This window comes from Protopterus annectens, chromosome 7.part0, assembly GCF_019279795.1.
Source record: "Protopterus annectens isolate FY-2018-M chromosome 7.part0, PAN1.0, whole genome shotgun sequence".
Lineage (NCBI taxonomy): Eukaryota > Metazoa > Chordata > Ceratodontiformes > Protopteridae > Protopterus > Protopterus annectens.
The window spans coordinates 756,088,773-756,160,861 of NC_056739.1; positions in this window are offsets into that span (position 1 = coordinate 756,088,773).

The window sequence follows — 72,089 nt, forward strand, 5'->3', positions numbered from 1 at the left end:
TAGATGAAAAGAAAAGGCCTTTGTGCAACATCTGTTAAATATTGCAGAATCTGAGGAATATTTAGGACAAGAGGATTTTGGCCTTTAGCCTGGTTCCAGGCGCAGAATCTTTTCCATTTGTCTGAGTAGGTTTTCCTGGTGCTGGGTCTCCTGGCCTCCAGAATGACATCCATAACAGCTTTAGAGAGAAGTGTTGACTGGTTGTTTAGGTAATCTGCCATGCAGCCAGATTTAAAGTCTTGAGCTGGCTGTGTAGAATCTGATTGTTTTGCTGAGTCAGCAGGTGAGGAATTTGAGGTAAAATCCATGGTGGGCCTTGAGCCATGTTCCTTAATATTGGATACCAATGTTGGTGTGGCCAGTCTGGAGCAATGAGTATCATTTGTGGCCTCTCTAATCTGGCTTTCAGGAGCACCTTTGCCAGAAGAGGCGGTGGAGGAAAGGCATACACTGTTAATGTTTTCCAACTGAATGAGAGGGCGTCCACTTTCCAAGCTAGTGTGTGGCATGTCCTTCTGCAAAATTTCCGTAGTTGATAGTTTTGGGGGGAGGCAAACAGATCTATGTCTGGGCTCCCCCATTTTTGAGTTATCATTGTGAATACTTGTGGATCTAGTTTCCACTCGTGAGGATCCATGATATTTCTGCTTAGTTCGTCTGCCAATGTATTTTTCTTTCCTGGCAGGAATTGTGCTTGTAGTTGAACTTGGTAGGTCAGTGCTGTGTTCCACAAGGTCATTGCTTGCCTGCATAGGGGGTAGGAATGTGTGCCCCCTTGTTTGTTTATGTACCACATCACTGTGGTGTTGTCCGTCTTTATTAGAAGTTGTCCTGGATGTAGGAGGTCCTTGAAAGCTGTTAGGGCATTTTGTACAGCTAGCATCTCTTTTTGATTGATGTGGAGATGCATTTGATCTGCAGACCATTTGTACAGCTAGCATCTCTTTTTGATTGATGTGGAGATGCATTTGATCTGCAGACCATTTGCCCTGAATACACTGTCCTGCCATGTGTGCTCCCCAGGCGTAATCCGATGCATCTGTTGCTATTGTTTGCCTGGCTATGGGTAAAGTGAAAGGCTGACCCTTGTTGAGGTGACATGCCTGAGCCCACCATAGAAACTCTTGTTGAAGGCAGGGAATGAGTGGTATTATTGTTTCCAAGCTGTGGCTGTGTTGAGTCCATACGCTTTTCAGGTACCATTGTAATTTCCTCATATGCAGTTTGGCAAATGGAATTAGTAGTATGCAAGATGCCATGAATCCCAAGGCCTGCAGAATTTTTCTTGCAGGGAGTTGGGTCTTTGTTGCCATCATTTTGAAGTATTGAGTCAGTTGTCCTTGCTTGTCTGGCATGAGATAAGCCATCTGGGCCGTTGTATTTAAGCTGGCATGCAGGAATATTATATCTTGTGAGAGCACTAGTTTTGACTTCTTTTCGTTTACTGTGTACCCTAGGCAACTTAGTAGGTTTTTTACAAACGCCAGATGTTTTAATAGAATGTCCTTGCTTTCTGCTTGAATAAGGCAGTCGTCCAGGTATGGATATATTTGAATTCCTCTTTGTCTGCAGTATGCAATTACTGGTGCCAGGCATTTTGTGAAGACCCTGGGTGCAGTAGATAAGCCAAAGGGCAGTGCAGAGAATTGGTAATGAGTTGAACCTGCTATAAATCGGAGGTATCTTCTGCAGTTTTGTCTGATAGGGACATGCAGGTATGCCTCCTTGAGGTCCAACATTACTAGCCAAGCCTTCTTGCCCAGCATGGGAAGAAGTTGCTGTAGTGTGAGCATCTTGAATTTGGGTACTTCCAGGTATGTGTTTAAAACTGAAAGGTCTAGAATGGGACGGGGAACCAGAAAGAGTCTTGAGTAAAATCCTTGTCCTTGCTCCTGTGTAGGAACCTGTTGAATGGCTCTCATGTCCATGAGTGCTGTAATTTGTCTTTGAGCCTCTGCCCATTGATTTGGTGGCAGGTTTGGCATTCCTTTTATCCTTGGTAAAGTGTGAAAGTGGAACCTGTATCCTTGAGATACAATATTTAGGACCCATTTGTCTTTTGTGATGATGTGCCAATTGCCTACAAAAAGTGCAAGTTTTCCTCCCAAGGGAGCTGCCAAGAGGAAAATGCTTGGCAGTCTGAGGGGTAAGTCATTGTGATTGTCTTTTGAAAGTTTGAGACCTGTCTTCTCCTCCTTTCTGGGTTGTGGCACCCCATTATCGAGGCTTGTAAAGAGCCTTGTGGTTGACCTCTGCCCCTTAGGCGTCTGTATTTGCCCCTTTGTGGTCTGTCAGAAGTTGGAAAGGACCAGTTTTTGGTTGGCCAATTTCTGCTGAAATGAGGGGGTTGAACCGGTAAAAAATCCTTGACCGTCTGCATGGACTTTGCTTTATCCTCCATTTTCTTTAAAACCTCTTCTGCTTTCACACCAAATAAAACATCCTGCTGTAAAGGTGCATCCAATAACTTTGCTTTAACATGATCAGGTAAAGTTTGTTCTTTTAACCAAGCATGCCTACGAATGACAGACCCTGTTATGCTGCTCTACAAGAAGCTTCCAATGAATCAAATCCACATTGCAAAGTATGTTTTCCCACTTGTTCTGCTGTATGCAACAAATCTTGCATTTCCTTGTAATCAGGCCGCTCTGTATGTGTGAGCATTTTTTGTTTTAATTGAGACATCAAATATTGTTGATATTTCAGCATGTGAAACTGGCAATTTAAGGCCCTCATAGCTAGAGTAGCTGAGGTATATACTTTCTTTCCCCATCTGTCTAGTGCTGTAGAATCCCTTTCAGAAGAGGGTACAGGATTTTTAGCAATAGAGGCCTTAACCCCTTTGGGACCCTGAGAAATGGTTTCTGGGTCAGCAACAGGACTTTTATATAGGAATTTGTGTGAGTCAGGGACTCTGTAGTATCTGGCTGATGCAGGAGGTAATGAATCTGGGTTAAGGCTAGATTCTGAATAAACATCATCCACAATGTCTAACACAGGTGGAATAGCAAGGGGTCTGTGCTGGGTTAGTAAAAGGAACTCTCAGAGCCTTTTCTTAGAATCAGAGTAATCCTGGCCTTCCCAGTGGAAATGTTCCCTCATCGTATGTAAAGTTTCCCCAAAAGAGGAGTCTTCTGGGGGAGATGCTGAAGGAATAGACTCTTCAGCATCAGAGTCTTCATAAGGGGGAAAGGAGTATTCCTGTTCCTCAGAAGAATCTGAGGAAATGGAAACCTGGTCAGACGAAGCGTAGTCCTCCTCCTGTCTAGGCCTTTTGTCAGGAGGGGGATGGGAACCCCTGATTAGGGTAATTAAGTCTTCAGCCATTTTATAGTAAGTGTAGTCGGTCTGAAGACACCTTCAGCAACTGAAGGCCTTTCAACTACACCGGAATCCCCTTCAGCAATGGAGTCGGAAGGGCCTAAAGATAAAGGCTGTGGAGGCCCAGCAATATCTGTGTGGAAGTCGGATGCAGCCTGGGGTTCTAAATCAGCGGTTGTCAGGGGCTGCGTAGCTGCTTCACTGAAAACCGGAGAACCGGCGACTGGCCTAGCAGAGGCCTCGGTGTCTGGTTTGGGTCTCGGCTGCCTGTCCTTATCTTGCTCTTTTTATGCATCCCGGTCGTCGGTTGCTGCAATGGCATGGTGTAATTAAATTTTCTACCAAAATAATGTCGGGCGAAATCAAACCGACGTTTAATAGTTCGTTCGTTAAACCTAGCACAAAACCGACAACCTGTGACATCGTGGTCTGGGCCTAGGCAAGGAATTCAATAAGAATGAAAATCCTTATGAGGTATTTGCTTCCCACAAGAAATGCAATTATTAACTTTTTCTGACATCGGTCTGAGGCAAGAAAAGATTCCCCAACGGGGTACTTAGCTTTATTGAAGACTTCGGTCTGAAATTCGATTTAAAAATCTCAGGAGTTGGCCGACTGGCACTTGCCAACTGCTTCTGCTTCGGGCACCTCGCAGCAAGAAAGACTGAAGAAAATGGCGTCGGCTGCCTCTTTTATACCCCTGTCGCACTGACGTCAGGGAAGAAGCAACCGCAACCGATGCCGGACCAAGACTTTGGAACTCAGGCCGGCTGCGGGACCACTTGACGGCAGATAACCCAAGTGTGATGACTGCAGCAGTGAAACACTAGACCAAGTTTTAATCACCAACCATTGAAAAATGGACGTTCTTTGGTGGATGCAGTCTGAGCAAATCCTACACGGTCATCCCTTTGTTTTTCTGGAGCCCATGGCCATAGTGACCAATGATGCCTCACATCTGTGAGTAGTGGAGCATTATCTGAGCAAGACAGTCCAAGACACTTGGTCCCCATTAGAGGCCAACTTGCACATCAATGTCCTGGAGATAAGAGAAGTGCTTCTTGCGCTGCAGGCCTTTAAGTCGGCTCTTCCTCAGCAGACTATTGCAGTTCAAATGGACATTATGTCAGTGGTTTTGTACATCAACAAACAGAGAGGAACCAAGTCTTTACTCCCTTTATCGAGAAGCCCTCAGAGTGTGGCAGAGGGTGACATCGTCCAGCCCTTTCTTATAGCAGTGCACATTCAGGGGAGTTCCAGTGTGATTGCAGACAAGTTGAGCAGATGCATCCTTCAGCCTCACAAGTGGTATCTTAATCTAGAAGTGGGGAAAATGATATTCCATCATTGGGGTCAACCTTGCTGTGACCTGTTTGCATCTCCCCTAAGCAACAAAAGCAGCAGTTACTTTGCCCTGATTCCCCCTCTGGGAAGGTCACCCAGAGATGCTCTGCTCCACAACGTGCCTCCCTGGTCTACACTATGCCTTTCCCCACAGTACTTCTAATTCCGAACTTCTTACAGAAAGCACTCAGGTTGAAGAGTACAGTAAACCTCATTGCCTCCTTTTGGCCTCAGTAGATTGTTCCCCTTTCTTTGGTCTTACTTGATTCATCATACTTGGATTATGGATCCAGTACCAGATCTCCCATCCAGACAATCTTGTTCACCCAAACATTTCCAACCTCAAGCTGACCAAGTGGTTCCTCCAATTCCACTAATTGCCAGGCATCCTAATATGTCCTCTCCAGTATGTCACATTCTTTTATCAGCTCACAAACCTTCTATAAGAAAACTATAAGTAAGTGGAAGATATTTGCAACTTGGACCCATGAAAAGCAAATTGATCCTTTCTCTGCTTCAACTGAGCGCATTTTAGATTTCTTAGCGTCTCTGTTCAGTGCTGGGGCTTCTCCATCCACCATCAAACTACAATTGGCTGCAATTTTTAATTTTCACAATGGTTTAGAAGAATGTTCCTTAGCCCCTCATAGGCTCTGTAAATTGTTCTTAAGAGGCACACATTTGTTAAAACCCCCCATACAAAGAGCCGACTCCTCCTTGAGGCCTGAACTTAGTACTACAGGTGGTAATACATTCCCATTTTGAACCCTGTGTTGAATGCAATCTCAAGTATCTATCTTGGAAGACACACTTTTTGGTAGCCATGACTTCAGAGAGAAGAATTTCAGAAATCCAGGCCTTATCATGTGGACCTCCTTACCTAGTTTTCCATAAGGATAGAGTATCTTTATGAACAAATCCCTACTTCCTGCCCAAGGTAATGTCAGAGCTTAATGTTAACCAGACTATTAATGTACCGGTCGTCTTCCCTAATCATTCTAACAGCAGAGAATATGCTCTACATTTATTAGACATCCATAGACAATTACGCTTCTATTGTCACAGAACAAAAACTATAAGGCAATCAAGTCAATTTATTTTTCTACTGCAAAATTGGGCAAGGCAGTCAGCAAGATTACCCTCTCTAAGTAGTTGAAATATTGTATTTATTTCATTTAAGATAAAATTAAATTAACCTTGCCCAAGTCTGGACCTGGTCTCTAGGGGAAGATCCTCCTTTAGCTCGATGGTGCTCAGGAATATCCTTCTGTGAGTCCTCCCAAGTTTATAAGGAGCTGGGGACTCTGTATCATCTGTCAAGGGAAAATGAAGATTAACATCATCAGATAAAGAGGTTATGTACTCAGCATCACATTCCATCTGTGTTATTGATCTTCATTTATCCTTGACTTCCCCTCTCCATCCCTAATCTTGAAAGTTTTTGGTGGAATGGATCACATGCACCCGAAGTGTAATGCTACCTAAATGCAGTGGATAAGGCTTCCATCTGGCTTACTTCTGTATGTGTATATTTAGATTTAGATATGTTTCAAATGTTTTGTGCAAACTCGATCTGAGGTAATTGAGAGAGAGACATTCTGGGTAGAGGTGAAGCTCGAGAGTTTTTGGCTGGCGTGAGCTGTAGTAATGGCAGAGTCCGTTCTGAGATCGGAACCAAACCCAGCTGTCAAGGATAAATGAAGATTGACAACACAGATGGACGGTTATGATGAGTACATGACTTCTTTTTGTACATAACTGCTGCCTGTACAACCCACTAAGTTGTACTTTGGCTTTCTCTTTATTTATTTATTTAAAATTTGTTAACTGGGAAAGGCAGACTTGGACAGAGCCCATTTTCAGGGACGGCCTGGGGAGAAATGCTCCAGATGCATGTTTTTGGAATGTGGGAGGAAACCCACGAGAACGCAGGAAGGACATGAAGACTCCACACAGGAAGCACCCTGGCCGAGAATCAAACCAGAGAACTTCTTACGCTAATCGCTGCACTGCTATGCTGCCCATTTAGCAACTTCTGCCTCTGTAAAATCTTAGAATGTATAAAAGTACCTACTGATGTTTGTTCGTGTTTCACTGTTGCAGTCATCACCTGTGGATTATCCCTGCTGTGGTAGCCCTCAGCTGGCCCGAATACCAGAGTCAATGTTTTTCTGCATTGGTTGCCGTCATTTGTAGTTTGACATCAGGACTTCAGTGCTAGAAAGCAAGGCAGATGATGTCATTACATCAGTCTTTCTTGCCGTGGAGCCTGTAGCAGAAGCAGTTTGCAAGAGTGCCAGTCGGTTGCTACCAGAGTTCTAATTTCAGCTGAAAACTTCTAAAGTTAAGCACTCCATTGGGGACCTTTTTTTCTTGCACTAACCAATGTCCAAAAAAAGTTAACAATTGTCTCACCTGTGGAAAGCAGATCCTACACAGAGACTTTCATTCTTATTGCGTCACTTGTTTAGACCATGACATCCCCCATTGCCAGTTCTGTGCCCTCTTTAACTCGAGAACCATTCACTGTAGAGCTCTTATTGTAGACAGGTATTTCTGTGTTCTGTCTTTGCATTCCAAAATGGCGTCCATCAGCCAACAATCTGTGGACATTCCAAAAAGAGACAGAGATAAAGATAGAGACAGACCATACAAGGCTTCCGACAACTCTACTGTTAAGCAGGTCGTCAGTTCTCCGGAATTCAGTGAGGTGCTTTCACAGTCCCTGATGCCCAATTCAGTCCTTTCAGAGTCCGGTATGTCGCAGAAATCTTTTTCGCCTTCCGAGCCTTTGGCTGTCTCTGCCTCAGTTTAGTCCGGAGCCATGACACAGGCTCCGGCTTCCGAGGAGGCCTTTCGTATTACCATTTCTCTCAGACCAACTGATACTCTTGGGCCTAGTAGCCAGGCCACTCCTAGAAAATATGCTTCTAGCCTCCATCTTGCCCTGTCTCCACCACCCCAAGCACAAATGCTTAAAATGGCAGAGGATCTCATCTCCATTATCAGGGGTAGTCAGGCCATAACTTCTAAAAGGAAAAGACACCATTCTCCAGAAATTATGACAGAATAGGATTCTGAAGAATCTGACTATTCAGATTTTGAAGAGGAACAACAACCTCTGACTACTTATGAGGATTCAGATGCAGAGGAATCCATCCCTTCTGCCTCCCCTCCAGAGGACCTTTCCTTTGGGGAAACCCTTCACACCCTCAGGGAAAATTTCCAATGGGAATCTCATGATTTCCCCCAGTCTAAGAAAAGACTTAGAGTTTCTAGACCTGACCCAGAACAGACCCCTGGCCACCCCCCCCCATTTTAGAAGTGGTGGATGATGTTTTCCATTAATCCTGCTTAGCCCCTGATGCCCTCACACCTGCTCCCAGTAATCCTGACAGGTATTACAGGGTACTGGATCTCACAAGTACCTGTACAGAAATTCTGCTGCAGACCCAGATGTCAATACACAGGGACCCAAAGGAGCTAAGACTAGTTCTGCCAAGAATCCTATTCCTTCTGACAAGGATTCCAGAGCTCTGGACAGATAGGGTAAAAAAAGTATACACTTCTGCAACCTTAGCTATCAGAGCACTCAACTGTCAGTTCCATAAGTTAAAATATCAACAACACACCTTGGAACTATTAAAACAAAAGATTACAACCTTTCCTGACTGTGCCAGTTCAAAAGAGTTAGCAGATTTACTGCACTCTACTTGTCAAGTGGCCAAACACTCATTACACTGTGGATATGATGCCCTAGAAGCCTCTAGCAGAGCAGCAGTGTCAGGATCTGTCATTAGGAGACATGCATGGTTGAAGGAACAACCTCTTCCTGATCATGTCAAGTCTAAACTAATTGATGCACCCCTGGATAAGGACCGCTTGTTTGGAGTAAAAGCAGAAGAGGTGCTTAAAAAGATGGAAGACAAAGCAAAATCTATGTAAACAGTAAAAAGATTTCTTTCAGGTTCAACCTTCCAGGTTCAGCAGGAGCTTTTCCTCTAAGCACTGGTCTTTTCCTGCACCTAGCAGACAGGGCCAAGGTAAGCCCCATGGGGACAGACCATCCAGGTCCCTATCCCAGGGCTAGCAGAGAAGCAAACAGTGTACCACTTCCACCCCAAGGGCAGGGAGTTCTAAGCCACCCCTCTATGGCAAAACTCCCAATGATTCTCTCTCCCCCTCTGCCCTCCCTTCACTCACCAAAAGCTAGGAGCAAGGCTCTCTCTCTACAAAAAAAATTTGGCTTTCTGTAACAAAGGACCAGTGGGTCATAAAGATAATTTTTCAGGGATACAAATTTTCTTTCAGCGAACTCCCAATTCCAAGAGGGTACACAGACTTGCCTCTAAATCAATGGGAAGAGGCATTGAAACGGGTCCAAACTCTCATATCCCAGGGGGCAGTAGAACCTGTCCCCTCAGATCAAACAGGCAAAGGCTTTTATTCTAGACTATTCCTTGTTCCCAGAAAAGAGGGCACTTGGCTCCCCATCGTGGATCTATCCATTCTGAACACCTCTCTGGTGGTCCCCAGATTCAAAATGCTACCTTTGCAGCAGCTGCTGCCTATGCTGACAAAAAATGCCTTGCTTAGTAACCCTAGACCTAAAAGATGCCTACATCCACATCCCCATAAGGGAATCCTGCAGGAAATTCTTACACTTCAGAGCAGGCTCACAACACTTTCAGTTCTACACTTTGGCTTATCTACTGCACCCAGAGTATTCACCAAATGCTTAGCCCCGGCCATAGCATTTTGCAGGCAGAGAAATATACAGATTTACCCTTATCTGGATGACTGCCTTATTCAGGCAGAGTGCAAAGAAAAGCTGCTTCAGGACCTTCTCTTTGTCAAAACCATCCTAACCTCCCTAGGGTTCACCATATACAAGAAGAAATCAAAACAAACACCCTCCAGGAGGATCACTTTCTTGGGAGCACTGCTGGACACAGTATCCCAAATGACCTTCCTATCCCCAGAAAAGCAGAGCTTCCTACCTCTCTACTTTACCCAGCTAGCTTCCAGAAGTCAACTCTCTGTGAGGAAGTTCGTGCAAGCCCTGGGGTACATGGCATAGTGCATCCTTTTAATTCCTGTGGCCAGGCTTCACATGAGGAAACGTCATTGGTATCTAAAGAACCTTTGGTGTCAACACACACAGCCTCTAGAGACCTCTCACCCTCTGATCCCGTGGATAAGGTCCAAGTTTCTCTGGTGGGCAGGGCCCTGTGCCAAGAATAAGGATACCTTCATCCTCTGCCCTACCAGCCAGACCATCACCACCAACGCCTCAGACATTGCTTGAGGCGCTCACCTAGCAGGCAGGTGCAACCAAGGTCTTTGGGGATGCCCAGCACCTTCCCTTACAAATCTGTCAGAAAGAAATGATGGCAGTACAAAAGGCTCTGACATCCTCCAAACCCCATCTCAGGCCAGCGGTTCTCCTTATAAAAACAGACAACACCACAGTTATGTGGTATATCAACAAACTGGGGGGGACGCAATCTCACCCTCAGTGCAGGCTAGCCATGAACCTCTGGCTGACAGCCTCCTCCATGGGTAAACACCTAATTACCCAATACCTACCAGGGGTCAACACCACCCTGGCAGACCACCTAAGCAGAAATTTACTGGACCCCCACGAATGAGAGCTCCACAGAAAAATCTTTCTGCAGATCACTCAAGAGTGGGGGACTCCCGAGGTGGATCTCTTTGCTTCGCATCTCAACCACCAGCTGAAAAAAATCTGTACCAGGGAGTATCACCACCTAGCGTGGAAGGTGGATGCCTTGATCTTCTCCTGGAACTCCCTCTTTGTGTATATTTTCCCTCCTCTGCCTCTTATTCCCAAGGTACTGATCAAAATAAGGGAGGAGAGGCCAAAGCCCATCCTCATTGCTCCAGATTGGCCCAGACAGCATTGGTACCCCTTACTGTGCAGCCTGACTTTACAGCCCCCCCCCCCAAGGCAGCTTCCCCTGATCTCAGACCTCTTGACCCAGGTGGGAGGAGAAATACTGCACCCAGACTTGCAGACTCTCAATCTCTCAGCATGGCTAATACTTTAAAAGCAAACAAGGGGTCCCTGTTAAGCAAACAGGTCCTAGACATTATCACAGAGGCCAGAAGGCCCAGCACCGCAAAATCTTACACAGGGAAATGGAAAAGATTCTGCTCCTGCAGCCAGTCCTGAGGGGCCAGTACTCACGTCCTTCCATCCCTCTTATCTTGGACTACCTAACCGAGTTATTCAATACTGGCCTCTCCTTCTCTTCTATTAAAATCCATACCTCAGCCATTTCAGCTCATTTCGACTCAGACTTACCCCTCTTCTCACATCCTTTGATTAAGCAATTCCTCAGAGGGGCTTCTAATATCAGATGTCCCAGAGAAAAAGGGGGAGATTTATTTATTTAGTTAACACTTGTTGACCAGGAAAGTCGGACTAGAACTGAGCATATTTTCAGAGGAGGCCCGGGGAGAAACAGTCCAGACACATGTCTTTGGAGTGTGGGAGGTAACCCACATGAACGCAGAGAGGACATGCAGAATCTGCTCAGAAGGCACCCCAGCCAAGAATCAAACCAGAGAACCTCTTGCTGTGAGGTGACGTTAACTGCTGCACCCTTGAGCTGCCCATATATAGCCTTCCCATAGATTTTTCCGTGGCACCAGAAAAATGGATAGTAGGTACAGCATACCGTTACATATTCTGACTTGGGAAAAGATAGGGTAGGTAAAGGCTGGTTAATGTCACTTCTACCACTAGGAAGAAAATGGAAGGAAGGGATTATTTAAGCCATGCGAGTAGAATTTTTCGATGTCTGTGATCTTCTGGGCAGGAATCATCAGGCTTATTCCAGGAAATGTCTCAGCAGTCTGTATAAATACAAAAGGCAGAAAGAGAGAGTCCATTGATGTAGTATGCAAGATTGTTTGATAATTGTGTACACTTGAGAATAAAAGTAAATTGGTGTACCTAAACCACATGATTTGCAAATGTGGCATTATATAATTGTACATGTTACACTGCTGTCACACACTGAGACTGCAGAACTGGTATTGTATGACTGACCACCATGGTTTAGTTTATCTTTCTTTCTTTTTTTCCTCCCCTTGCCCAAATTCCAGATGGTACTTCAGCATTCTATTGTAGTATGGTGTTTATTCCCTAATTCAGCTGCATTTATTAACTGTATTTTTAATGTATGTTTGTTAGGACAAAAGCTATACTTGTCTCTTTCTTAGGATATTTTAACATTGTATCTATGCATGTGTTTTCTCTCTATCATGCATGTGTTTTACTTGTATTGATTATTAAAATATGCTTATAGAGTTAGTAACTATTACACTGTATAATTGACTAAACTGAGCCGCCTTATATTTGCACAGTAGGTTGTTCTGTTCTATAATAGATTGCAGTATTCTTTGCTGGATCTTTTTCTCTCTCTTTGCATTGAAAAGTGAGCCCCAATCAGCTGGACAACATGGGCATCAAAACTTTGTTGACAGATTGGTTTAATTCCTTGTATCAGACTGTGACATGCTAAATGCTAACAGGTGGAAATTGTATTACCTTGTTTGCTGATGATAAAAAAGCGTTACTGTAGTCAGGGAAAGAGGGGACAGAGGACAATCTTCAATAAAAGCAGATAATAGTGACTGGATGTCATTTCTGACAGGACTGTTCCAGGTAAGTGGAAACAGCTGGAAATGAACACAGTACAGCTATTTAACTGGGCTATATATATTTTCTGCCAGTTTTTTTTTCTAGTTTTACCCACCACTTAGGAAATAGCACACTCAAAATAGCAATAAAGGAGTGTAAACCTTTTTAAAAGTTTGCACTGAGGATTTCATTGGGAGCTAATGCAAGAAAGAGATGAATGTCAAGAACACAGCAGAACTTTTGGTCAATTTTTTTTTTTTAGTTGCGATAGGTAACTGTGGACTGTTGGAAACTGGCAGAGAACTGTTTTCTATATTTTCTTTCTGGATGAATCTACTAAGTTTTTGTGGACTTCAGTAACAAAACTGCTGAACCAAGGGAAAATCATGTAACCTCCACCAAGAAAATACGGTTACTTGATCATGTCCTGCAGTCCTTTTCAGGCTTTCTGCAAACAAATAATCCTAACCTATCATCCCCAATTCATTCAGGAAACCACTTTTCATTTACACCACTCTCCACATCTTCCATTAAAAATTACCTCTCTGGGTTAAAACCAACAACCATAGCCCATGATAACCTGCCACCAGAATACCTCCAAATAGCTGTTGATACACCAGCATACCTTGTGTCAATTCTAATAATAACTCTGTCAGTGGAAACTATCTCCTACCAACTCTACTGTACACTTCTCCTATTCTGAAAAATCTATTTTCCTCAGTATCACTGAAACTCTAACAATGTTATAATAAAATAGCCTAATTTACCAAACCTGCCACTGCCTTGCTCTGAAACAGTTAAACTGGGTTTTACTCTTTCATGTGCTTACATACTCCCAGCTACTTATAATCCCTAAACTACTTCCCAAACCACAACAATATCCATCTCTTAACAGTTTGATGTACCCCTATTACCCTAGCTGTCCCTTGTGTTCTGGTGATAAAATGTTACTTAGTATAACTAAATTCAACAGTACAGTAGGAAGCTTATTGTATTCCAACTGTATCTTAAGGAAAAATGTGAACTTAAAACCTTTCACACCTATGGCTGTCCTCTTGTACCACCCTTTGCTAAGACCATTTTGTGTAAACCTGTCTATATCTCTGTCCCGCACAAGCTGAGCCCACATCTCTGTCCCCCGTTATGGCTTAATTTTCACGTCTAACTAACCTACTTATATACTCCATATCTCCTATCTCTGCTACCTTGCTATGGTACTTACTCTATTTCGTTAACATCATAAAATCTATCTCCTCTTACTAAGTACTCATAGTTACCCATTGTAGTCTTTTCACAGGGTTGATAATCCCTGACCACAGCTAGCGTAGTGTTCTGATGTCGTTCTACTCCAAGAACCTCCTAAGTTATTCTAATTACAAATTGCACAACTTATCCCTCACTTCCAATGACAAAATATTAAACAAGAACAAATGTGTGTGTGTAATATCTGGTTTTAGCTTCTTCTTTGTGTTACATTAGATTGTTCTGCACCACTTTTGTTCTCGCATTTGTTTACTACTGTAGAACTTACATTTGTGTTCCTACTGTGTTTTCCATATTGTCATTGCATTGTATTATTTACCATACTTGTTATTGCCATTGTAAGTACGTAATCACTGTAAATTTGTGTGGAACTTTTTTCCCTGGGCCAACTAGTTGGACCTTCCAGCTAAACAAATGCAGTAAATGAATGAATAAATGTATCACTGTTAAGGTCTGTTGGATAGTAAATGATATTAGCAGAGAGGAACCCCAACACACACACACAGAGAGAGAGGGGTCAGTAAACTGTAGAATAAAAAGAGCAGTAGATATGATGGCCTTGGTCCAACCAGGCTCAGTTTTTTAAAGCCACTGCAACACAGAGATGCACAGAGTTGTTAAGTTCTACTCAGGGAGATGTCTTAGGGCTGCACCACCATGATAGCAACACTTTCTATAATTAGGTTAAAGTGCTCAGGACAGCACAGGTAAGAGCTTTCCCCACAGTACAAAACGTCAAAGGAGCAGCAGTGAAACTAATCTGAACATAGTAACTGGGGAGGGTCTGCATGCGAACAGGAGAATGGAAGGTGCCTGAATCACTAATTTAACTAAGCAAGCAACAAACAGAAGGCTTTACAGCTTAGAAACAGCATAATTTAATTGCAACTTCTGATCTGGAGCAAGTGGCAAAAGTAAGTAAAGTGGATCTGCACAGGTGAGCACATATAAATGTTCAGGACTGTAGGATTGTTAGTTCATCTCAGAGAGGAGCAGAACAGGTGTTGTGCTTGTCCTGTTATTCTGCAGAGCTGCTATTGTATGTTTAGGGGCTGGGGTGATAAGTTGTGGATTGGTGTCTGAGAGTGAGATGGAGATTATAGGTTATTAAGGGAGGCAGGGGCACTGTGGGCATAGGTCAACCAGCTACATGGAGGGTACCCAGAAGAGAAAGCAGTGCAGAAATTGGATGATAAGCAGAGAAGATACAGTCAGAAAGCAAGATGAAGGGCATGAGGACAAAGACAGAAGGGCTTAGAATGGGAGAGGACTAGATGAGAAAAAGGGTGGGAAGAGAGGCTGACAGAGCTGAGAAGAATGTATGAGAGAGACTAGTGGTTAAGGGGTGCAAGAGGAATGTGTGGGGTGAAGACTATATCAAATGCATTCTAGATGCAGAGAGTAGAAAGTTGGAAAGCAGAGTGCCAGATCAAGAGCAAAGGTTCATAGAAGGTGGCAAAGCTGACATGAGAGACTGATTAGAACAGAATAGGAAATAGGGGGAGACGAGAGAGAATAAGTTAGGCAGGAATAGTCCAAGGGACAGTAAGGAGAAGAAGGAATCTAGGTGGTGCATTGGGTGCATAAGGTGGTAACAGTAAGGAGAAGATGGAATCTAGGTGGTGCAGTGGGTTCGCAAGATGGGAACAGTAAGGAGAAGATGGAATTTAGGTGGTGCAGTGATTGCATAAGATGGCACTGTAAGGAGAAGATGGAGTCTAGGTGGTGCAGTGGAATGCGTAAGATGGGGACAGTAAGGAGAAGACAGAATCTAGATGGTGCAGTGGGTGCATAAGATGGGGAAAGTAAGGAGAAGATGCAGTCTGTTTGATACAGTGGGTGAAAGATGTGGTTTAGAAGGGAGGCTGGGGGCAGGGACCGAGAGGTCATGAGAGAGTGAGTGGAAAAACTAGTCTGGAACTGGGCCAGCTTATACTGATGATTGGAGACACAATTACCAAGTACATATGATGAAGAAAATCAGACTGAAGGGGTTTTGTTGCCTTAAGGATGGCACCAGCACATACAGTGGGAAGTAGTAATGGTCAGGAGATGACAATATAAAGAAAGTCCATTGTACCATAGTGTGTGTGGATACCAATGGAGGACCTGAACCAAGTGTTTGTGGATACAAAGGGTCTGTCTGATGGGCGAGGGTGTTTTTATGCACACCAGAATTTTTAGCAGTGTCATTTGTACCAATGGTCAGCAGACTAAGGAAAGACTAAAGTGTGAACAGACCTGTATGCTTTGGACTGGGTTGTTCTACAATTTCAGCTGAGATGGGTTATGTTCATTTATTATTTGCTTTTCTAATATTTTGTTGGCTTTACACTTTATACACACATATTCCCTTATGGAAGCACCAGATTAAAAAAAAATAACAGCCACAAAAGTCTCATATATTAATCAGAAAATGCACAACATAGAACAGATGATGTGATAGCTGTGACTGTTGACTGGTATTCATACTAGTCTGTCTACAGAGAAAATAAATCAGCCATTGAGGTGATTGTCCCATGAGTTCTAACCAAAACTACCCCTGTCCACTTCCATTCCTGTTGTCTTCATAGCCGTGCATATTCCATTCCTCCCTATCATTTCATCTTCTGTGGTCCCTACTCTTAAGATCCAACGTACCAGCTAATATTAAAGGATACTAAGATTCCAGACTATAGCATTCCTTACCACTCCAGTTGAAGCTCCTTTCTAAATCCTTTTAATCTCACTTTGTACACCTCTTTAGTTTGTTCTTATTCTTTTTAGAGATCTCACAACATATTGTGTCACTCACATGGTCAATACTAAAGCAAAGGTGTGGACAATGAGGGAAGCAGGCCCCCCACTTTGAAATACCTCCTTTTAACCCCACTTTTATCCCAGTTTTCTTTTCCATTACCTTGACTTTTGAACACTGCATATCTTTTTGTCAGACATGCAATGAAGCTGGGAAATTTTATAACAATAGATAGCCGATTTTTAAATTCGTTCAAGGTTGGAGTAGATTCATTTTTCTAATTAATGATAACTTTTCTTGCTATAGTTTATACACTCCATAAGAGTGGGTACTTTAGTCTTTGGGCACAAGCAGGTGTTGGCATATTAAATTAATAATTTAGTTAAGGTAAATGTATCATTAAATAAAGCTTGTAATAAAAAGATTAATATTATCCCAGAATGATTTAATTAAAACAGTCAAAACTTATCTTGTCAATCAGCTTTAACTTTTGACGTACATCTCCAGCATTCATCTTTCTTATTGTACATTAATTTTACTCTGTGTGGAGTGGTAAAAGCTCTATACATGAATTTCAGAGAGCACTCTCCATTTTAGTGAGGAGACTGATCTGATGATAATAACATTAATATTTTCTCTCTTCAGTTTGAGATTTATTATTAATTTTAAAATGTTCCCAATATGTAACTTTATTAATATTGAGTTGAATTTTTAACCACTTTATACAATTCAAATAAAAGTCCTTTCCTCAGTATATTCTGTTGGAGCAAAATGATTGATGGTTTAGGGACAGAATTTCTAACAGTTGGTTGCATTGAATTAATGTTATATCGAATTACTTGTTTAAAGTTTTGAATGTCTAATCATATATCATTAGCTAAATCAAATTTGTTTATTAAATAATCAGCTGATTGTGTTTTTTTCATTATCCATCACCTGAAACCATTATATCAGGTTTTTCTCTTTAAGAAATAACATTGATGATAAGTTACATGTAAAGATGTTATTCTGAGTATAAGGTATAGGAAAGAGGAGAAATATTCATGCTTTGTATTCTGGATTTCTATAGATAAAGTTTCTAAAGGTTGTCATTATCATGGAGATATAGGATAAACTGATTGTTTACTGTTATCTGAAAAATAATCTTTTAGCAACCAATGCATAATATTGTTTAATATTAAATGAAGGTGCAAATTTGTCCAATGAGTTTATGCTAACCAAATGCTTTCTTGAAACTGTATTCATCTTGCTTTAGAGTTGATATTTAACCAGAGAAAGATTATTTTGATGATTGATGAAAGGGTGTGTAGTTCTAACTCTGGTAAACCAATACCACCAGAAGACCAGTCTCTAATGTGATTGTATTAGGATGCCAGAGAAATCTCAGGATTAATGAATTAAACTCTTTTATACTACTTTTAGGGGAGGAAGAGATTGGGATTAAATTATATATAACATTTTTTGACAGAATAACAATTTTAATTATGGAAAGTCTCTTCTTCCATAGAGAAAAAAATGTGTTCCATTTATTGATAAGAATCTTTATAGAAGTTAAGCTGTTATTGTAACTAAAAGTTGTGATAGTGTGTAAGTTGTATGTTAAGGTTATCCCTACATAATTACGTTTTTTTGTCTTCTACAGTATATTTAGAAACACGTTTGTCCAAATCATAAATATTAAAATTTATAGGGGGTATTTTTGTTTTATCAATGAGTCTAGATTTATTTCTGAAAGCTTTTAATTGTATTAAAGGCAGCAGAGAGAGATCTGTTGCTTTTTTTCACAGTCAAAAGAATATCATCAGCAAATAGTTGGATTTTGTAATTTAAATATTTGTTTTAACTGTATGCCTTTAATATCTGAATTTTGATCTTATGCAATTTGCAAATTGTTTCATAATTAAAATAAAGAGCAATTGGGGACATAGTGTTCCTTTGGTAATCCAAGTAGTCTCTGAAGTACATTGACCTATTTTTACATAAGCATAAGAATTTTCTTAAAGGAGGTTAATAAGAGGTAAGACATTATTTGAAAATTTGCATTCTTTTAGAAATAATAGAAGATAATTCCAGTTAACTGAATCAAAGGTGCTATTGATGTCTAAACTTATTAGTGTTAAGTTATCCTTTATGCTGTTAGCATAATCAATTGTAGTTAATAGTCTTTTAATATTATCATAACAGTTTCTATTTATTATAAAACCAGTTTGGTTATTGTTGATCAGAAATGATAAAAACTGTTGAATTCTGCTAGCATGAATAGTCATAAATATTATATAATCAATATTTAATAATGAGATTGGTCTATATGAAGAACAATCTGTAGGATCTTTAACAGATTTTAAGAATGGACAAATAAGGGTGCATTTCCAAGAAGGAGGAATGTCTGTTAGTCCTTTGGCTATGGAAAAACTTTGAGCAAAATACTTAAGGCATCTTTAGGCATTAGTTTATAAATTTCCATTATTATATCATTATTGCCAGGAGCCGTATTGGGTTTTAGTTTATTAACTTGAGCTTTAAGTTCAGACATTAATACTGGCCTATCAGTTATTTTCATCTGGTCATCAGAAAATGTATTTTTAGTATTTCTAATAAAATATTTAATAACTTCCTGAGGGTCCATTTTCTGGTCATATTGACTGATTTTATTAACATGAGATGTGAATTCTCTAAGAATGACCTCTATTTCTGTAACCATTTTTTACTATTTGGAGAACATTGCTCTTTAATATGGTTGGATTTAATTAGCAATTTCATTCTTGTAGCTATCTTGTGCATGGACATGGGATTAATAGAATAGCTAATTAAATTAATCCTTTCTAGGTTTATCATAGTTTTATGATTTAGGATTTCTAGATATTTACAATTTAAATTAATTTCGTTTGTTAAGTTGTAATTCCCTTTTTGACTATCTAATTTTAGCTTGTCTGTCATTTATTGTAAGTCAATCAGTTCTTTATCCCACTGCTTTTTCTTTAAGACTCACATTTTTTCCATATAAATATGCTTTTAAAGATCCCATAAGTAAATCTCTGAGATATCTTCTATATGGTTAATTTCATTAAATGTCTGAACTTAAAGAAATCTTTGAAATCTTTCAAGTTGGTTATATAGGCAGATTTTTTTAATGAGAATATTATTATTAAAGTTTAGAGTTAACTCAAAAGTTATGGCATTGTGGTCAGAAGGCAGAAGCATCTTTAACCTTACCTAGTGTAGTGATTAAGTCATTTGAAATGTATACTCTTTCTTTTCATGCTTGTGATCCATGTCTGTGAAAAAAATTGGTAAAGAAAAGTGAATCATATTTTGAAAATTGATATCCTTAATATTAAATAATTCTATGAATTTTGTTAATGCTTTTGTAGAGGCAGGTATCTTTCGTTTTTCAACCACTGTTTAAACTATTAATATTGATGGAAATGCACTTTAGAAATGTCATATATTAAACAGAACCAAAAACACATATCATCAAAATTCCAGAAGTATGAAAATAACGGTGAACTACTGCAAGATTTATCAACTGCACATCAATAAATATATGACCAATAAGGCTGAGAGTATTAACAATATACTTGTTAGTAACAGTAGTGGACATTAATAAAAAACAATGTTTTTTACAGAGATTAAACGTAAACATCTATCACCTATCTTTCCCCTCATGGAGTCTAATGCTCGTAGTTTGAATAGTGAACTTATCCAAATATATCCACCCATCAAAGTATGACCCATACCACTCTACTACTATGTATTTATTTATTTATTTTACATTTGTTTACCAGGATAGTCCGACTGGATACATGTCCATTTTCAGCGGAGGCCCGGTGAGAAAAGCTCCAATAAGCAACATTGCATAGATTACACAAGTTAGATAACATTAGAAAATATAAGACAAGATGTTTTGTACAATGGTTTAGTAATGTTCCCAGTAGGGACTCACAATTCTCATGGTGTAGCACAATTAAAAGCAAAAAGACATCCGATTGGAAACAGAGCTTGGTTAAGTAATTAAATGTTATAATATTTACAGATATGCTTTCCATTTATAACTTAATTAGGGTTGGTACATGGGCAAAGCCAGTTCACTTTGAAATTCTGTTTGAGGCTTTTTTGAAGAGACTTATGGAGGATTGAAGGGTTATATAGTTTGGCAATGGATTCCAGGTTTTGCCAACAAAGTTGGCAAACAGAGATTCACCAGCAGAGTTATTAGCTTTGTGGGTTTGGACCAGTAGTTTGCTGGCTGTAGGGATCTCAAGTTGCTATATGACTTAATAATATTTATAAGTGAGGGGGTATCCTCAGGGTGGTATAGAATTTTGTGCGCTATTAAGAGTTAATTGAATTGAGCTGGGCAGTTCTAGCCACTCTAGTTTGTTTCAGGTTCTGGCAGTGATGGGTTCTGTAGGTGGAGCCAACGGCGAATCTGGCAATATGATTGTAGCTATGGGAGAGCTTAGTCAGTTCAGATTTGTTGAGGTTTGAAAGTACAGGAGAGGCATATATAAGAGTAGAGAGTAGGTGTGACTGGGCGATTGCAGTTCTAGCCAATGGGGTTAAAAATGTCTTGTTTCTATACAGAGATCCAAGCTTCTTATTGATGGATTGTATGGTTTTGTTGACCTGTAGGTCAAATTTAAGATTATTGTCTATGATAACCTCTAGAAGCTTGGTATGGGTATCTGGGGAGATAGTGGAACCATTGTTAGTTGTGACAGAGAATGAGAGTGTGGCGGATCTACGAGTAGGGGTGAAGAGTAGAAGTTTAGTTTTATTGGAGTTCAGCAGTAGGCGTTGGTTGGTGAGCCAGTTTTTAATAGTGTTAAACATATTTTGGGTTAAGATTTGCAGTTCAGATGGGGAGGCGGCTGAGCAGATCAGAGTGGAATCATCTGCATATTGAATGCAAGTAGCTTTAGGAATAGCAGTGTGAAGGTTATTGATGAAAATAAAGAAGAGTAGTGGACCTAGTATGGAGCCTTGAGGGACACCAAGTGTGAGAGGTAGTTGGCTGGACAGTTTGCCCTGCCATAATACTGCCTGTTGTCTACCAGTCAGTTCAATCAGACAATATGTCAATGGCCTGGTACATCAAAAAGCAAGAAGGAACCAAGTCCCTACCCCCTTTGTCAAGAAGTCATGAGAATTTGGCAGTGGGCGATAGCTTCCAACTGCTTTCTGATAGCAACGCATATCCTGGGGAGCTCCAGTGGATTGTGGACAAACTGATCAGATGTATCCTCATGCCCCACGAGTGGTCCCTCAATCCTGAGGTGGCATCTGTAATCTTCAGCCACTGGGGCCAGCCTTGCTGCGATCTTTTGCTTCCCCATCAAACACGAAGTGCAGCAGCTACTTTGCCCTACTTCCCCCGGAGGGGGAGTCACCGAGGGGCGCTCTGATCCATGATTGGCCCTCGTGACTTCCCTACGCCTATCATCCCATTCTTCTGATCCCACAATTTCTAAAGAAAGCTCTTCGGTTGAGATGCAAGGTGATCCTCATAGCCCCATTCTGGCCTTGACAAGTCTGGTTCCCATTTCTTCGGTCTCACCTAGTATACCCGCTGTGGATTCTGGACCCTCTAACAGATCAGATCGCTCACCCCCAAGGGTTGTCACCCAAACCTGTTCAGTCTCAAGCTGATAGCTTGGTTTCTTCACTTCTGCTAGTCGCCAGGCAAGCTAATCTCTCCTCCCCTGTTCCAGACATCATTCTGGCCTCTCACAAACCATCCACCAGAAGACTGTATCAGGATAAATGGAAAAGGCTCTCCATCTGGTCCAAGGATAACATGCTAGACCTGTATTCGGCTCCAGTTACTGCAGTGCTTCAATACTTGGCTAAGTTTTTTTGATAATGGAGCCTCTACCTCTACAGTACGCATGCATTTAGTGGCAATTTCCACAATGGTATAGATTATACCCCCCTTATCTCTGTATGCCTCTGCAAGGTTTCCCTCAAGGGGACCTTTAATCTCTGGCCTCATCTCAGACAGCCTGTGGAACCATGGAACCTCACTTTAGTCCTCCAGTCTTTGACTCAAAAACCCTTTGAGCCTGCTGCTAAGTGTGACCTAATGTTTTCTCTTGGAAATCTTTGTTCCTGGTAGCCATTACCCCTGCCAGAAGAGTTTCAGGCTGCAGGCATTGTATATTAAGAGGCCCTATCTGGTCTTTCATAAAGACAGTGTCACTTTGGACAAACCCATCCTTTCTTCCCAAAGTTGTTTCTGAATTCTCTATTAACCAGTCCATTTATCTACCAGTGTTTTTTCCAAATTTTGCCAATAGAGGAGAGTATTTTCTTCACTCCTTAGACGTACATAGACAATTAAGATTTTACCTAGACAGGATCAAACCTATCCATAAATCTGAACAGCTTTTCATCTCCTTTTCAGGACCCAAAATAGGAGAGGCTCTTTCCAAGGTTACATTATCAAGATGACTAAGGGACTGCATACGTGTCACCTATTCCCTCCAGCTTCTATAGCATTCCATTCCAGGGCATCCATGGATGACATCTGTGCAGCATCTACTTGGGATAAGCCTCATACCTTTATCAATCATTACAAATTTGACCTGGTCTCCAGGGGGAGAGCTGCCTTCAGCTCAATGGTACTCAGGAATGTTCTTTCATAAGGGACACCCATGGACCTCAAGGTAGCTTGGGATTCTGTCCCATCAGTGATGAATGGAAAGAAGATTAACAACATCAGATAAAGAAGTTATGTCTTACCATAATATTCCATCTGTGTTATTCATCTTCTTTCGTTCATCACTTCCCACCCTCCTTCCCCCTCCAAAGGCTCCTGGGGGATGCTTTGGGTCTAAGTGGTGCACTAGGGTACTTGCGTAGAAGTGGCCTCAGCTTTACTTCCTTTCTTAGCAAACTCAATCTGAGGTAACAGGGAGAAGGGCATTCTGGTTAGAGACTTAGCTCATGAGTTTTTTTGGCTGTCGTGAGCTTGGTAATAGGCCGACTCAGTTCCGAGGGTTCGGAACCGAACCCCATCAGTGAGGAATTAAAGAATACGAACAACACTGATGGAACATTATGGTAAGTCATAACTTCTTTTTTGGTTTCTTTACTAGACATATGACGACACATTTACTTTTAACACAGCCTACATAAGTTGTTAAACTATAAATCTTACTGTGTATATTGTATATGTATATTAGGAAACATTGTCTCAGATTTTATGCAGTTATATTCAACATATTATGTCTACATATCAAACTCAAAGAAACACTTCTTAGATGCAAAGGTCTGGGGGATCAAATAATGGTTCATCATTATTTGTTTTCTTTTTTTTTTCTTATTTTCTTACTCTTCATATTTGTTTTCTAGTTTATTTTCCTATCTTTTTAAATACCCTAATGACTCTGTTGCTAAAAGAGGTGAGAGTGCATATGCATGAGTGTGTACATGCATATGAGTATGTGGGTGTGCGAAACAGCAATAAGAGATATTAGTTTTTACAACTAAGTTGGATTAAAAAGAACATTTTATACTGGATCTACTTTGTACAGCAACAGAGAATCCATTCATTAAACAAGCCTGACAAGTGACCGAAAAAATAGAACAACTGATCCAGGCTGAATTTCAAAGTAAAGATTTGTAAAATGGGACCTTTAAGTTCATAAGTGTGCTATTGCCCTTTAACCTATCCCATTAAATGTCAGACCAGTCCATATTCATCAGACATTAGTGGTGAAGCTTATCTCTAAATTATCTCTCAGCCGCCCCAAGACAAAGCACAAGACCTCAGCGGGAAACCAGTAGGATTCAAACAAGCCCACATAAATGAAAAAGGCCCCAAGACAAGTAAGAGCACTAACTTAGAAAACAATAGTACATGTAAAATCACTATTCTTTGTTTCAAGTAAACAGAGCCACCACTTCATGGTATACTGCCAAAAAGGGAGCTGTATTCAAGTAAAAGGAATAATTTTAACTACACCAGTCACAAGCAGCACTCTGGAAACAATTTGCCACCCTAAACAAACAAACAAAAAAAAAAAAAACAAACAACACTAATCACCAAACAAATGATCAGACCTAAAAACCACACCAAAGAAAGCACTCAACCCAGGCAGCACTACAACGAGACTGTAAAGTAAACATCTTGGCATCACATACCACTAGAACAAGAGCACTAAAATATCAAAACTTCAAGAAAATAGATGGGTCACCATAACAAAGACAACAAGACTGAGCCAGGCAGCTGTAATACAGGACTAGTCAAATCCACCAATTAAAATGTTTACCCCAACATATCAAGACATAGAAAACATCAAAACGACCAATTAAGTTATTATAAAACCATTCGAAAGAAATATAAAAAGAAAACAACATAAAAAAACCTGAAGCAAAGATTACTTGAATGCAACTCAACATGAATGCAAGCTATATAACAATAAGAAACAACACTGAAAAAGCCACCAAAGTCAAATATACCAAACCCAAGAAACAAATAAATGATGGTCACTAGAACTCGTACATTAATTAATGTTAATTAATAAAGTTAAAACCAGATAAAAGACAAAAAGGCATATTTACCTTAATGTAGATTGCAAATAATTCTCCTTGCTCATCCTTAAGTCTGATTAGAGAAAATAAGATATATTAAAAGCAGAAGAAAAAAGATGTAAATGCATATAAGATAGGAAGTTTAGCTTAAAAGTAATTTTTCTTTTAACTTCCTTTTCTTTACATTAATCTTCCATACATTCTTTTAGCTTGTCTTTTCAAGGAGCTGTTATAATCCATATCTTCTGTTTGTTCTATTATATTGTTAGATTTCAGGAATGTCATAGCAGCTTTCAAGTCATCAAAGACTTTGATCCCATCTGGAAGAGGTATTTTAAGCCTGGCAGGTAATAGCAAGTGAACATTAACCTGTTTTTTTCTGTAGGCCTTATATTAAAGGGAGAAAGCATCTCCTTTTGGACATTACAGTCACAGAATAATCATTGTCAAACATTCTTTTTCTGTCTTCTATCTTGATAGTAGATTTAGACCAAGCAGATTTAAGGGTTAATTCTTTGTCTTGAGATGAAAAAAAAAAATCTTAACAGTAGTAGCTCTCAGAGAAGGATTATCTTTTGAGGAAGATATAACCAAGGATCTATTGGCTCTTTCATTTCCACACAACATAGCTTCAAGCAAGGTTAAAACCTAAGGGAGCCAAGATGTTAAAAAGTTTGTCATACTTTCTCCTCCTAATTTTTTTTTTTTTGAGACCAAAGATACGAGTATTATTTCTCTGAGACCTATTTTCCAAGTCATCAGTTTTATTTAACAGAAAGTATTTTGTTTCAATAAGAATTCAACATTTGTTTTCATCTTATCTCCCTTCAATGTCATTTAATCCATCTTCTATACCAAATATTTGAGATTTTTGTAGTTTTAAAGTCTCATGAACTTGTTTCATCTGTTAAGAGCATTTTTCTTTAAAGTTGTATATTTTGATGACCATTTTGTCCATCTTTAGAGAAAGTTCTTGTATATTCTTATATAGTCAAAAGAACAGACTGAAGTTCTGCTTTTAAAGATGGGTCTTGAGAATTGGTTTTAGTGTGGCTCATATTCAAAGTTATGTGTGAAGACATTTTCAGAATGAAGGTTTGATGGGAAAATATTAAGATATAAGATTTTTTTTTTGATAATATCCTTTAGTGCAAGTTAAAGTAGTTATATCCACTTGAAAAAAAATCACTTTGGATAGTTTATAAATTTAATATCTGACTTTGTCAATCTTCATTCTGTCCTCATTGAATGGGTTCAGATCCAATCCATTGGATCCGACTCTGCCGGTGCCAAAGCTCGCAGCCACTAGATATCTTGAGCTTCTACCTTACCCACATTGCACCTGCCCAATTACTCCAGATTTCGTTTGCCACTTCTAGCTGTCAGATGTGGTCTACCAGTTTCTGTCAAGCTATATTAGATAAGTAAAGTTTTTAATTCCTTCTATTAAACAGTTTCTTTAGTTTTTCGCTTTTAGTCTTTAGAGCTTGTAGTCAGAAGCTGTTTATTCTCCCTTGCCCTAACGACTTTGTTGTATTTCCATACACATTCTTGTTCGTATTTCCTTGCCTCCCTTTTTCTTCAACTGTTTTTAGAGTGAAGTAACTTTTTTGCTCATGTGCTGCTGCCTTCTCTTTTCCTTTTCATACTTGGTACTGCTAGATAGTAGTATCAGTATCTCCCTTTCGTTACGACCTGGTTGTATTCCTTCATACCACTGTTTGTATTCCTCTGTTTTTTTCTTCCACCCTGTTAAAAAAAAAAAAAGAAAAAGAAGTTACTTTCTAGTTTGTCTTTAGCTTAAAAATTGTATGTATTATTACTTTTGACTTAGATATTGCAGTATTCCTAGATAGTGAGACTGGAAGCTTTATTTTCACTGGGGCTCAGTGAAGTGATGCGGTCTCTTTAAATGGGTGGTGATTTTCTAATGGTGTTCTGTCACTTGTATATTTTAATGTGGCATTGTTGTTTGGAACTTTAGCACTGATGAAGGAATGGAGTTGCCGAAACCGATCTGTTCCTTAATGAAATAATATTAAATAAATAGTTTTACAGATTTGAAGTGCTGGCTACTGTTGTTTGGATTCATCACTTTACCTTTGCACTTGGCTGTACTTGCATGGACTTTTGTATTCAGTGACTGATTCACATGCTCTTGGCTCAGAAAATGGAATTTTGTATCCTATTTATCAGGCTTTCTTCATTGATTTTTGTTTGGAGACGTTGCTGCAACATTGGATTTCTTTTTCACCATCCTGGCTTTTTTTTTTTTTTTTAATGACTTTTCAAAAATATTTGTTGGCTCCTGGGAATCCTCCATTCTCCAGGTGATACAGCCTTGCTTATTTTGTGCACTTTGGTTCTGTGGACATTATGAACTGCTAGATGAACATTTAACAGGAGAACATTTTCTTAAGAACATGGTTTAAGGGGTGTTTGTCAATACATCTGTTTTTGTGCGTGGCTGAAATTCAGACCCCCCCTTTTTGTTTTTCAAAGTGGTACTTTCCTTTGAACTTGTGCTATAGAGTGCTATAGAGATTGCTGCTTTGTGTTTTTGCATACATTTTGGGGGCCTACTGCACATTATTTTAGTCAGCCAGCTGGAATTATTCTGTGCATCATCCCATTATGGATTTGTTGGGTTTAGTAAGTGGTTTGGCTGCTGATAAAGATGACATCTGCATTTTTGAGGAAGTGGAAAATCTTCCTGTTTCCAATACTGTACATGAGCATTCTGTTACTTGTGTAGGTGCTTTTAAAAAGTTATTTGCTGCTATTGAGTATTTATGAACAAATGCTTGTCACCTTAAACTGTTTAAAGTTTGTAATTTAAGGGGGTTGTCACCACAGGGGCTAAAGATTTGTATACAACCCTTGGTCAAACAGTAAGAGGAAAAACTGATGGCTGAATGGTATCAGACCTAACAAGCAGCCTCTATGAGCTTTTTGAACACTCTATTGTCCTCTTATGAGAGAACAGTGGATAAAGCAATGGCAGAGGTATCTAAGCTTTGTGAAGAAGTGAGGCAGTTTCAAATGTATGATTCATTCCAGGAACATCTTTCTAAATTAACTAAAGAGTTAATGGCCCTAGAAAAGGAACTTGAGGAAAGTAAAATTCCAAAGGGATGTAAGAGACTCTGCTAACGGTAGACCATTTTGCACAAAAAAATCAGTTAAATTTTATGAGAATGTTGATCAAATCCAGGCCAAGGGGAAGAGGAAAAGAACCAAGTCTATTCTTAAAAAAAAATCTGACAACACTCCAGAAGCATCAGCTGAGGATTCTTCTTCAGCCGGGGGAAACTGATGTTGAGGCTGTAAATAATTGTCTGTTGGCTAAAAAGAGGAATGTTGTTAACCCTTTGGAATTAGGATAAGGGCTGGCTATAAACACGCCAAAAGATATAGTTGCTTTATTATGGCTGTTGGTCCTGAATTAGGATGCAGTTCTAATGTGCACATTTCCTCTTTTGAGTTGTCTCAGTCAGAAGTCGATTTATTAAAGGTTTAAATGTTGTTCCTACTTTTTCTGTTTCAGAAGACTTTTTTTTAAGGATGTCCTGAAGTTTTATAGACAGCTTAGTTTAAAGAGTTTTTTTTTTTTTTACAACAGTGTGTCAGATAATGGAGAATTGAAGTTTAAATCTTTTAATTTTGTACCCCCCCCCCCCCCCATGAATAAACTCCTGGCAGCTTTTCAGCAAAGTGTTTTAAAAGACTTGCATTTTAACTTCCATACCAGCAGGGCTGAAAAACAGGCCTTAAGAAATCCTAAGGACAATAAAAATGTGGTTATTAATACAGCAGACAAAGGTGGGGCTGTGGTGGTTTGAGATTGGACCATGCATCTATCGAAGCATATAAACAACTTTCTGACAATTGTTTTTTTTTCCCAAAAAATGGTCCTAGACCCCACTTTGAAGTTTAAATATGATACTGACTCTTTTTTTTTTGAAGTTAGCCTTGAATGAAGGGATCATTTCTAAGCGAGTGGTCTGTTTTCCTATGACTTCCAAAGTGACAATTACGGATCCGGCACAATCCAAGTCAGATCAGACAAAATCATCAGATCAGACAGAACCTTCAGTCTCTCTATATTGTCCTTGTACCAGATATTCTGTCAGTTGAGCCAGTACCAGACAAGCTTCCATCATCTTTTTAGCAGAGACCAGCATCCCCCTCCATTTACTCTACACCTTCTTCCAGAAGCAAGCCTCACAGAAGAAGATATGGAGATAGTGGTCAACAAGTGTGAAGGGTCCCCACACTTATCTCCTAAAGATATTGCCTTCGGAAGACATCCTATAAATCCTGAAACAGAGATGTGGCTTGGCATCCTCCACCCCTATGCTGGAGGAATCCATTCTCCTAGAGGCTTTTGGTACAGGAACCTGTACTTCCTGGGTGACTCCAAGAGACTGGATAGGATAATTGCACCACCTGTGGACAGTTTTGGGAAAGGGGTTCCAGTTGATGCCATGGCTGTTATGGTGGCCACAAAGAAGAAACTAGCCAATGAGAGTTCCACTGTCCATCCCTCCACAGGAAGTCATAGGTGATGGACAGACTGGGGAAGCTTGTCTTTGCTTCATTGACCTTTGCCTTGTGGTCACTGAACTGTTTGGTACATTTTATTAGAGTTCAGAGAGACTTGACCATGGAATTTTCAGTCTCTGTCTAAGGAACCGTCTCTACAAAAATTAAGGATTCTGTAACTTCTCAGTTGGCAACCCTACAGTCAATATCCAATAGTTCCATGAGGCTAGCTTCCAACATAGTGGAAGGGACCTCAAGAGCTGTGGGTTCAGGCATTTCCATGAGGAGGCATGCCTGGATGTGCTTTTGTGATTTTGTGGAGCTATTTAAGTCCAATTTCATCAACGCTCCCTTTGACTGAACTACCCTTTTTGGTTCTAAAGTAGAAGAAATGCTGTCCAGGTATGAGAAGAATGGAAAGACCTTGTCTGCCATGGGCATATGTTTTTCACCCCCCCACCAAGATCCTTGCCCAGGAATCAGTGGAGTAGGTGGAAAATGTGGTTCAAAAAGTCCCACGGCCCAGTCCATGACGCGCATGGAATAATTGCCCCCAGAGGCAGAGGGGGGAACTCTAATGGATGTTGTCATCCTCATAGCAGGGTGGCCTACAAAACCAGGGTTCACAATAATCTTTCTTTGATAAACCCTATCAGCACTCCTGAATGGAGGCCTGACTGTGTCCACCTCTGGAGACAGTTGGGGACATTTATCCCTGCTCCAGAGAGCTTGGCTAGATTTAATAAAATATACTTGGGTGTAGAGGATTATATCTAGAGATTATATAATACCATTTTCCCTAATACCACCAATTCCCAGAAAAATACCTGATGTTCCATCCCGTCAGAGGGATCAAGCAGCAATTCAGATTCGAAAGATGCTACAAAAGAGTGCTGTCCAAGAGGTCCCACCAGACCAAATGGGATCTAGAATTTACTCAAGGTTTTATTTAGTGCCAGAAAAGACAGGGGACTGGAGACTGATTCCGGATCTCACAAATCTAAACAAATTTGTTTAATGAACCAAGTTCTGGATGGTCACTGTTCAGTGCATTTTCCCTTTTCTGGGCAAGGACAACTGGATGCACTCAATAAATCTTCAAGATGCTTGCTATCACATAAAAATGAACAGGCGATCCAGTAAGTACCTTTGCTTTCAGTTTGGAGCCAGTCACTGCCAATTCAGAGTTCTGACCTTTGGACCTACGACATTCCCCAGGGTGTTTACCAAATTCATGGCAGTAGTAGCAGCTTACCTCAGACTGCAGGGATTCTGGGTGTTTCCCTGCCTGGATGACTAGCTCATTACCATTCTGACCAGGCATCATCTCATACACGCAAGAGATCAGGTTTTCCACACCTGTGCTTTCCTAGGAATAATCATAAACTACAACAAATCACAACTTCAGCCCTCTCAGACATTGGAATTTATTGTAGCAATGCTCAACACAAAGACTGACATTACTTCCCTTTCACCACATTGAGTTCAAACAATAAAGTTACAGATTAAGAAGGTTGTAGAGAGCACATCAATCTCAGCCCGCACAGTTCTCCAAACTCTAGGCGTCATGTTGGCAGCAATAACCTTAGTTCTGCTGGCCAGGTTTTACAGATGGATCATACAGTGGATGTTGGCTACTCAATGGTCAGTCTTCCATCAGTCAATGTCATATCAGATAAAAATTGCCAACACTTGCAAGAGAGATCTCTATTGGTGCATCCAGTCCAATCAACTGCTCCGTGACCCTCCTTTCATTCCCCAATGGCCCAAGGCCATAGTGACCATGGATGCTTCCCAGATAGGGTGGGGGCATTATCTGGGGAATACATACAGTCCACAGTAGTTATTCCCCCAAGCAGTCCAGTTTGCATATAAATGTCCTAGAGATGAGAGCAGTGCTCTTGATGTTGCAAGCTTTTCAAGATGCGCTGCCCTCTAGGAGCATTGCAATTCAAACAGACAATGTCATTTGGTACATCAACAAAGAAGGGGGGAACCATATCTTACCCATTGTGTTGAGAAGCACGCAAGGTCTGGCAGTGGATGATTTCTTCTAACCACTTTCTTTTAGTGATGCATATTCTGCGGAGATCCAGTGTGATTGCAGACAAACTGAGCAGGTGCTTTCTTCTTCCACATGAGTGATCCGTCAATGAGAAAGTGGCAGATGAGACTTTCCATCAATGGGGCAATCTTTTTGCCTGTCCTGTAAACAACAAGTGCAGCAACCACTTTGCCCTAATTTCCTCATGGGACAGTCACCAAGGGATGCTCTACTTCTTGATTGACCATCTGGTCTACTTTGTCTTCCCACCAACCCCATTGATTCCAAAATTTCTGCAGAAAGCTGCCAGGTCAAAGAACACAGTGATCTTCATTGCCCCCTATTGGCCTCGACAAATTTGTTTTCCCTTCCTATGGCCTCAACTGGTTCAACCACCATGGAACCTAGATCCAACTCCAGACCTCCTGTCTCACCTGCCAGGCATGTCCCACCGGGATATACCAAACCTCAAGCTGACTGCTTGGCTTCTCTAGTTCCCTTAGTAGCCAGACATTCTATGCCCTCATCACCAATCCGACATATAATTCTGTCTTCTCATAAACCCTCAACATGGAAAACTTATTCAAGGAAATGGAAAAGATTTGCCATTTGGGCTCAGCAACATAATCTTGAATCACAGTAGTCCAATCCAAGGTCAGGTCAAACCCAGTCCATGACAGCAATAATTAAGAACGAGTTTAATACACAAAGTGGTTAAACACACTAAAATGACATACAGGATTAAGCACTTTCATCATAGACTTCATCAGAATCATTTACTGGACATTACCATCATCTTTAAATACCTTCCCTCTGCAGATCATGCGATCATGGCACCAATAAAACAAATTTATACTGCTAAAAGACATATAATGTTGCAAGTTGTTTTAAACAAAATAGACATTAAAAATTTTATAAAAAAGAAGCACGTATTGCTTTAACACGTACTATGTTCAAAGTCACACCACATAAGACATCAGCCTCAGAATCCTCCCAATAGAGAAAATGTCATTTAAACTGGGGGGAGGCCATGACATTTCATCTTAATTGCCACCTCAATTCCTTTTCCTCAATCAAATCCTCCCATGCCCCCCCCCAAGATATTTAACTATATGTTCTAGGACAAAAAAACAGAAGATAATGATATGGCTGTTCCACCATGTGTTTTGCAAGTGCATTTCCCAGATTCCCCTTTTTTATATCAGTAACATGTTCATAGATATGCTCCCTAAATCTTCTCCGAGTCTTATCTATATAAAAATGCTGACATTTTTGACATAAGGCAATGTATACTACCCCTGGGATGTTACAGTTACTGAAAGACTTAGATTTTATAAACCTGTTATTCACAACCAGATGGTTCTCACTTACAACCTCTTTACACTGGTTGCAAAAAAACACACTTGAAAGTCCCTCCCCAGGATTCACGAAGCCTCCATGTAAGAGTTATAACGCTTACACGGAGGCTGCAGTTAAACGGAGTGATGTCAGCATGCTTTGCATATTCATGAGAGCATTCTGAATCACACCTAAGTCTAACATGGTCCGTGCAAGACAGTAGGGGACGTGTCCGTAGGCTGAGCCCTGCAAGCGGACACGCCCCCAGAAGTGTAAAAGTGCCCAAAGTAAACATCCACAACAGAGTCCACGGAAATGTGAATAAACACAACACAACACAACACATGCCCCCACAGACTATGAACATAAAATATATATAAATGAACATGTTATATATATATTTTTTTTTAAATTGTAAAGATGTTTAACCATGAGTGCGCTCGTTTGCGCGGGCGTGCCAGTAGCGCAGCTACAGTTAGCAGTCAGTGGGAAAGCATATAAGAAGTAAATATGGAAAATAAGCCAGGAAGCAATAGCGTAGCGGTAGAGATGTTGGCTGAAGAGCAGGCATTCATGGTTCGAGCCCCCACAACAACAATTTTTTTGTTTCAAAATAAGCAGGAAACAAGTCCCTGACAAATATGTACACATAAAACCACAAGTTATGTAAAATATAATGAAATAGCCCATTTATATTGAAGACATGTGAGGTAACAAAAGAAGAAAAAATGCCAGATGTTCTCATAGCTGAGCTACAGTTTAACAGAATGAGTGCATGTGCCCGTAGATGAGCAGTGGTTTAACTGGCGCAAAATGAGTGCCCGTAGCTGAGCAGTGGTCTAACATGCTAAATCTATGTGCCCCTAACTGAGCTGAGCGTAATATGCATGCCGATAGCCAAATGAGGCTTAAAGCAGCATACCCCGTTTGCGCGGAGCTGTGCACCGCGCAAACACGCTAACCGACGGGCAACGTTGAGCAAGCCGTATCAAAACTGCCTTTACACAGACACACCCCTCAGCATGTCTAGACAGTCATGAAAAATAAAAAGCAGTGGCCAGGTTCGAACCCAGGATACTATACACCATAGTCAAGGTACAGAACCACTAAGCCATGACAGCAGTACCTTTAAATGCAATAATAGCTAATATATAGGAATGAATACAAACTAGAGCATGACAGTGCAGGTTTACTGAAGTTGATACAATTCCAAAATGGCCAATCACAGATATGTGTGGGAAAAACGGACTATATAAGCCCCATAGGCGGGAATACACAGCATAAACTATTGTAGAACTGACCTTCAGGCAGAATGACAGGAGTAGGAGAGGGTAGTTGCTTTCGAGCACAGATGTGGGGTGTTGAGGAGACCAGGTACATGGTCTGGCTCCTAGTCCATAATCATGAGGCCCAACTCATGCAGGGCCAGGTCCTCTGGGGAGCATACAGGGCCGAGGCGTGGGACCGGTTGGCTCATGATCTCACCAGTGCCACAGGGATTCCAAGGACTGGTGAGCAGGTCCGTCACCACCATGCAGACCTGAAGAGATGCAAGCAGGACCAACTGAACCTTTGGATCCTGGAGGCCCGGCAAACTCCCAACGCCCCACTACTGAGTAAGTAACATGTAATTATGTATGTAAGAAATTAAACTAGCTGATATTATGGAGATGTGTATTCCAATATTACTTCATTTATATTACAGCTGCAGGTGTCCGTTCTGTGAACCGCAGAGCCTATGGCGATAGGCTGGTGCGGTTGCGCCACCAGGCAGGTCAGTAATCCACTACCAGTAACTGTAAAGAAATATAAAAGTATGACAGTCAGCAAAAGAGTGCAGTGTAGTCAGTAAGGAATAAAATCTGCAAGTAACAGTGTGAAAGTGTATGCAAGTATTGCTTGATTACAAAAGTTTGTTTCAGCCTGTAAGTTTAATCTAAAAATGAAACTGTCTGACATATATTCTGAAATAAAAATGCCCTACCTGTAAGAAAATAGTACACATCCTGCAGCAGGCTGAAAAGTATAGCTGCAGAAGATGATGAAATCACATGTGTGAAATATATCCCTGTGGAAATACTGAAACATGACAGAAGTGAGACTGCTGGAAAGGATTGTAATAACTACTGGTAAAGCATGTCAATAAAGCCTAGAATTACCATCCTGAATAGTAAAATGAAAGCAAGTGAGAGAGTGTGAGAAAGTGTCATGAATCCAGCAATACAGTAGTAATAACCCCTGAATAAAGTATACTGCAGTCAAGACAGAATGAAATGCATGTGAGATTCAAAACCAAACAGCAAAATCTGTTCAAAGTGTTGCTGCATCTGGAATGTGTATCCCAAAATCTGGATATGTTGCTCTCAGTCTGCAATATGCAGATAGGATGATTGTCTGATGTACCAAACATCCACACTTGTCTACAGCTATATAAAGCAAATGTAGCAGGATGATGTAGCTGAACAAAGCTAGATATGAATGTGTATGAAGAACCATAAAATGTATATTGATGTTGCAGTAACAGTCCTATCACCAAGTTGAAATAGTTATATAGGAAACTGTAGTTAGAACAGTAGTGTGTATATAACTGTAGCTATTAGAAATGTACAGCATATGTATTGTTATTCGAAGGTGTTAATATTACTTTCTTCACCCCACCCTATAACCACATATAACCCATTCCACGTGAAAATGGTATGTGCAATCACAATTAACACCCCTGGACGTTTGTCCTGTTGGGTCATATATATTTGCATGTCCGTTGATGCATCTGCCCTGTTCATACATCCACACCTGATGGCCTGTTGCCATCAATTAACCCTGCATGTTGTTGGACTGTGTATTTCTGTTCAAAATATGCATGTGTTATGCATGCTGTTCAATGGTGTGAATATCTGGGTGTTTGGTTAATGGGAATACTAATGCATGCTGTTACAACTAATTGTGAATGGTATTATATGTCACTAACCCAAACTGTCATGACATAATGCAAAACATAGGACGACAGGGAAGGCGGGTTCCAGCAGACCCACCTCTCCCACCTCAGCTGGCGAGTGCACCTGGCAATAGTGCTGAGTCCGGACCCTCCTCCGGTGGCCCTGTGCCACCTGCGGGTGGAAGCGATGCAGGGGATGGGGCTCGCCCCCCCTCTGCAAGTGTGGCCGGAGGAGTACCACCACTCACCCTCCGTAGCATCCGGACTGTGGTGCGTAGGGAGATTCGGTACTCTGTTCTCAAGCCCCTACGCCAGCTCGAGGCACGGGTGGCACAACTAACGGGCATGCCTGTTGCCCCGCCTACACAGCCCCCAACACAGCCCCGTCCTGGGCAGTGAAGGAACAGTGGCAACTGCCTATGGGTGGGGATATCAGTTCCACTATTGCCATCTGTGGGCTCATGGGCTCTAGATATCCAAACCTCCATCCCCGTCAATTGCGTAACCCCCCCACACGTGTCATACACTGCCCCTGTATGCGTCTTGTTTGTCTTGTCTGTTTACCTACCCAACCTACCTCCCCAGCTGTACCGACTTCCTTCACCTGACATACCACTCTCACCTGAAAAAAAAAAAAAAAAAAAAAGGGCACTCTGTACCCACAAAAAAATTACGCCCCATACATAGCTGCCCATTCCGCACACATGTCTACTGGACATGGAACCTATCAATTACAATTGGCTGTACAACAAGTATTATTGTTGTCCTGACACCTCTCTCAGGGGTGGAAGGTTTCAAATGTCACACCAAATTACATACATATGCACAGCTGTTGCTGATGAAGAAATGGGCAGCTATGGGCCTTACCTACATCCCTCCTGCACATCCCAAGCTTGTTTCCCTACTGTCTTACCCTCTTTGTGACCCCTTTTTCACCACTTTCCTGTCTCCCCATTTTCTTTTCTTTCAAAGAAAATAGCGGTGTGTCAAGAGTAAGCACGTTTAAGCGGTTGTAAGCGGGTGTGCGCGGAGCTAACCGCCAGTGCGCATGCGTGAGCTCCATGCAAACCAGCGCTAACCCGGTTACAACTGCTTAAAAGTGCCTTAGTCACTTTGACAGGTCCTGTACTCAGTTCAATAGCAAAATAAAATCCCACTGTGAGTCCCGAACCCAGGACCTTGGAAACAGTAGTCTGCATGACTTACCACTAAGCCATGACTCTTATACAAGAACATTGTGCTAAAATAAATATATCATGTAATAGTAGGAATGAATGTAAAGGGAATATAGATGTATAGTACACAAAGCATGCCATTTAGAATTACTATCAAAACTAGTGGATTTCCATAATAGTAGTGTTTGAACAGAAACAGCCATGCTAGTTGGAAGCTAGTAGGTAATAATGTCACTATAGCACCTTGCAAGCCACACACATACTCACAGCAGGATAAGCACTGCCCATACCCCACAACCTCTTACAGGAACACATCTGGACCAAGTAATAAAATATGTGGAGCAAAGGCCCAAAAACAGGGACACATTACAAATAATGTTACAACAAACGCAGACAGTTCAGAGAGTAACAGGGTCTGCACTTTGTGGGATGTTTGGAAGGGTATGCAGTCTGAAACTTGAATGTTTGTCACCATATTCTGACTTGAGCCCAGAGTGACTTGCCAGAAAAAGGTGTGTATGAGATATTGACCAAAATATGAGGCAGAAATGTGGACAACCTGCAAGTATCTGTACACATGACGGGTCTGACACCACCATATTTGAATAGTTAAGAGCCTAGACATAGCAACAGTGAATGACTTACAGGGATGCCCCACAGACCCCATGTGAAATGTACAAACAGTAGGCAGAATGGTGTAACACATGCAATGGTAACTATGGAGTCCTGAAAGTATTCATGACTTGCATGGCAGAAAAAGTGTAGTAATGCATATGCTCATGCTAACCCACAGTCACAACTGCAGCATACCAGACATTCTAATGTGTGTACCCCACTGATATGTACCATTCCATGAGGCACATAACAGATGAACCTGAAAGTCTCTGGGGCCTGCTCAGCAGCATACTCAAATACCCTAATAGATGTCAAGGCCCACACCATGGCCAGACCACACTGCATTCTGTAACACCCTAGCAGATATAGCAAGCATTCCAAGGTGTGAATGCACATGGAAAATAGGAAAGCTACAGCAGCACACTACAGTCAAGACACCTAGCAGGCATACAAGTAGTGACTGTAAAGGGCAACTATTGAAGCCTTAGCAACAAAGTGCAAGCAAAAGTGAAAGGAAAGCACACACACACACACACACACACACACACATTAACAGTAGTAGTTGTAGGTGTCAGTGTACATACACAGTTAGTACAGGAAACTGGAGAAATGAATGGAGGAATGTTAATCTACAACACACCTGGAAATATGAGAGAGATACCAACCTTTACACTCACAGAACATTGTCCACAACATAACAGCATGGTCCCTGCCCTTAAAATCTGAAAGGGCTATGCCTATCTCACATACCTTTTTATAGCACTGTTCTGAAATCACAGTGAGAACTGCAATCAGTACACAACTGACTGCATGAAATTAGCAAATGCTGGCTAACAATTGGTGCAGAGGCCATCACATGGGCATATGCAGATACCTACAAAAGTATGCTGTACTCCCAGTCCACACATGCAATACTTTCATTGCACCCTGAGAAGGACGTGAGAGACAGACAGAGAGAGAGAGAGAGACAGAGACAGAGAAAATTGCAATTAAGCAGACACAAACAAATTGTTCAGCAACAGCCACCTGAAAGCTGACATCTGGGAAGTGGAGCAGCAGGACAGAGAACCAGACGGCAACACAAGCAGCTGTGACAAACACAGGTAATGTAAAGTAATACTATAAAGGTCTACATACTGTGAACCCTCCATATGTGTCATTGGTCTGTATCCATATGTATATGAAGATGTGTAAAGGGCAGGGGACATACAGCAACTATCAGTGAAGGCTGTACATACATTTGTATGTGAGAGCATCTATGTGCACATATCAGTGTTGGTTGATTGTAGGTTGTAGTGCCATGTAGAAAGTAGGTTTCACAGTTATGTATGTTTAGCAGTATGTTAGTGTGTGTATACAGTATGGTAGACAAACATGTTGATATACCTAACATATGGATACGTATGTATGTCAACATATGTATGTGTATATATATATATATATATATATATATATATATATATGATATGCATATATGTATACATACATAGAGAGAGAGATGTAGGAATACATAGACAGATGTAGATAGAATATTGTACAAACATATCTATGTAATGCACACATACAGATATAGATATATGTAGATACATATACATAGACAGACTGATCTGACTATCTACAGGTATGACTGTATATGATGACCTGCAACACAGCCTGTCCCACCCCCTCTGTCCCCCTCCACATCTATAGCAATATATGTACATCAATATATATATATGTGTATATGTATACAGACATATATATATATATATATATATATATATACATATAGATATATCTATATACATATATATATATATATATATATATATATATATATATATAGAGAGAGAGAGAGATGTATATAAATTATGAGTGAGGCACATGTGTACAGATGTATTGCAACAGGTGCCTGGTGACAAAGGCATGGAGTGAACACCAGTGTCAAAACTGGAGTACCATACCACATTCCAAATCACCTACACCAGTAACCACCAGATATGTGATTGGCTGCCCACCACTGCATGTGTCAGGGGTGAACAGGGTCATAAATGTGTACAATAGTGGCCCCAGTGATATTTACAGTGGCACACTGTACCTGGAATACCTGCACATGGTATGTGTCAGTGGACATGGTGTGTCAGCTATGGACATGTAGGTTGGTGTACCCCTCCACATCACATAATGGATGCCATGGTATGGACCTCACATGACAGCTACAGATATGGAGAAGGACACAGTGACATGTACAACACTGTGACAATGCACTCAAACACATTACCAATGCACAGTGACTGACAACACCACAGAGTACACATATACTACCCACATAGAGGTTACCACTCCCGGATTTACATATGTAAGTCACACCCATGACAGATGTCCAACAACCATAGTAACACCTCACACCATCCACAACCTAAATGTCTGCTGTGTGTCGTCCATGCCACTGCAATAGAGTGCACATGTGGAGGTAAAGTTCCTACCCACAGATAAGACATACCCTGCAATAAACCACACAGTGTTAAGAAGCAAGACTCCCCATGAGTACATGTCACACATACCCCTGCTGAATGTTAGTCAGATAGGTAATATGCCATATGAGTCACCCTGTGTAACTGTGTGACAGCAGCAGGTACCATCACACCACATGTGTCACAATGGTCAGGGTAGCAGAACAGTACGCTGCTGTAGTCCCAGGGGCAATAGCATATTGTATAGTATTGTAATGTATTGTGTTGTATTGTATTGGTATGTTGATGTGCCTCCTTCATGGAGTGGAACCACTGCTGCTGTGTGCCAGTGTACAGGTACATATCCTGTAGTCAGGCTAGTGTTACATAGCACTTCTATATGTGTGTTTAGCTCCTGTCAGAGTTTATGTAGCATGCAACTGGGGATACCATCAGGTCCCATTCATGTTGTGTATTCTGCTGTCCTGAGGGTGGCTCTCACCTGGATATCTGTGATGACAGGGAGGTTACAGTCAGCTGGGATAACTATGTCTTATTTTGGGGGAGAGGGCGGGGTGACATCTGCACTGAACCTGTCTGCCACAATGTTGTCAATATCTGTGGTGTCAGTGAAATATGTGTTGTTGTGTACTAACTATGGGCATAGAGGATGGATCCTGACCAGGTTGCTAACATAACTGAAGAAGGCCTTCTAGTTATCTGTAGTGTCCCTCTTGATTTCCCTCTCAAAGTTGCCCATGGATGTTTGTATGATGGAAAATAGATCCTTACTAGTGCTGCTCAGACATGCCCTCCCTTTATGGAATTATGCTCTGTCTTGCAGTAGCTTCCATCTTCTGTAATACAATCTGTCTATGGCTGGGGTCCACCAGACAGGATGCTGTCCCTTTGTGGAGAGTGTCTTGGTCATATATGGGATTGCATGATCCATGCATTCTCGGAGATGTCTGTAGAAAGCAATTGTGTAGGGGTCAGCATTGTGGGTTGTATCTGCCACTGGCCCAGTGGGCTGAAAGGATACCATGTCACTGTCACAAAGTGTAAAGTTTGTATCTGTAATGTTATGCACTATAGTCGTTTGTGCTGGTGGTGGAGGTGGGATATGTATATCCAGGGCAATCAGTGTGTAGTCAGCTCACAGTAGTTGATGATGTAGGCCATACAGTACCTAGATACAAACCCCCAGAGTGAGGAGGTGCTCTTGACCTGAATCAGTGTTCTGACTGCTGGGGTTTGGTAGTATGCCGTATGGAGTGTGCCAGGTACTGTTGCACAGTTGTTGGCTGAGCACTGATACCTGGCCATTTACATGTGTATCCACCAATAGACAGACAGATGCTACATATGTGAGATATGTTGTATCATAACAGTCGAGTAGCATGTGTAGTATGTGTGCCAAATTCTGCTGACATATATTGCTGATATCAGGTTATTTTCTTTCTCAGGTACATGGCCCACCCTCGGAATCCCACCTACTCCACAGCTGAGGATGAGGAGATACACCAGAGCCTGGTGCGGGATTATGCAATACTCTTTTCTCGCACCAGCCAGAATCAGCAGGAGAGGGCTGCACTGTGGCAAGACCTTGTCCGTCGGGTAAATGACATAGGCACGCATAATAGGACATATGAGCAGGTACGACATCACTGCAGTGATTTAATCAGACATGTCCGTCAGCGTGCGTCGGATATCCACAGGCAACAGGTCGCCACAGGTGGTGGGGTGGCTACACATCCCCCACTCACCAGACTGGAGGGACTACTCATGAGTGTAGTGGCTCCAGTCCGCCAGCAACGACAACAGCAGCAGACATGCATTATGATGGAGGCTGGAGCCACGCAGCAGCAAGACAGTGAACGTGCAGGTAATATGCCATATGTATAGTTGACTGTTGTGTACAACTGGTAGTTAATGCATGTGTGAGGTGTGTCCTTGGTTTGTAGCTGTCACCATAGTATTTAATGTGCAAGTGTGATATCCTCAATATTAGCAGCTGACCTGTGAAAGGTGACTATTGTACTACTGACCTGTATCATACTCAGTAACAATGGCACAGTTGTGCCCACTGACATTAGTTTCTTCACGTCTGCAGGACCCTCTGGTATAACAGCAGTGCAGCCTATCCATGCTGGTGAGTGTGTATTAGCAATTCCTGTAATAGTGTTGATAGTAATAGTACTATTTGGCTCACTTAGTAGTGCTCTTTGTATGCATGTAGGTGTGTCTGTGTCTTTGTGTTGTTATCACACATATTGAGTACTGTACAATTGTGTGAAACTGTGTGCATGTGTGCACCTGTGCATGTGTGCATCACTGGTAATGTGTAGACATTGTAAACTGTGTTTCCTATTTCCCTCCCACAGGTTCTGTTGCTGCTCTGGTGTCATGTAGCAGGGAACCTTAATCAGGTGCCGTGAGTACTGATAATGACATCTGTGTAATGGCACAAGAAAGTATGGCAGGGTCTGCCATTGGTCAGCCGATTGACAGTACACAGCTGTCGACCCCATCAATGCGCACAGTTATCCTGCCAATACACCCTTTGTCACCAATGTCCCTAGGTGATGGACAGCATACAGTGGGCATTGACCAGGGTAATGTGGTATCTGTGGCACATGCCTCCCCACACAGCAGCCATGGGCATGGCCCAGAGATGGTACCACACAGACAGATGTCCAGGGGTTCTGGTGGGAGCATCCGTGGGTGTACTGCCCCTGTCAGACGTGCCCACAGAGGTCTTACAACCTCAGCTATGTTTCGGGCTGTCATGCAGGCACAGTCATGTATGGAACTGTACACCAGACAGGGTCTGAGGGAGCTGACAGCATGTCGCACAGCCATGACTGACAGTATGCGTGACATTGCGGCTGCCATCCGTGATTTCACCGATGTCATAGACAGACGTTGTGGGGACATATTAGACCGGTTCCACAACTACATGTCCATGAGCCAGGGCAATGGTGGGCGGTTGAGGCGTCGACGTGGCCGTATGCCAGCAACAGCAGGCAGTCATCGCGGATGACAACAGGGCCGCGGCCGCCCCCGTAGTACCAGCAGCAGCCCCAGCAATGCTGGGTCTGTGCTGTCATCAGACCGCCCCAGGAGACCACATGCACGTGGCTCTGGCCGAGCCCGACAGGGATCTGTGTCCAGTCAACGAACACCTGCTTCTGATGACAGTACCCAGTCTGGGTTGGTACTGGATACGGTCCATAGCACCCCTGCAAGGCACAGGTACCGTGTCCATGGCCAGAGACACTGATCTGTATGACCTGGCAGGTACAGTCTGTGGCTGTCCACAAACACCAGTATGTGGCAGCCATGAGGTGGAACTGTGTGCATCCATACACACATGCGAATTGACAACACCTAGGGCTACCGCATACATGCACACACTGCATCAACATTGCCCCACCTTCTACTGCTGTCCCTTACCAACACACATACACATACATGTCAATTGGTGGTATCGGTGGCTGACTCAGGCATACCAAGTTCACACCCTGTGCATATGATGAAACTGTGCCACCTCCTGCAATCTGTAACAACTGTGCAGGTACAGGTTAACATGTTGCTGATGCACAGGGTGACCACATAGATGTGTAGTAATAGTATCATGTTGTTAACAGTACTGTGTGCTGAATTAATTGTGGGTATATCACAGCATGCCTGATGCAGTAAGTGTGTGATTGTCATGTCCTGTTGTCTGCACCCATGGTAAGTACTATAGTGTATCATCTGCACATGTTGGCATACTGGTGGTAATGATGTCAACAGAAGGCTACATACATAGGTAGCACAGGGATAAGGTAATGAATGTAGTAATACGCAATGATGGACATGTAAATTGCAAGTGGCATGTTGCCCACACTGGACTCTGCAATGCAGATGTTTGAGGATGTTGATATGTGTGCAGCACTACACGACTGGTACAGGACACACAGGAGCACCCTAGCACTGCATGCTCACATCTCATACCATGCTAGACAGCCCCAACACACAAAACTAACTGTCACAGGAGGGAGAGTCCCCATATATGTTAGGGATACTGTGGTGGCAGGCCAGGTAGCATACATCCTACTAAGTATGGAACCACTGAGTGAAGGCTCAGTGTCTGTTATTTGACATGTGTATTACTGCAGGTATGAGCACATGGGTTTCCATCCAGTTATTGTACATCCTGACAGTACATGGTCTGTACACTTGTGTGCACTGAGACTGGACCTTAGCCATCTGACCCGTGTATTTCCATATACATGTGCATAGTGCCTGCATATTTGCAGTGTTACCTACTGGAACTGGTACAGCTTGTTTGTTGTACAATGGACTACATGCAGCCCTGTTTACTGTAGCTTTGTTTGCATGCATGTTTGCTTGCAATTACCCTGGAATACTGATCACACCTGCAATGCATAGTTATAGAGCTTCTGTGGACTCCTAGTGCCATCTGCATAGCTTACTATATGTATGTCCATGTCCCACTTGACAGGATGTCACTGTTTGTCCTGTTCACATGTACATTGCCTGTGACACAGTGCATATGACTTACCTGGCATGTGTCCACGTGAGCAGTCATATATGCTACTGCTAACTAATCACAGGCACTACACCTTCACATATTCATCTTCTGTTGAACTACCTGCTTTGCTAGGGACAGCCTGCACCTGTCACCCCTGGGCTTTCAGATATTGGCAAAGGCTCTTTCTACCCCCATAGTGCCTATGTTAGGCAAGGCTCAAATGACAAACCCACCTTCATATGTATCACAAGGGATAAGAAACTAAGAGTAATGCTACCCAATGCCAGAAGTCTAAACCTCCAGATGCATGCACCCAAAACACTCCTTGGCATGGATAACATCAATATCTGTGCAGTAACAGATGCCTGGTTCAGGGCTACTGAGAGCACACCAGCACTACCAGGTTTAACCTGGTTGATTTCTTTGAAACAGTCACCAAGGCCATTGACGAGGGGAAGGTGGTTCACACAGCCTACCTGGACCTCGCAAAAGCCTTCACAACAATACCCCACTTGGGCATTCTAGAGAAGCTCACCAGCTTAAATGTAAGCCCCTATGTCACTAGATGGATTGCACAGTGGCTCAAGGACAGACCCCACATGGTTAGAATTGCTGGAGCCATGCCAGACTCCAAACCAGTTACGAGTTGTGTCCCACAAGGCTCAGTCCTGGGACCTCTCTTGTTTGGTATATATTTATTGGAGGTACAGGCCAACACGGACGGACTGTGGCTGACCAAATATGCAGATGACTGTGAACTGGCCACCATAATCGACTCTCCAGCCGACACAAGCATCTTCCAAAGGGGCATCATAGAGACAGACAACTTGTGCCAGAGCCATGGCCTTCAGCTGAACAGTGTTTAGAAAGGGGAATGTGCATCCTGTAGTCTGTTCACCTAGTTGCCAAAAGGGACATTTTCCTCACACACACTAACCCCCCTCAGCCAAAAACACACACTTGCCAATTGCAGGATTCAAACCCCTATCTGACTATGTTATGACACTCGACACGGACACATTAGCAGAGTGTGCTATTCGCATTACTGGGAGGTTTCCCTTCTGTTGCTGTACTTATAGGGTGCTGACATCATCAGTGTTTAGAAAGGGGAATGTGCATCCTGTAGTCTGTTCTCCTAGTTGCCAAAAGGGACATTTCCCTCACACACAATTGCACACACACTAACCCCCCTCAGACAAACACACACACTTGCCATTTGCAGGATTCAAACCCCTACCTAACTATGTTATGACACTTGAGACAGACGCATTAGCAGAGCACGCTATTCGCATTACTGGGAGGTTTCTCTTCTCCTGCTGTACTTATAGAGTGCTGACATCATCGGTGTTTAGAAAGGGGAATGTGCATCCTGTAGTGTGTTTTCCCAGTTGCCAAAAGGGACATTTCTCTCCCACAGACTTACACACACACACACACACACACACACACACACACACACACACACACTGAGCATTTGCAGGATTCAAACCCCTACCTAACTATGTTATGACACTTGTGACGGACGCATTAGCAGAGCGCTATTCGCATTACTGGGAAGTTTCTTTTCTCCTGCTGTACTTATAGGGTGCTGACATCATCGGTGTTTAGAAAGGGGAATGTGCATCCTGTGGGGAGGCAGACACCAAACACACTCTGGCTAAGCTGTCATTCCCTAGGGCAAACAGCCTAGTGTTGACCTCTACACCATATGTTTAATTGTCAAATGCACATTATTTGTTGCTGATAGACTGTTTGCACATCTTTATTGCCATAGCATTCCCTGTTTGTATGAACAACTTGTGCATCTGTGGAAGATGTTTGCATATGGGAGGGATCCACTATATCACGTATGTCTCTGTAGTCATTTAACTGTGTGCACTGGGCAGACTGCTGTAATGTGGTTGGTTCCTGGAATAACACGTAAAAATACCAGATATGTGTGTCCAACTGCTAAACTGAGATTTGGCCTAAGTGTCTGAGCATGCCCAGTTCAGCCTTCCCATGGCATGTTGTCTGACATATGTCTCATTTATCAAAGTGTGTGAGCATGCCCAGTGTGAGCATTCCATATGTTGGACTCTGCAGCCCACCACATTTGTGGATGAGTGTGAACTTCAACAAATATCACCCGTTTATGGTTGTGTGTTGTGTGTCATGTTGTGTAGTTACTGTACAACTGCTTTGTGTGTGAACACAACAGGATTATACTGTGCCTGCAGTGTTTGCATGGGATACTTTGCATACAGTTGTCAACATCCTTTCACACTGACCTAACACTGTAGTACTGTATAGTGTACTGGTAGTACTTTGACTGTGGTGGACAGTATCCTGGGCTTTAGTGCTATAACTGCTTTACATTTCGATAGTGAGCACAACAGCCTGGTTAGGGACCAGTTGTGTACATCTGACCATGTTGCATTCTGTTCAGATATGAACTACTTAAACCAGGCTTGTCCAACATTGGTAGTGTATTCCACAACATAGGTGTACATTTGCAAACACTAGCGATGTGCCCTAGTCCATGTCTAATGCTAGTTGGAGAGTGTGTTTGTCCTTCAACACACATTGTAAGTGGAGTTTGCCATGACATATGTCATGGTTAGTATACTGTGCCTCTGTCTACCTGTGACATGACAGTGATACCCAGGATAAAGCTACCATCTCCCATCCACTCATCAAGATTCCTATTGAGGAAGATTGATAAGTGACTCTATGGGTAGCCTGTACTGGGAGTTCACTCATGGGTGGGGGTGGCTTCTGTGTTATGGATCATCAGTACAGCTTGTCCTATGTAAGTCAGTGCTGGGGTTCAGGTCTCTCATGTGCATAGCTCACTGCCATTCAGATTGTACAAGGTGCAACATGTTTATTGATACCAGCAACACAGGCAACACATGGCATCTGTGCAAGCTCTTTGATACTCCTGGTGAGGTACTGTTGGGGACTTTACGGTTGATGGAGGTGTCTGCTGAGGTACATCCCACAGGGGCTATTGTAGTCAATTGTACCGCTGATGAAGGATGACTGCAGAGCCACAATGACTTCCCCTTATCTAGATCTGACAACCTTCATGATTAGGTGGGTATATGGTATGTTTCTGTAAACAATACAGCACATGTTTGTCCAATGCAGGATATCTATCACCTTGTGTCCCCAGGTCTCTCATTACATGTTAACTACATAATGGGTTAACACCTATGTGGTAATTGGTGGGCACTTACTGTATATACACTTTTCTGCAATTAGCTTGCTGACATGGCTATGGCACCAGTTGTCTGTTTCTATGTGGCCCTTTTTTGGGATGCTTGTGTCAGCTGGTGGATCATATGTGGTGAGCAGTTTGTAGTCCTCTGCAAACATGTTCGGACACAGTCCTTCCATGTTTGCCTGTACCTATGGGACATATATACCAGACGAGGGAGATCCCAGGACCAAGCCTTGTGGGATGCCAGTTATATCTGGTTTGTAGTCTGACATGGCTGCAGCATGTCTGACCATGTCTGTTCTGTCCTTGGTCTGGTTTGCAACCCCTCTACTGACATAGGGGTTTATATTTAAGCTGGTGAGCTTATCTATAATGAACACATAGGGTATTGTATAGAAGCCTTTGCAAGGTCCAGCTACGCTGTGTGGACCACATTGCCCTCATCAATGACCTTAATGACTGTTTCAATTGAGTCAAACATGTTTAGGGGCAGGATCTGCACTTAAGAAAGCCACACTGGGTAGGGTCCGGTGTCAGTAGGTCCCCAATATCTTTATGTCTGTGGTACATGCTGATCCTTTCCATAGCTGTGCAGACCGAGCTTCTCAGGATTCTGGGGTAGTAGTTTTCAGTGTCCATTCAGGCAACACCTTTGTTGAGAAGGACCACTGTTGTTGTACACTGCTCTTTGGGTACATATTCTGTGTTAAAGCTGACATTGAGCAGTAGTGTGATTTGGCATTCCATTCATCTTGGAGTCCATGTTGCACTAAGCCCAGGACACCAGCTCATACCATTGCTGCTGTGTGTTTTGCTTTGTAGATGCTGGCTGTTACCTCAGCATCTGCAATGTCAGGGGGCCAGCAGTCTGCTGGGATAGATATTCTGCATTCGGGGGGGGGGGGGGTTTGCACTGCACCTGTCAGGATATATGTTGGCAATATGTGTGTGTGTTTGTGATATTTGTGTGATTCAGAGCATATCTGTGAATTCCCAACATGGTTCCTACCATCAGTTGTGAACGCCTTGGGATTATCCTTAGTGTCCTGTACAATTTGTATGTTCATAGGTTCATACTAGGCTATCCACCCTAGGGCATTTGTTAGCCTAGCCAGAGTGTGTGTGGCTTTTGCCACCCTTTGCTATGTGAATATTATGGCCATTTATGATTTGCTTTGCTGTGCCTCTGTCTGGACATGACACAGTGAAGACCCCCAGTGTAACTCTACAATCATCCATCCACTTGGCAAGATTCCTGTTGAAGAATGTCAGTGAGGGGCTCTGCCTAACATGGAGTGGGATTCTGGTCCAGGGTGTGGGGAGCCTCTGGATTATGTATCTGTCCCACCAGCACATCCTATTTCATTATTTGTTGAGGTTGACATCTCTCACTCTCACAGCTCCGATGGCTTTGAGTTTTCTGGAGTGGAGCATGTCCATTACTCCTGTGTTGGGCATGGCCTTCTACAACAGGCATGCAATGCCTCTGTGTAGGCAGTATGTGACTGCATTCAGCTGGGGTGTCTACAGCCAGGCAGCATATGACATATATTTGAGACCCTTTATCCTCTTGATGAGGTACCTTTGAGGTCTTTCTAACTGCTGCAGGTGTCAGGTAAGGTACATCCCATATGAGGCATTGTACTAGATTATGGGTGTGATAAGAGAACAGTATAGGGGCACAATGACCTCTGTTGATGTAGATGTGAATCCTTTCCTGATACGGTGTCAAATGTAGACAGTCTTCCTAGCCACATTGGCAATGTGGGTGTCATAACAGGTTACTGTCCACTTGTGTCCCTAGGTCCCTGGTTACTCCTTCCATACATAATGGTTTACCACCTATGTGGTAATTTGTGGTACCTTGTTTGGTATTTGGTGGGACATTCATACTGTCCAGTGTCTTCAGGACGGCTGGGTGGGGTTCCTGTGTGTGAGAGTGTGGTCTGTAGCATGCTACAGACTGTACAGCAGTCTTGCCTACAGTTAGTTGCACATGGGTGGACTCCAATGCCTTGTGCATTGTCAGTTACCTGGATGTATGGGTGTCTGTGCTGAATATGGATACTCACCCTCCTTTTATGTTTTGTTCCAGGTTTTGGGGCCATGACACATGATATATGGTATAACCTGGTAGTGCTGGTGTGCTGTCAGGAGGCTTGCAGCAGGTTTCTGTCACTGCACAGACATCGATGTTCTCCATACTGGGGATGGCCTTGGGAGCATGCATATTGGGGTTTACACATCTGGCATTGGTCAGCATTACCCTTATGTTTCTTTCCACTTATGTTTTCTAGGGTGGTGGGTCATCTTTTCAGCCTTGCCTACAAAAGGCTGTATGGAGGTGGCAAAGGCCTTATCCAATATCCAGACGCCCAGGGGTAACAGGTGCAAGCCATCCCAAGAACAGCTGCGTGGCTTGTCAAACATGACATCCCAAGCAGACAGACATTGGATCCCCTTGGAATGACACCAGTAAGTGTGCCACTTGCTATGACTGATCATTCCGTGTTTGTACTGTGGCATTATTCTTGGTAAGGGTAGGATGCTGCAAATGGTGAGTGTCATACCGGCCTGGACTACATAATCAGAGAGCTCATCTATGTCTCTTTTCATGTAGTCTAGGGAGGTACATCTCAGATCATTCACACCAGCATGGACTATGATTGCATCATATTTCTACTTGCTTTGGAGTGACCTGCATACTTCTTTTATGTGGCATATTGTGGCAGCCTACAGCCAGCTTACTGTACCCTTTCCCTTGTTCAGTCTGGTGTGCAGGACAGCAGTGTGTCTGACTATGGAGTCACCTATTACAACTGTATCAGGCATGTTGTTTCTCCTTCTGGCCTGTGATTGGCACACCAGCTTTGTGTACTATGTGTTGCATGTGCTATGTTTGGAGGTTGTTTGATTGGGTGTCTGCTTTAGAGGCCTCTGTTGGTGTGCTGTGTTTGTAATTTGTGCCTCTGGGAATGTTTTTCTGTGTTTATGTGTTTGGTTTGCAGTTGTGATAGGTCTATGTGGGACTGTGTTTGTGGTGTGTGTGGTTACCTTCTCCTCCTGACTAGTTTTGGGAGTACTGAGTTGAGGGAGCTCAGCCTCCAGTTTGGATAGATGGTTGCATCTCTCACATATATTTATATTTCTTGGGGCAGGTGTAACATTGCCTCAGGATTCACAGATTCAACTTGTTGTGGTGGCCTTAGTGGATTGTATGTGTGGACAGATTTTATTGCCATACTACTGATCAGTGATTACTTCATTGTTTATGTTTTCTCTATCATGTAGTAGCTTCCTCATTCTCTTGCATGGTTTGGTTATGGCTGGTGTCCACCATGCCAGATTCCTGCGTGTATGGCATTGTGTCTTGTTTTAATTTAGGATTGCATAATCCAAGCATTCCTGGCAGTGTTCATGGAATGGCTGTATTACAGGTTCTGAGGTGTGGCCCATATTTTGCACCTGCACAGGACCTTTAATGGATTCCACATCAGTTTGGAGGAGTGCAAACATTGCTTTACACATGTTTTCCACTGTGGTTTTCTGGCCAGGGACTGTGGTCAGGATTTGTATATCCAGTGTGATTACTCTATGGTCTGGTTTTACCAGTGAGCAATACACTTCTCATCTTGCCACCCAGTACCCATGTTGCTGATTATCACATCCAGTATGCTTACCCCTCTTGTGGGAGTGGTATGTTGTTCCTGGGCCTTTTGGTTTATGGATTCTATGAACTTTTGTCCTACACTGTTGGAGCTAGTATAATGCTCCCAGTCTATGTCTGGGTATTTTCAGTCACCCAATATAATGTGGTTTGGAGGACTTGTTATATTCATGTATTCCAGCATAGGCCAGGTGCAGTTCCTGGTGTTGGGACAGTAGTCTATAGCAGGCTATAAACTGGGGGGCAGTTTTAGCCACTGTTACTTGACCATGGCTAGTCCATGCTGCTTTTTGTTGTGGTACCAACATGGGGGTGTGGTTATCCTTGACAATTATTGCTAGTCACCCTCCTTTTGTAGCTTGTTCCATGTTTTGAGGCTGTACAGCACAGTATGAGGTGTAACCTGGTAGTGTTAGGGTGCTGTTGTGAGCCTTGACTCAGTTTTCTGTTACAGCGCAGATATCAACATTCTCCATACTGGGTGAGTTTAGACTGCATGCATCTTGCTGTTTCGACTTATCCCTTATCTTATTCTTATCCCTTCTGATACCTATGGAGATAGGTTTGTGTTTTGAGCCTTACCTATTCAGGGCACACTGTGGGTAACAACAGCCTTTGCCAGTATCCATACGGCCTGCACTGATAGTTGCACACCAGTCCTAGCAGGTGGTGCATCATGTCATGCTCAGCATGTCATCCCAGACTGGCACACATTGGATCCCCTTTGACTAACTGCGATACTTCAGTCAATTATTGCACTTGATCATCTCATTGTCATGTTGTGGCATGATGCTTGGTGAGGGTAGGATGTTAGTCAGGGTCCTCAGGTGTGCATATAGTACATGGTGTTACATTACTTAACACATAGCATTCATGCCTCAAGTGGTGCTGCAGGGCTGCCTCTGTCGGATGCGCATATTACACTTCCCTGTACATGTTTGAGAGCAGGTTGTGGCATGTTAGGCATCCCTGTTACTATATGAGTGAGTCAGAGAGGGGTATCATTCCCAGGGTTCCTACTGAGCCAGTGTATGTGCTATGCGTTGCCTCTTTGCAAAGGCCAGGGCATACTGGGCACGCCTCCTTCTGCCTACTGGGGCAGGCTCAGGTTGTTCCTCCTCTGAGTCACACTCTGCCTGTGATGGCCTTGGCAATGGTGGGGGGCTGTTTGGCCCGGCCCTATGCTGGTCCTGCTGCAGCTGTTTTCGCAAGATCATATTATGTAGCATAGCACATACCATGATAATTTGGGTACATGTAGTTGGTGTGTACTGCAAGGCTCCACCAGTTGTGTCCAGACACCGGAACCGTGACTTGAGCAGCCCAAACACACGCTCTATTACATTACGTGTTTGTGCGTGTGCCTCATTATGGCGTTCCTGTTCAGTGGTGTGTGCGTTTCTGATGGGTGTCATCAGCCACGGCTCCAGTGCATAACCTGCATCCCCCACTAGGTGTCCGTGCGGGATGTCCCCATTGGCAAATGTCTGGTACAGCTGCGTCAAATGCCAGATGTGGGAATCATGGTAGCTCCCAGGACAGCCAGCACACACATTCATTATTATGCCCTGGGCATCACACACGACCTGGCAGTTGATGGAGGGGAAGCCCTTACGGTTGATGTATGCCCTACCCCGCTCACCGGCTGGTGCTTTGATGCGTATGTGCGTGCAGTCTATTGCATCCACTACCTCAGGGTATTCCGCTATTTGCTGGAAGAGACGCATATTGCTGGCCAATACCTCACAGGCATTGGGGAAATATACATGATCACCGACATGTGCTGACATGGCATCCAGGAACTGGTGCAGTACCCTGGAGGCTGATGCCTGTGATATCCCCATCATATCACCAGTTGGTCTCTGGAAGGTACCTGTTGCTAGTATTCTTAGGCCAACACATACCTTGGTTTCCACTGGGATGGGTTCCCCTCTGTTGGTTCTGTGTGTGAGGCGTGGCCTGCACAGCTCCACTATTTGCTGCAGGAGGTCTCTGTCCACTCTATAGCGTTCTACTATCTCCAGCTCATGTAACCCGTGGTAGGTGACCCTGGGCCTGTACACTCTTCTCCATCTCCTCACTGTGGGTTGTCTGCACCATCTGCATTGTCACCACCCTCAGCAAGTCGCCTATGTCTCATTATGACAGCTATGGCAGCCCCTAACATTTCTGCTCTGAGTTCAGCTTTTTCAGTTTTCACTTCTGATAACTTAACTCCTGTCTTGCAGTGTCTCTTGAGAGAAACATCCTGCACTGCTGTTTGCAGAGTTTTAAGTGCTGGGCTGGGCTACTATTCTGCCTGTGTAATTGCCTGCGTCTAATTGTTTTCACCTGCTAGCTCCAGCAGTATTCCCTGCTAGCTTCCTACTAAATCTGTTGCTTCCTTTTTCCTCTCTGTTTCCTCAGGGAGGAGCCATGTGCAAACCAGCAGAAACACGCTCACAGTGGCTTACACGCGCGCACACATACTTACACGGTTTAGAATCTGCTTATTCGGATTAAAACGTGTGCACGCCCACGCACAGTGTTAAACATCTCCCAACACGCTCCCACATGCTCACTCTGCCTTACACGTGCGCACACTGCCTTACTCGCGCTTCATGGCACGCACACGTGCGCATACACATCCAGCAAGAAACTTTGGTGTAGGCAACAGTGTACACCTTCCATTTCTTGACTTTCTCATGCTTATTTAGTGGCACACCTCTTTCCATGATATCTGTCTGACATCTGTCATGTAACTCTGACCTCCAATGAACTGCATTTCTTTCTACCATTCCCCCTTGTGATGTCACCTATCTCCTACTCTGTTCCTCTCCCTTCTGAAACTCTTACACTACTCAGACTGTGCTCATTTGCTATGTGACAGTGGAATTCAGTATCCTAACACTCATTTGTATCAGATTGCCTACTAATGCTTAGTTACATCTCTTAGACTCAGCTTCCCCCCTTAGCAACCACTACACGGTGGCCATGTTGGTTTTGGTCTGCTGGTCCCTGCATTGACATTCCATGTATTGCATAAAACCCACATTTGTGGGTTTAAAACCTTCGTTTTTATGTTTTATACAGCGCAGCCCGTTTGCGCGAGGCTGCGCTGGGTTTAAACATCGGCAATCGCCGAAAAAAAAATTATATTTTTAATATATTTGCATCAGGTTACTTTGCCAATGGCCACATATTTGGCCATTGGCATGCTGCCTGACACATATGCACCCTTTATTTGGAGCTGACATGGCTCCATTGCAGTTTTTGCAGAAACGTACTCAGTTGTCAACTGAGTACATTTCTGCAGCTAAAACGGCTCTTACACGGGCTGTTCTGGGCTTCATGGATCGCTAATCATCCTCATTTGCATGCTATTCGGCTGCAAGTGAGGTGATTAGCTTATCCACGCCCACTCCGTGTAAGAGCCGTTTTAGCTTGTCTCTTACACGGACTTTGGGCTGTTCCTGGATCGCGAAGGCTGCATGGAGTCTTACACTACTCTTAGACTCCGTGCAAGCCTTCGTGAATCCGGCCCCCTGTTTTTTTGTTGCTCTGATTGTAATCAAAATGACCAGAATTCTGTTCTAAATAATTTTTAATTGTCCTACCTCTTCTAAAAAAATTTATCTGGTTTATTGCCCATCTTGTTGATGACATCTTTAAAGCAAAAAAAAAAAATCCATTTTTTTTTTTTAAATATTTCTAATCTGGGACACCGCAAGACAATACTCAGTTATGAAGGCCAAATGATGTTTTTTGACAGGGTTGTTACCACTTTTTACCATGTCAGAAACAGACCCGAAAGGAGATTTTATTAAGGGAACCGTTTCACATGAGGCCCTCTTATCCACTACTTCATTACAAATATAGAACACCTTTTGACTCTGATAACCTCTAGCTTGTGACATCTTGCCTAGTTTTTCACATTTGGACAAAAAAGTATAATGCTGGGAAACTATTCTGGCTATATGAATATATTGACCCTTAACCATCCCTGTTTTTTGATACATGGGATAGTTACTATCAAAATGTAACAAACTGTTACAATTGGTAGGTTTTCTGTAGACAGAACTGGTCAAACATTTCTCTCTATAGTCTCGTAATTGTAACATCCAAGTAATTGATACTGTCACGGTTGTAAGAATGTGTAACCCTTAGAAATGAGGTGGTACTATTAATATAATCAATAAAACTTAAAATCTCCAACTCAGGTCTGTCCCACACAATAAAAAATATCATCCAAAAATCGGAGTAAATTCTCCATGTTTTTTCCAGAAAATGATTAAATAACATCTGCCATTTCCATTGTAAAAGGACAATATTGGCAAAAATGAGGGCAGAAGAGGCCCCCATTGCTACCCCCTTCACCTGTTGGAAGTATTGGCCCTCTAGAAACACAAAATTATATTTCAAAACCATTTCCGTACAAAAGACTACAACATTAATTTCATTGTGACTCAACTTAGTACATTTGCATAAAAAAAAAATCATAAAGCCATTCGAGGCCGGTATCATGTGGAATTACATTAAATAATTTAACCACATCAACGGTAAGAAAAATAAAATCTTTGGAAAAATCCAGATTCTTCATTGTCAATAAAAAGTCCCAAGTGCCTCTACATATGTGATCAAAAGTGCCCAAACAATTCTTTTAACTTTAAGTCCACATATTTCCCAAGAGGGTGAGTTTTTGACTTCCTGGCATTCACAATTGGCCTCACTGGTGGATCAGTGGTATTGTTATATATTTTGGGTATCCCAAATGTAGCAGGCTACTACAAACATGTTAATGATATAAAAAGGTAATCTGGGAAATGCACTTCCAAAACACATGGCAGAACAGCTAGATCATTATTTTCTTTTTTGGTCCTAGAACATATAGTTAAAGATCTTGGCGGGGGGCATGGGAGGATTTGATCAATGAAAAGTAACTGAGGTGACAAGATTAAATGTCATGCCCCCCCCCCCTGGTTTAAATGAAAATTTGTCCATTGGGAGCATTCTGAGGCTGAGGTCTTATGTGGTGTGACTTTGAACACAAGTGTTTAAACCATACGCATTTCTTTTTTAAAAAATATTTGTATGTCTATTTTGTTTAAAGCAACTTGCACCATTATATGTCTTTTATCAGTATAAATGTGTTATTGGTGCTGTGATGGCATGATTTGCAGAAGGAGGGTATTTAAAGATGGTAGTAATGTCCTGAAAAATTATTCTGATGAAAAATGAGTCTATGATGAAAGCGCTTAATCCTGTATGTTATTTTAGTGTGTTTAACCACTTGGTGTATTAAACTCATTCTTAATTATTACTGTCGTGCACTAGGTTTGACTTAACCTTGGAATGGACTATTTTGGTTTTAGTTTCTGTGTTTCCTTTGTGGTTATTGGCCATGTCAACATGTCTTCTGGTCCAGGTCTTGTAAATCAAGTTTCTGACAGTAATGGGCTCAAGAGTGTCATTGTGAGCATGGGTTTGTTAACCCAACTTGTCCAAGAACTAACAGTAAAGGTCAACTCTATCCAGCAACATTATGATCAGCACTATAATTCAGACTATGATTTTCTTCAGACACCATCTTGTCTCCTAACTGCTGGGCAGAGGGAAATTTACAATACTGTGTATAATTTGGGTGAAACTAGCAACAAGGATATTTTATCTGAATGGTTCAGGGTGACCATGGTTTTTGGTAACCACAATATGGTGAGTGACACTCCCACTGTTAAGGAATCACTTGCCGTTTTTGAAAAATGATTTTTAGGTGTCGGAAGCTCCAGTTAGAGAACTTGTACCTTCAGGAATGTCTCAAGGTTAAGAGAATTCCTAAAGGTTTATGTTTGTGGAAATTTCCCAATGGCTTGAAGGCAGAATCACAAATATATGCTGATCTACTGGTCCTTTTTGACCTCCATGGGTGCGAGTTACTGGAATACTTAATCAAACACATTCAGAGAGAAATCAAAGTCGTGATGGCTGAAGCCAGTAAGTTAGACTCCACAATTACTAGGGACTTGTTCCCCATCACCTCACAAATTATAAGGAAATCTTTCAGTGTGTTGCAAAATATAGTTCCAAAATTAAAAAAAGGAAAGAAAAAAAGAATGAGATGGGTGGTTAGAATATTTGTAAGGGTGGACGTATCCAAAACCTACAATGTCCAATACAAGCCAGCCCTTTCAGCAAGGTACCAATGAGGTGGAGCTTCAGGATGAAGAGGTGGACCCTGAAGTTGAGGAGGAGCGCTCTTTAGGAGGAAATTCTATACAGAGGTTGAATCGATTGAGGAAGCAAAGGGAGAGGCAGAAGGATCTGCCTCCCAGTTACAGAACAACTCGTCAAGCTTCACACAGACAAACCAGCGTCCTTACCAGTAATATACGAGACGCAGATAAACTCGGAGCTAAATGCAGTAATGTTTTGGCAAGGAAATATGTCGCATGGGGATGACTGTGGCCCACTAGTGGTCAAAAATAATACAGGTGACTTTTCTCTTTACAATTATAGTGATGTGCCATCTACTGTTGAATACGCTTGTTTATTGAGTAGAGGGGATTCACTTGCTCCCTTGTTTAAGTTGAGAATCAATGGTTTGTTAATCAATTTAAAGTTATACCTCAGAAAGTTTCATTTTGCTTAACCTTTGATGATTATCAGAATTCTAACAACAGATTATATGTATAGAAAAGCACCTTTAACCACACTTTAGTCTTTCCTTTGCTGATGTTTGAGAAGTTGGTTGAGGGTTGAGTTCAAATTTAGGTCACTGGAAAGTAGTATTTTCAACACCATGGATTATGGTAATTTGAATACCAAGGAGTCGCAATTATTGTTTGAATTGGCTAAAAACAAGAGGCTCAGGGTTATGAAACCCGACAAAGGGGTAGGGGTTGTAATAATGAATAGAAGCGATTATTTGAACAGATTGTTGAGTCGTGTCTAATTGTGAGCTATATGAAGAAACCTCATGCAACTACATCAATCTGGCTTATTGTAGGATAGATTTTTGGCTACATGATATGGTAGAGCAGGGAGAAATTACCCCTGAGTTGTATGATCACTTGCACGTGCATTATCCTTGTATGCCTAGTATATTTGGGATACCCAAAATACATAAAAGCACCACTGATCTACCAGTGAGGCCAGTTCTGAATACCAAGAGGTCAAAAACTCACCCCCATGGGAAATATGTGGACTTAAAGTTAAAGAATTGTTTGTACTCTTTTGATCACATATGTAGGGACTCTTGGGACTTTTTATTGGAAGATAAAAAAATTTGGATTTTTCCAACAATTTTATTTTCTTACCATTGATGTGGTTGAATTATATAATGTAATTCCACATGATACTGGCCTCGAATAGTTTTATGATTTTTTATGCAACTGTACTAAGTTGAGTAACATTGAAGTTAATGTTTTAGTTTTTTGTATGGAAATGGTTTTGAAATATAATTTTGTGTTTCTAGAGGGCCACTATTTCTAACAGGTGAAGGGGGTAGCAATGGGGGCCTCTTGTGCCCCCATTTTTGCCAATTTTGTCCTTTTAGAATGGGAAAGGCAGATGTTACTTAAACATATTTCTGGAAAAACTATGGAGAATTTACCTCCGATTTTTGGATGATATTTTTATTGTGTGGGACAGACCCGAGGAAGAGATTCTAAGTTTTACTGATTATATTAATAGTACCACCTCATTTCTAAGGTTTACATATTCTTACAACCATGATAGTATCAATTATGTGGATGTTACAATTATGAAATACTATAGAGAGGAATGTTTGACCAGTTCTATCTAGAGAAAACCTACCTATTGTAACAGTTTATTACATTTTGGTAGTAACCATCTCATGTATCAAAAACGTGGATGCTTAAGGGTCAGTATGTCAGCATAGCCAGAATGGTTTCCCAGCATGATACATTTTTGTACAAATGTGAAACAGTAGGTAGGATGTTACAAGTTAGAAGTTATCCAAGTCAAAAGGTGTCCTCTATTTGTAATAGGATTTGGAAAATGTGGACTAAAACTAAGGACCCCTTCTCTTCTTCAGAAATATAAAGAACTCAGAAATAAAATTAAAAAAAAAATCAACCATTATGACAAAATAAACTTCTGTGCCAGTCCTCCCTCTACTCTTAAATTAGACCGAAAGAAATTCTGGAGCTCTATTAAATGGACTCTTCATCCAGGAAACCCTTCCTCTCCTAACCCATGTCCCAATGCAACACCTGAAGACATAGCCAACAAATTTAATAATCATTTTATAAACTCAATAACCTCCATAATAACTTCTCCCTCCCAGAAACAACACTAGCACCCCCCACAAACTCTATACCTCTTCCAAACCGTCATAACTCCTTCTCTCTAAAAGCAGTATCAACTATGTAAAGTCATTACTCTCTAAACTTAAACCTTGCTCCCCATCTGTTGACAAGCTACCCTCTTACTTCCTGCAGATTGCCTCTGAACCTCTTGCCTATCCTGTATCCATCTTAATCAACAGATCCATTTCTGAATCCTATGCCCCCACTGTATGGAAGAAGTTCTTTACCCATTCATAAAGAGGGCAACTCTTCAGACATATCCAACTTCAGACCAATTGCCATACTCTCTCCACTCTTAAAAATCCTAGAGAAATGCATTCACAAGCAGGTAATGCATTACCTTCATCAGGAAAACCTTCTGAAACCCACACAACATGGTTTCCATCCCAAGCATAGTACAACCACTGCACTCATATCATTCAACATCATAGTCTCCCTAGCTCATGATAAAAAACTTGTCTCATGCCTATTCCTTGCCCTTTCTAAAGCCTTTGACATTGTCTCTCACCCATTCCTTCTAAATAACCTCACTAACTTACATTTCTCACCCCCTACTATCTCCTGGTTCTCTAACTTATCTCTCTACCCACCAGCAATCAGTTAAATTGTTCTATGCTCTATCCTCCCCTCTCACTGTACAAAAGGGAGTCCCCCAAGGGTCCATTCTTGGACCACTACTCTAATATTTTCACCAACTTGCTACACTCTTCTTGTCTCCAGTCATCTCTTGTGCAATATGCTGATGACTCAACTGTTATAACCATTGCTGACAACCCAACTGACCTCCACTCAACTACTCAGGCATCCTTCCACACCATTGAGACTTGGCTTAGTGATAACAAACTAATACGTAATCCAAAAAAAAAAAAAAAAAAACTAAGCTCCTACTCTTCCTCCCTAAAAATATCACCACACTCAAAAGTACATTTACCATCTTATCCTGCAACAATACTATTATCTGAGCTGAATCTGGTACTAAATAACTAGGTGGTACAATAGATGATCAGCTTAAGTTTGATCTCCATATTACTAATTTGGTAAAAAATAACTCATCAGAAACTTGGACACCTTTTCCATAGCAAGAAATACTTAACTAACACTGCCCGAATAACTCTCTCCCCAGGCTTTATTACTCCCAACACTCCTCTACAGCTGGCACATATTCACAAACCTAAATTCTACACTTATTTCCAAGCTTGAAACTACCAATAATAAGACAGCCAGATTTGCAGCTAACCAAACCTACAAGTCACACCACTGCTTAGCACTACAGCAACTAGACTGGCTAGAATTCCCTCAGCTGCTTCAACTATACCAACTACAAATCATCCACTCTATCCTCTAGCTAGAATTCCCTCAGCTTCTTCAACTATACCAACTACAAATCATCCACTCTGTCCTCTAGCTACCCTCCTTCTGCCCCAGCCTCTCCATTATCATATCCAAATATTCCCCTGCTAGGACACTGTGCAGCTAAAATCAAGAATTATTAGACATCTACAAACCCAAAACCAAAATAGGCTGCCTTTTCTATAACTATAACCCAGCTACATCCTGGAACCAACTCCCCTTGGAAATAAAATCCCTCCAGCACAGCAAAGGTTTCAAATTAGCCACAAGGAAATACCTAAAAACAAAGTGGTCTTGCCACTGTAGCCAACCACCATCCTTTCACCTATTTCACCACCTCACTCTTAATGTATCTCTAACACTATTCCCCTGCCTCTTCTACCTCTTCCCTTCCTCTATCAACAACCACTCTTAATTCTTACAGTCTCAAAACAACCTTCCTGTCTAGTCTGTCTCCTATACTCTACCTCGCCTACTAGCCATTCTTACTTTCCTTTCTTGTTTCCAAACTCTTATACAACTAGATCCTACCCACTTTAAACAAGCATCTGCCTAACTATTAACTAATTTTGCTCTAAGCAGCTTAAATAATATTGTAACTAGTCACATTTTCTTCTGCTAATTGTTTAAAACCTTGTTTGTAACAACTCACATACTTGTCTGCCAATTGTTAATACTCTGTATAATTGAATTGCCTGAGGAGCTTTTTTTCTCTCTCCAGGTCTCTGCTTGTAAGATGTCATAGCTGATTGTTACTACTATGTTACTAAAATTTAATAAATTGATTTCTAGTCTTGAGGAGCTTTTCTCCCCAGGTCTCTGCTGAGCCAAAAGCTCAGCCAGACTAACCCGGGTAACAAATGTAAAATAAATAAATAATGAAGCAGTGGATAAGAGGGCCTCGTGTGAAATAGTTCACTTAATAAAAGCTCCTTTCGGGTCTGTTTCTGACATGGTAAAAAGTGGTAACAACCCGGTCAGAAAACATAATTTGGCCTTCATAACTGAGTATTATGCCGCAGCATCCCAGATTAGAAACATTTTGTCAAAAAACTGGAACATTTTACAAGATCTTGGGGGGGAGCATGGGAGGATTTGATCGAGGAAAAGGAATTGAGGTGGCAGTTAAGGTTAAATGCCATGCCCCCCCTGATTTAAATGAAAATGTGTCTGTTGTTAGCATTATGAGGCTGAGGTATTATGTGGTGTGACTTTGAACATAACTGTTTAAACAGTGTGTTTCTTTTTTATAAAATGTATTTATGTCTATTTTGTTTAAAACATCTTGCACCAGTATTTCTCTTTTATTAGTCTAAATGTGTTTTATTGGTGCCGTGATCACATGATATGCAGAGGGAGGGTATTTAAAGATGGTGGTCTTCTTCTTTCGGCTTTTCCCAGTTAGGGGTCTCCAGAGCAGATCACCTGTCCGCTCATGATTGGCAGTGGAGTTTTATGGTGTCATGTTGCCAGCCCGGCACCAACCTTCCACAGAAGGCACACACACGCACACACGTAGGGCCAATTTAGAGTGTCCAATCCACCTACAGCATGTCTTTGGGATGAAACCGGAGCATCCAAAGGAAACCCACGCGACCACAGGGAGGACATGCAGACTTCGCACAGAAGGCACCCCAGCCGAGGATCGAACCAGAGAGCCTCTTGCTGTGAGGCGACAATACTAACCACTGCACCACTGCGGCCGTCCGTATTTAAAGATGGTGGTAATGTCCTGAAAATGATTCTGATGAAGTCTGTGATGAAAGCGCTTAATCCTATATGTTATTTTAGTGTGTTTAATTATTGCTTTTGTGGACTGGGTTTGACTTGACCTTGGATTGGACTATTGTGGTTTTAGTTTCTGTGTTTCCTTTGTGGTTATTGACCATGTCAACATAATCTTGACCCTTTTTCAGCTCCCATTAATCACATTCTAGATTTCCTTGCTCACCTTTTTCAAGACTGTGCCAGTACCTCAACCATTAGGTTACAGCTAGCAGCAATTTCAAATTATCATATAGGATTGAATGGTGCACCTATAATTTCTCACAAACTGAGCAAGGCCTTCTTAAGAGAGACACTCCTTTCTAAAGCCTTATTTTAAAGGCCCTACATCTCAGTGGGACTTGAATTTGATGCTTCAGTCTCTTACACAACTTCCCTTTGAACCAGTGGCTACATGTGACCTTAAATATCTTTCATGGAAAAAAAATGTTCTTGGTTGCCATTACCTCTGCAAGAAGAATTTCTAAGATCCAACCTCTATCTTCTAAACCTCCTTACTTGGTTTTCCATAAAGATAGAGTGGCCTTACGTACCAACCCATCTTTTCTTCCAAAAGAGATGTCAGAATCCAACATCAATAGTACTATCAATTTACCAGTGTTTTCTTTTCCTAAGTTTACCAGCAAAGGAGACTATGTCTTACATTTACTGGATGTTCATAGACGATTACAAAACTTCCATTTCAGCCCTCTACTTTGTTGGTGTTCCATGCATTGTGTGCTTGCCACATACACACAATTAACCACACTTTGGGTAGTCTCTCTCAGGTGGTTTGTGGATGTTAGCACAACCTCCCTAAACTCTGCAGAAACATGCCCTAGCCCGAGAAATTACAAGTTAATCTATGTATGTTCTATTTTGCTCTGTCAAGCACCAGTACTGACTAAGGCATAAAGTTTGTTGCAGTGCAATTAACAGGTGGTGTGCACACAAGCTGGACACTTAAGACTCCCCCCACTTTTGTACCCCATCCCCACAGTACAGATTCCTCCTCCTCCTGGAAGCTTATTTTCTCTACCTAGTGCATTTAACGCCTTACCTCCCTCCCCCTTTTCTATCACTTTAAAAGTCATGGTCTAGCCCTTTCCCCACTAGAAAGAAATTGTCCTTTTGGTAGTTCGAGTTCAGTATGGACTGCTGTCTCTCTACCAACTGTAATACTGATCTAAAGCTATCCAATGTTCTTTGATTTTTTTTCTTTCTATCTTGCTCCATTGGTGATTGTACTGAACCTGCTCTGTTCAACCTTACACCATTCGGGCTCACTCTGCTCCCCTACCCCGATTCCACCCATCCCCTCTTTTATTACATTTATACTTACTTTGCTTAGCTACTTACTCTAACACTAGCCACTCCCACACCTCAGCTTCCTGTTCTGCACTGTGTTCTTCACAACTAGTGTCAGTCTTCCCTCATGGCCCTCTCCATTGCGCACTCAGTAGTGTTAACACTATTTTTTTTCTGCTGATTTAACTTCACATACAAGCCTCCTCAATCAACCCCAAATCTTTACTCGCAAACCAAACTCAATAGCTACCTCTATAACAATCTCACATCATTCTTACTCAAAAAGTAGTCTTAGCCTGTTTACTATAAACCCTCTCTTCTGCCTTAAAACTTTCATCCTCTCCACTGACTATATCTTGCATGGCACATATATTTCCTATTACCATATACTTCATTATATTGGCTCCAAACTCTCACATATCCCATGCCAAATGTCTTACACTATCTCTACCTTAGTCCAATCTGGAGATATCCCTACACAGGCCCCTCCGCCTTACACTTCCCAACCAAAATAATCCATCCAAATGGCCCTAAATCTTTACACATAACTGCACTAAACCTGCAAAGTATCTGCAATAAGACCTCTGAATAACAGTCCTGGCTAGCTCTAAACAAAACTGACATCCTAGCCACCACAGAGACCTGGTTAAAACCCAACATTAAGAACACTGAAATACTCCCTACAAACTGTAGCATATTAATGGCTGATAGACACCACAAGAAAGGTGGTGGTGTGGCCATCATTTACTCTAATAACCTTAACATTACCCCATTCACTGACCAGACCAGATCCCACAATTCCAAAACACTGAAATTTTGATCTCCTTCTTAGAAATCAGTAGCTCCAAAAAACTTTGTATCATAGTCCTGTACATTCCCCAAAGAAACAACATACTAATACTAGAGGAAATTTTATCATGGACCTCCTGTACTATAAAAAACAAAACCGTTATCCTAGGCAATGTGAATATCCACTGGTCTAATATGTCATTTAAAACAACTTCCTCCCAAATAAACCTGTTACAGTATACACTATTGATAACCTTCATTACTAGATAAAACAACAGAGCCATGGAAGGATCCTAGTTTCAGACCCTTCTAAGATCTTATCAGCTGGAACTCTTCCTAACTCCATTAGTGATCAACATCCAGCCTTAATTACCCATGCCTGTCCACCCATCCCAAAAACCCACAATATTAATCTAGTCAGGACTTCATCTAAATTCAACCCCCATACATTCAACAGCATTCCAAAAAGTATCAAACGAAAAATCCTCAAAACCCTTTCCCTAGACGACACTCTGCTCTACTTTAATAACACTTTTTTGAAAATAATAGATAGCTTAGCCCCAACTAATACTAAAAGAACAAGGTGTAATCATGCTCCCTGGCTAACAAAATCTACTAAAGAACAAATGTTAACCAGGGACAAAGCATGGAAGTTATTCTATAAACATCAGAATAACTCCAGTCTACTAAAGTAGAAACAGCTTCGCACCCAAACAAAAAACTTGTATTAAAAGACAAAAAAGAATATTACTGGAATCTGCAAAATAATCACAAAAATAACCCTAAATTATTCTGGTCCTCCATCAATAACCTTCTATACCATATATAATCCATGCTCTCGCCCCGACAAAACTCCATCTCCCAACCTACACTTACCTTACTTAGCACTCTCAGCCTCATCCCCACCCTTCAGTACAAATACGTTAAGCCACCCCTCCCTAAGCACCCATTCCCCTCCACCTGACCACAATAACCCTGGATGTCCTGCTTCCCAGGCAGAATTCAAACTCTCTTCCATCCCCACTATAACCATCAAAAAACTTCTCATGAAATTAAAACCTTGCTCTAACACTGCCGACGATATACTCACAGAATACCTCAAAATCATTGCTGATGCTGTGGCCTATCCCATTACCATTCTCATAAATAGATCTATCCATGAATCCTACATCCCTAGCCTCTGGAAGAAAGCAATCATTCTACCCTCCACAAAGGGGCCTCTTCAACTGAAATTTCCAACTTCCGTTCCATTGCCATCCTTTCCCCGTCTCCAAACATCTAGAGAAATGCATTCATAAGCAACTCTTATATTTTGTCCTAACAAATCAGATCCTTTCCTATAAACAGCATGACTTTAGACCAGGACACAGCACCTCTACTGCCCTTATATCTTTCCTCGATGAAGTTAACAAAGCTCGTCACGCAGGGAACATTGTCTCTTGAAACTTTGTAAAGCATTTGATACCATCTCTCACAACTTGTCAACAAAGGATTTTCAGCCTCCTCTCTTAATTCATTTAAAAGCTACCTTTCCAACAGGGAACATGCTGTCAAATGGCAAAACTCCATATCCCCCTATATTCATATGATCCTAGGAAGTTACAAAGCTATTGGCCCTGAGGCCCTTACAAGCCTAGCCAAGCATTTATCCCATGTTCTGACAAGTCAGCACCCGATGCCCCTGTCCATCAGGGACACATGTGGAATCCCAGGTGTGTATTTTATGTTCTCCATCTAGTTATCCAGGTTGGGCTTAAAAAGGGTTAATGAGGTACTCTGCTTGCTATGGAGAGGGAGTCTATTCCACAGAAAGGGGAGTCTCTGGGACACAAATCTGTCCCGCCAACAAGTGGAGCTTGACTTGCAGATATGCAGCAGACCTAACAAGGTGGGGTCTGAGATTGCTGTGTGTGCCAGACAGAGGTCACCTCTGAGGAGTTTGTATGATTAGAGGGACAGGACGTTTAGTCTTATCTATGTAGGGTAGATGTTTGGAACCCTGGATTCTCCTGGTGAGGAGCCTCTGTGGTCTCTCCAACTGCCGCATGTGCTTTGTGAGGTACATGCTGAAAGGGGCATTGTACACAATAATGTGTCTTATAAGGGAAGAATACAGGGATATTATGACCTCCTTGTCCCTGGATGAGATACCTTTACTAATGAGGTGGGCCGTGTAGAAAGTTTCCCATATAACGGAGGCAATATGGTGGTCAAAGGTCAGTTTGCTATCAACTGGGTGCCCAAATCCCTCATGACGGACTGCGTGCTAAGGACCTTGTCACTAATGTAATAATTTCTGGGGACATCACTCTCCCAAAAAGGGATGATGCATTTTTTGGCATTTAGTTTGAGGCCATGTCTCTGGCACCACTTATTTGCTTGGGTGAGACCCTCTTGAAGGATATCCACATCACTAGGGGAATTGACGACAGTGCCCAACTTGCAATCATCTGCAAACTTGGTCAGCTATAGCCCTCTGGTTTTAGCCTGCACCTCAGAAAAGTATATCCCAAACAACAGAGGCCCCAAGACCAATCCCTGGAGTACACTACTCATTATGGGTCTACTGCTTGAGGTGGCTTCCCCTATTTTGACTAGGTGGCCTCTATCAGTGAGCCAGTTTGCTACCCATCTGGTAACATACAGATTGATGCCTAGTTGATAGAGTTTATCTATTATACCCGAGTGAGGAATAGTATCAAAGGCTTTGGCAGGTCAAGGTAGGAGTTGTGCTCCATCTTTCCCTCACCCACGGCTTTGGTATCGCCTTAAAGAAGTTGTCCGAATTTAACAGCCATGACTTTCCCTTGATGGAACCAAACTGTGTTGGTTCGAGTGTTTGGAGGTTGCCAGTGTCCTTGTTAATGAGGTTCATGATAATCCATTCCATGGGCTTCCAGATCAGGCTAGTCAGGCTGATGGGACTATAATTTCCTGGACCAGTGGACTCTCCACCTTTGTGCAAAAGGATGACAGTGGCTGTCCTCCACTCAGCTGGGATGAAGCTGTTACTCAAGCTTTGGTTGAATAGGGTGCCTAATAGTGCTGCAAGTTCCTGCCTGAGTTCATGTAGGATGCAGCCTGGGATGTTATCGGGTCCAATGGAGGCTGTATTTTTTGCCTTTGAGAGGGCAGTGATGACTTGCTCCCTAGAGATAAGGGGAGGGGGGCAGGGGCAGGGGATGTCCTGATTTACTGATGGGGGACAAAGTGGTGATGTTTTCAATGAACCTGTCTGCCAGCAGGTTGGCTATATATCTATGGCGTTTGTGTATGTGGTGTCCTTGACCACCAGTTTTGAGCAGATCTGAGTGCTTTCTTTGAGACTGAAGACATATGTGAAGAAGGCCTTATGATTGTCTTAGATTTGGCCAGTTTGGATTCGAAGTTTGCTTTGGAGTATTTCACTAGTGCTCAAAATTGCTTGTTCAGGCTAGAGAAAGATTGCTTCCAATTAATCACCTGCTCCTTCTTGGTCCTGGACAGCAATTTTTTTTCTTTTTATTATAGAGTTTATTTATTACAGATGCTGACCAGACAAGTTTACTCTTCCTTGAGGAAGATGATTTGTCTTGTCAGGTATTCCTGATTCAGTCAGCTATACAAATGCTTGTATAGTACTTTGGTGCAAGTTTGGACATATGTGGCAGTTCCTGTGAAGGGGGAGGGGGCTGTGAAGCTTTTTATACCTTCCCTCAGGAGGTTGTAATCAGCTTTGGAGAAGTTTTTTTGTTTGACCTTAGCTGGGGGGGGAGGGTGTTGGGGGAGATGGTGACTTCGAAAGTGACTGCTTTATGGTCGGGTCTTACCAGGGAGGATGACATGGTTAATATCAAGTCCAAGATATTATCACTTCTTGTGGAGGTGTCAACCAGCTGGTCCAAGGTATTTGCATTGACGAAATCAAGGAATCTATGGGCATTTGTGTTTTGGCATGAGTAGTTCTTCTAATCTATAGTTAGATAGTTAAAGTCGTCCAGGATCAGGGCAAAGGGTTGAATCTTGATAGATTCAAAGAGGTCCAGATAGGTGGAGTGGGCATCTTGAGTCAAGGTTGGAGGCCTGTAGGTAGCTATGATTTGAATAGGGGTCTTGTCAATGGTTAACTGCACCTGAAGTGTCTCCTGTGCATCATACTGTTTGACCAGCCTGGAGGTGTGTATGTCTTTAATATATATTTCAACAATACCTCCTTTTGCTTTGCTGCCCATGATTTGGAGTCTAAATGTATGATAGGATGAGTAACCTGGTATGACTGGGGTGTTCTCCGCAGCTTTGAACCAGGTTTCTGTGACTGCACAAATGCCAGCATCTCCAAGGGTTAAGAATGCTTGCAATTAGTGCAGTTTCATGTTTAGACTCCTAGCGTTAAGCAGTATGACCTTTGATTTGCGTTTTGATGAAATTTTCATATTGGTGACGAACAACTAACCATGACTTTTTCCTTATCCAGCCTGGTGAGAGGCACATCTGTGTGTCTCACAATGGAGTCTTGTATGACTAATATGTTGGGTTTATGTTTAGGCCTTAGTGGCTGTGAGACACAAACCCACTGGTATCCCTCAAGGCTCAATATTGGGGCCACTTCTATTTAACATTTTTATCAATAATCTCCATCAAACTATCAACAAGGGACCTTAGTACAGTATGCAGATGACTCATCTGTAGTCTGCAATGCTGATAACCGATCTCTACTACAGCAGATCACCAAAACTGCATTTACCATTGTAGAGACATGGTTCCACAATAATTACCTGTCCCTAAACCCCAATAAAACCAAACTCATAATTTTCACTGCCAAGAAAAACACACCCCTTTGACAAATCCCTTCTTATTATAATTACATTCTCTCTTAACTCCATTAAAATCAAATAAGTCACCCCTACAAAACTGTTAGGGGTAATAATCGACGAAAAACTGAAATTCAGTCTCCATGTACATAACAGTAAGCGCGCCTGTTTTAGCCACAAGCAAATGCAATGATTTAAAACACATTAATTGTATATAGATAGCAAATTGTAGTCACTAATAGATTTCTATATTAATATCTCCATATTTTATAACATAGAATCAGAGCTATAGGGACTGATATGATGTGCTGGTACCAATACTGTATATTTGAATTTGACTGTGATGTGCACACTATCTGATCAAAATGAATATGTTTAGTGGAGCACAGTTTTGTTATGTTATAATCTCATGCCAAACTGCAAAGCCACATAAATGAACCTAAGGGTCAAGCATCACAAACTTTCAAGTTGCATATTGGTTAATGTTTCTGTAGCAAAGCTCCAATCTCTTTGGTTCAGTCCTTATAATATATCACTATGTGGGTTCCTCTGTGATAAATTCTGACAGTGTGGAGTTTGCATGGTCTCCCTATGATTTCTCCAGGTGTGTGAGTTTTCTCCTGCCTTCCGAAAAATGCTGTTTGAACTGACTAGTTTCAGCTGTGTGTGTGTGTACAGTAAATTAACAGCTAGGTGGACCTTAAATTTGATTTGTTGTTATAATTGTTTAATGTTTTAATTACAGAGTATATTGTATTACTAATAACTTGGAATCTGATCTTAATGTATCTTTTGCACCTTGTAAGCTTAACATTGAAGATGCAGTTCATTTGCCAACACTTCTTCCTTGTACAAACAACACATTCTAAAGTGCAATCTTTTTGCTGCATAATCTTCCACCTATAAAGTGGAACTACAGTGTTTTATATCACTGTTAAAATCAAACCTGTACATCCTGGCTTCCATATATTTTTCTGGGGGGGGGGGGGTGTCAGCTTTCCCCTTCCTCTGCATTGTGGCTTTGTCTTTTAAGTCTGACTATTGATAATTATGAATACTAGACCTCTGGTATCTTTTGCCATAGTTTTAAGTATTTCTCAGAAGTTTGTACTGTTAAACATTGCTACATGGTAACTGCTGGTATTTGTTAAGTTGGCCTATCATGTTGATGTTCTTTATGACTGATTTATGTTTTTTTTTTCCTTCTCTTTCTATTTGCACCCTGAGTTTTCCTTACAAAATTAACTTTGGGGCTACCTAGTTGCCAGTAGACCTCTCGACTATCCCTGTTTTGGAAGAACATTTCTATATTCAAGCTTCATTTATCCCAATGCACGGAGTTCCTGTTTTTGGACGTATGTCCATATTCTCAGGCTTAAGTTGCCCATTCAAACAATTCTCTGAATCCTCCTAATCACTTGTGATTTATGAAGCTGTCTAGTACACAGAAAAGCATACTAACCATAACCAATATGCTAGTGGCACCAGTAATATAAATAAAGAGAATACAAATCTTAAAACTCTTCTTTTCAGAATGGAAAAAATAAATGACTTTATAAGGCAGAATCTTGCAATACAGTTCATTAAAGTCTGCATGTTTTACACCATCTCTTTAACATGCTTATATCTTTCTGTTATTAACCAAGATCCAGGAACAAAAATCACTTGCAGATCACTAAAGCCAATAACTCTGCTGGTGAAGCACTATTCTCTTGCACCATAGCCAAATTATGGGACTCCCTCCCACCCACAATTACCTCCATAACATCATGCACCCACTTCAAAACTTTACTAATAGTGCACCTAAAAACATGCTGGCTATGCCCTTGCAACTCCCACTCTAATATCACCCACCTCATCCAACCACTACCTTTCTTTCCACTCCACTAACTACCTTGATTATAGCAAGCTCAGATGCTCATAAGCCTAGCACTTATTGTACAGCAGGAACTTCTTATTGTAACATTTGTTAATGTCTGTTATGTACTTCACAGATAAAGATTCTAGTTGTCTACTGATGTACTATGCTCTTCATCTGTAAATATGTTGTAAGTAATTGCTATGTAAATTGTTAATCACTATGTAATCCAATGTAACTACTGTCTATTTTAACTGCGGAGCTTTTCTCCCCGGGCCTCCGCTGAAAATGGACCTACGTCCAGTTGGACACTCCCGGTCAACAAATATAAATAAATAAATAAATACCCATAGAAAACTTGGACTACTCATAGACACAATATGTTTCTCTCCCTTCCCACAAAACAAGTACTTCCTCATCCTAGATGTATACATACATACAAGTATTTCAAGCACAGGCATTAATGCACTTCCAGCTTGCCAATATACCAAAACACTTGTTCCCATAATAAGTGTCCAGGCTGTTCTTAAAAATATCTAAACTAGTACTAAACTAA